General features: G+C 42.9%; 3 protein-coding genes, 1 long non-coding RNA gene, 1 other non-coding gene and 1 pseudogene across 8 annotated transcripts in view; 1 reads left to right on the forward strand and 5 right to left on the reverse strand.

Annotated features, from left to right (window-relative positions):
• Window positions 1–15780: 15780 nt before the first annotated feature.
• Window positions 15781–24505, reverse strand: LOC149979858 (platelet-activating factor acetylhydrolase IB subunit alpha1-like). The gene is made up of 3 exons (XM_090189071.1): window positions 24495–24505; window positions 21126–21665; window positions 15781–15820 (listed from the first exon to the last, which is right to left on the reverse strand). Exons 1-3 carry the CDS (start codon window positions 24503–24505, stop codon window positions 15781–15783), a joined length of 591 nt encoding a protein of 196 aa, XP_090045197.1.
• Window positions 24506–24828: 323 nt separating this feature from the next.
• On the reverse strand, window positions 24829–26459 carry LOC149979859 (uncharacterized; annotated as a pseudogene).
• Window positions 26460–53027: 26568 nt separating this feature from the next.
• LOC118937382 (uncharacterized) lies at window positions 53028–55566 on the reverse strand. Its single transcript, XR_016484312.1, has 2 exons — window positions 55055–55566; window positions 53028–54871 (listed from the first exon to the last, which is right to left on the reverse strand). It is a non-coding gene; the product is annotated as an uncharacterized LOC118937382 (transcript).
• A 3645-nt stretch (window positions 55567–59211) lies between these two features.
• Window positions 59212–62270, reverse strand: LOC149979860 (uncharacterized). Its single transcript, XR_016484313.1, has 2 exons — window positions 62214–62270; window positions 59212–61831 (listed from the first exon to the last, which is right to left on the reverse strand). It is a non-coding gene; the product is annotated as an uncharacterized LOC149979860 (long non-coding RNA).
• Window positions 61133–65865, forward strand: LOC110536360 (protein PAXX). Of its 3 annotated transcripts, none has more exons than XM_090189153.1 (7): window positions 61133–61461; window positions 62840–62900; window positions 62989–63038; window positions 63142–63326; window positions 63502–63552; window positions 63653–63746; window positions 65425–65865. In XM_090189153.1, exons 4-7 carry the CDS (start codon window positions 63176–63178, stop codon window positions 65471–65473), a joined length of 345 nt encoding a protein of 114 aa, XP_090045279.1. In that variant the 5' UTR covers window positions 61133–61461; window positions 62840–62900; window positions 62989–63038; window positions 63142–63175; the 3' UTR covers window positions 65474–65865. The 3 variants fall into 3 exon arrangements, with proteins under 3 accessions (XP_090045279.1, XP_090045280.1, XP_021477781.2); XM_090189154.1 differs by having other exon boundaries at window positions 61349–61392; XM_021622106.3 differs by lacking the exon at window positions 61133–61461 and adding an exon at window positions 62200–62507.
• Window positions 65866–66117: 252 nt separating this feature from the next.
• LOC110536359 (ATP-binding cassette sub-family A member 2) overlaps window positions 66118–72089 on the reverse strand; it is a 129674-nt gene continuing 123702 nt past the window's right edge. For both annotated transcript variants that reach the window (XM_090189155.1, XM_036936262.2), the window contains exons 48-50: window positions 71701–71838; window positions 71233–71442; window positions 66118–69994 (exon numbers count right to left, since the gene is read on the reverse strand). In XM_090189155.1, coding sequence (XP_090045281.1) covers window positions 69959–69994; window positions 71233–71442; window positions 71701–71838 — 384 coding nt within the window. In that variant the 3' untranslated portion in view covers window positions 66118–69958. The remainder of the gene's footprint in view (window positions 69995–71232; window positions 71443–71700; window positions 71839–72089) is intronic.

Below are 72089 nucleotides of genomic sequence, written 5' to 3' on the forward strand. Positions count from 1 at the left end.
CGTTACTGGGAATTTATATGTTTCCGGTGAGATGCATCAATTCCCTGTCACACCGTCGAAGGATTATCGACAAAAGGCTTACAATGTGAAAACGCAATTTGAGATTGCTGAATGCCAAAGTCATTTAGTTTTGAAATGAAGGTGCCACAAAAACACCCATCACACACAGTCAGAACTGTAATTACAGGCTTGATGGAAATGGTGCAAGGCTTTTAAAGGTGCAATCTGCAGTTGCTACATGTTTGGAATTATAAATTAATGATATGTACCCTTTGATTCTAAATGCCTCATGAGATTAGTTCTACTGTCATACCCCGTCAGAACGCAAATTATACACTTGTTTTACACCAATGTTTGTAAACAAGTTAAATGTGAACAAACACTATATTCTGTACAGTGGGGTTCGAAATGATTGACACCCTTGATTAAATATGAGCAAAAATGAATGTGAAATAGATAATTCAAACACTGAGCTATATTTTCTCATCTAGCTATCTTAAGATGAATGCAATAATGTAAGTCACTCTGGATAAGAATCTATCCTAAATTACTAAAATGTGAAATGTAAATTCAAAACGGGTGTTAATAGTTCAAAACAGGTGTCAATAATTTTGACATATCTTTTCTTTGGAGAAAAAATATTACTCTTTCTCTGAGCAGTTGTATTAGTGTATGCTCCAATCACGTGGAGCTCCCGAGTGGCGCAGTGGTCTAAGGCACACTCTATCTCCGTTCTAGAGGTGTCACTACAGACCCTGGTTAAATTCCAGGCTGTATCACAACTGGCTGTGATTGGGAGTCCCATAGAGCGGCGCACAATACGCCCAGCGTCGCCCAGGTTACGGTTTGGCTGGGTTAAGCCATCATTGTAAATAAGAATTTGTTCTCAACTGACTTGCCTAGTTAAATAAGTATAAAGAAATATGATTTACACTCATTTCTGCTGATTTTTATCAAGGTATCAATAATTCTGGACCCCACTGTAGCCTCAAAACATATCATTTTTATATCATGGATGGTCAGTCCTTGCATCCATCGGTCTGGCTATGAATTTGAGTGCGGTTACATTTCCCCAGCCTCATACTTCAGCTTTTTACAGAAACAGTGGCAGGGAGTATGCTTTGTTATTGTCACGGACGGATATTTCACCAGGTATCGCTTATTATCCCCGGTGTATTTATAACTGTGTTTCCTATCTCTGTGCCAGTTAATCTTGTTTGACAAGTCAACCAGCGTTTTTGTCTCAGCTCCTGCTTTTTCCAGTCTCTCTTTTCACACCCTCCTGGTTTTGACCCTTGCCTGTCCTGACTCTGAGCCCACCTGCCTGACCACTCTGCCTGTCTATAGCCTTGTACCATTTGGACTCTCACCTGGTTACTGAACCCCTGCCTGCCCTGACCTCGAGCCTGTCTATCGCCTTGTACCATTTGGACTCTCACCTGGTTACTGAACCCCTGCCTTCCCTGACCTCGAGCCTGCCTATCGTTGTGCATCATTTGGACTCTGACCTGGTTTATGAACTCTTGCCTGTACCTGACCTGCCTTTTGCCTTCCCCTTTTGCTATAACAAATATCAGAGCTCAACCATCTGCCTCCTGTGTCTGCATCTGGGTCTCGCCTTGTGCCCTTATACTTATTCTTTCACCTGCTGATTGCCACTTTAATGTATATAAAACATAAATCCATTTCACACTTTCAAAGTATATGATTTTTTTCTCATTCCTTCATTCCATTCATCCAACCTGACGTACAGGCATTTCCCTCTGCAGTTCTATCTCACTCATCTACACTGATTGAAGTGGATTTAAAAGGTGACTTCAATAAGGGATCATGGCTTTCACCTGGATTCACCCGGACCAGATGCTCGTAATATTTTGTAAACACAGTAGCATTTTAACATACACTACCCGTCAAAAGTTTGGACACACCTACTCATTCAAGGGTTTTTCTTTATTTATACTATTTTCAACATTGTAGAATAATAGTGAAGATATCAAAACTATGAAATAACACATATGTGCCTTGAATTCTAAATAAATCAGACATTGTCACCAGCAAAGCACCCCCACACCATAACACCTCCTCCTCCATGCTTTACGGTGGGAAATACACATGTGGAGATCATCCATTCACCCACACCGCATCTCACAAAGACACGGCGGTTGGAAACAAAAATCTCTAATTTAGACTCCAGACTAATGGACAAATTTCCACCGGTCTAATGTCCATTGCTCATGTTTCTTGGCCCAAGCAATTCTCTTCTTCTCAATGGCGTCCTTTAGTAGTGGTAACTCTGGGTCTTCCATTCCTGTGGCGGCCCTCATGAGAGCCAGTTTCATCATAGCGCTTGATGGTTTTGCGACTGCACTTAAAGAAACTTTTAAAGTTCTTGACATTTTCCAGATTGACTGACCTTCATGTCTTAAAGTAATGATGGACTGTTGTTTCTCTTTGCTTATTTGAGCTGTTCTTGCCATAATATGGACTTGGTGTTTTACCATATAGGGCTATCTTCTGTATACCCCCCTACTTTGTCACAACACAAATGATTGGCTCAAACGCATTAAGAAGGAAACAAATTCCACAAATGTACTTTTAAGAAGGCACACTTGTTAATTAACATGCATTCCAGGTGACTAGGAGAATGCATAGCTGTCATCAAGGCGAAGGGTGGCTACTTGAATACTTTTTTGGTTACTACATGATTCCATATGTGTTCTTTCAAAGTTTTGATGTCTTCACTATTATTCTACAATGTAGAAAATAGTTTTTAAAAACTTGAATGAGTAGGTGTTCTAAAACTTTTAACCGGTAGTGTATTCCTAAACAAAACAAAATAAGAGATCATATTTATCAGAAGTCATATTTGTCCAACAGTTGCTGCTATGCTTTCAGATCTGGATAATATGCTGCAACCCTAATCATAAAGTATTGAAAAACTGCAAATAACAAAAAAGGTTGTTGTCAGGGCTGTTCAGCCATTTACTTTTGTCAAATTAAGTTCAAACTGGAATGTTGTGTTTGATGCAATATAACATAATTCCCTGTAGGCCTACTATAGGGCTACTCACACTCAAAGCACAAAAAGGAAAAACTAAAGAGGGCTGGATGCAAAACATAATTTAATTCCACAATACAATAAATTACCTGTTGGTGTTTCCCCTATTAACAATTACTTTTGATATTATCCGAATTAAGTTAATAATCTTTTTCTTGGTCTCTCTAGGGCTAGGCCTAAGCTTCTCTTCCTTGATATAGTCCTTGATATAGACGGAGGAACTCTGGAGCTCTGTCAGAGTGACCATCGGGTTCTTGGTCACCTCACTGACCAAGGCCCTTCTTCCCGATTGCTCAGTTTGGCCAGGCGGCCAGCTATAGGAAGAGTGTTGATGGTTCCAAACTTCTTCCATTTCAGAAGGATGAAGGCCACTGTGTTCTTGGGGACCTTCAATGCTGCAGAATCCTGTTTCAGAGCTCTACGGGCAATTCCTTTGACATCATGGCTTGGGTTTTGCTCTGACAGGCTCTGGCAACTGTGGGACCTTATATAGACAGGAGTGTTAATTTCCAAATCATGTCCAATCAATTGAATTTACCACAGGTGGACTCCAATCAAGTTGTAGAAACATCTTAAGGATGATAAATGGAAACAAGATGCACCTGAGCTCAATATCGAGTCTCATAGCAAAGGGTCTGAATACCTATGTAAATAAGGTATTTCTGTATTTACTTTTTAATACATTTGCAAAATGTTAAAAAAAAAATGGTTTTCGCCTTGTCCTTATGTTGGATTGTGCATAGATTGATGAGAAAAAAATATATATTTTCTCCATTTTAGAATAAGGCTGTGACATAACAATATGTGTAAAAAGTCAAGGGTCTGAATATTTTCCGAGGGCACTGTATATCATACTATTCGTATAGTGATAGATGCACTGCCATTGGCGGGCAGCACATTGGCAGCGCCTGCTGAGACTTGTAGTGCAGCGAGTTGCGGGCAGTATGGAAGCAGACCAAAATGAATTGACAACCCAAATCATTGTGTGGGCTGGATAGAAAGATGCAACGGGCCAGTTATGGGCCAGTTATGGGCGGGTCTTGTGTTTGACAAGTGATTTAGACCGTTGTTAATAACCTTGGAGTGTTTAGAGATGTAGTGTGCCAGCAATGGCTCTAGGATTAGGATTAGGACTATCATCCATCAGTCTTTCCTGACAGTCATTATAACAGTAATGTTATTGGGCTACCCTGGAGGAGCTGGATGTCAAACAGCAATGGATAGGGTGGAAGATTTCCTGAATCAGGAGGTAATAAACAGGACATACGGAATACTCCATCCAGTATTTTCAGAAGAAACAGGGAATTTTGGAAAAATTACTGGAATTTTGCAGCCTTCTTTCTGAAGGGGATAGCCACATAGTTCAGGCACGGACTACTAAACCTGACATGGCAGATTATGAGCACGTGGAAAAGTGGCATAACACACTTGTATAAACATCTAACCCACTCATGAAGCCCCTGAAGAAGAGTTAAATGAATAAATCCAATCCATGATTCATATTATTATGTAAAACCACTTATTGTGTGATTTAAACCAATAAAGCAGCCTTTCCTTGGTTGGTTTACATAGTAAAGCACCTGTACTGTATTTTAGACCCAATTAAATACATGGCATATTTGGCAATATTTGACATATGAATTTGACTGACGTCCCCTAACTATAAAGTACAAGCACCCCCTTCTAAGATTGATAGACCAAAGACATTGGGATCAAGCAGTCAACTGTGAAGCATGTTCAGAACTCATTCTGTGGACACCATAGTGTGCCATTTGAAAATACAGGTCTGTGTCATTAGTATTTTGTCCAGCTATGATGCAACGTCAGAATGTGCGTAGTTAATCTATTTTCAGATTGTTGCTGGTTTATGAAAACATCAGAGAGAGGGACTATCTATCAACTAGGGAAAGAATACTGTCTGCCCTTTTTGGAACAATGGAAAGTAACCAGAAAATAGCTGAAGAGAGAAATTACTATTCAGACTGACTCAGAAAATGTGAACTGAGATACAGAGGGAGGGAAAGCGAGGCAAGAGAGAGCGCTAGGAGAAAAAGAGAACGATTGAGTGTGTGCGTGCGTGTATTTCAATGAGCCAGGATATGACTGCAAAACAAATTTCAATAACCCCAAACAATTTCCCCCATTTGCATACAACATTTTAAAAAAGGCTCTCACTATAGCCTATTATTCTCTTCAAAACCAACCGACGCCATCGAAGCAAAGTGGAGCTCATTTCCTCCGCAGGCTTCCTGTTTCTGGAACGACCCCCTACAGGATATGGGTATTCTATTGCTCGTCATAAACAAAAGACATCGCTCTAGCTCAATGGGGACCCCTTTATTTTGGCCGAGAAATTATGGCGACCAGACCGCAAGCCACATCTAATGACACAACCTTACAAATTGGTAAAATTAGATTTTCGCATCAACAAATAAACTTCATTTCATCTCTTATCAAAATTAAGAGAACCAATACATACAGTACATTGATTTACTCAATAACATTTTACTTTTCAAATTATCTTTCTCAAAAAGGTTTTTATATTTGTATATTGTCGCACTGCAATTCCCACTAGGTGTCGCGACCCCGAATTTGAATATCATTGCTCTACCATCATTGCCTGCAGCGCCATCAAAGAGACAGAGTATTAGGCTGCTGCTGAATACGTCTGTGCACAAGAAATAGGCCTCAGCAAATTACATTTTCTCATAAAAGATTCAATACGGTTGTTTCCAGACCAATAACACCTCATCCTAAAGAATAATTGAAATCCCATGAGCTTGATTATTCTGTCCAAGTGTCCATACCGATTGAGAACCATTGGCCCAAATGCAATAACTGCTATCAAGGTTTCCAGAATAAGACTAATAAATAGTATTTGCTCACGCTGTGAGAGGAAAAACAAGTTTGAAGTCATGAATGTGGAGTTAATTAAATGTTTCTTTCAGAGAAAGAATTGTATCCTTGATTCAACTAGGGTCCTAATCCAAATATGCATTAATTTCTCACAGTGCACGTAGAATGTTTTTTTCATATCCACAAAACTTATACTCTGTCACAACTTCCGCCGAAGTCGGCTCCTCTACTCGTTCGGGCGACGTTCGGCAGTCGATGTCACCGGCCGTCTAGCCATCGCCGCTCCATTTTTCATTGTTCCATTTGTTTTGTCTTGTTTCCTGCACACCTGGTTTACATTCCATAATTACAACTCACACAACTCTCTGCTCTCCTGCACCTGACTTCTTACCAGTAGAGCACAACCTTGACATAATTCCACACCACCCATGGAGTCAGCAGGAGCAGGTACCCCGGTCAGAGGAGTTGAGGAGCACATCCGGGAACACTCGGCTATGCTGCAACATCTCGGCGCCACAATCGCGTTGTCCAGACCATGGACCGCTGGGAGAGACAGGGAGTCTCTTCAGCGCCTCGACCAGCACAACTGGGGTTATCTCTACCCGTCCCTCCTGTATCCAGTCCCAGTGGGATGCGTCTCTCCCTTCCCAGGGAGTATGATAGGATGGCAGCAGGGTGCCAGGAACCCGAGCTCCCTCGGGAAGAGAGAGATTGTCCTCCCTCGTCTTGTGCCTCTTGGGGAGAGCTCTGGAGTGGGCAAACGCTGTGTGGGGAGAAGGAGATATGGCGTTGGACCCCTTTGAGGAGTACCCTTCCCGGTACACGCTCTGGATAGTCAACCATTAGGGTCCGGGCTAATCAGGGAAGCCACCATCTTCCTTGTCATGGTGACGCAGAGGTGTCACGAGGAGAGAATCAGTCTCTTTCTCATTGACTCTCTTGCGTTTCCCATGGTACTAGGCCTTCCCTGGTTAGCTCGTCATGACCCCACCATTTCATGGCAACAGAGGGCTCTCACGGGGTGGTCGCGAGAGTGCTCGGGGATGTGTGTAGAGGTTTCCGTTGGTGCTACCACGGTGGAAAGTACAGATCATGTCTCCACCATGCGCATCCCCCCAGAATATGCCGATTTGGCTCTCGCCTTCTCCAAAAAGCAGGCGACTCAATTACCACACCATCGACGGGGGGATTGTGTGATAAATCTCCTGGTAGAAGCTACACTTCCCAGGAGTCACGTGTATCCTCTGTAGCAAATGGAGACGGTGGCTATGGAGACATATGTCTCTGAATCCCTGCATCAGGGGTACATTCGGTCCTCCACTTCACCTGCCTCCTCAAGTTTATTTTTCGTGAAGAAGAAGGAAGGATGTCTGCACCCGTGCATTGACTATCCACGGTCTAAATCAAATCACAGTGAAGGACAATTACCTGCTACCTCTTGTCATGACGTTGGCCTGTGGTTAAGGTTTATGACCCCCCCCATAAATACCTTTCTCCCTTCCCTTTCTCTTGACTCTACAGAGGGACTCTTGAATAGCCTTTGTTAAACAGAGATTCTGGGAACATCAGAAGGTGGGGGGAAATGAACCATATTTTGGTAATCTGACCAGTTGAACATATGCGTTGGTACTTAATGAATATGATGTCAGTTTGGTTGTCATCTGAGACATTCTCATCAATGATAGGATGACATAAACGGTACAGTGGAAAGTCTACACATTGTAGTTATCAGATTCACATGGAATTGTTGTGCAATTTATTTGTTTGAATATGAAATTATTTGGGAGGGGATGAAATGTGATTTTAGCTTCTAAAATGTGAGAATTGGGTTTTCATGAGTGAATTAGGCCCGACTCACTGGCCCGCCCACGTGAAGAGACATTGGTTATAAACTATGAAACACGCCCTCCTCTCCCTTCCTATTTAAAGCCTTGACGACAATATAACTTTCTGTTCCGGGGACATTAAGGCGACGGCCTTGACGTTAGAAGGACAGGTGACACCTACAGAGCAAAGCCAATTTCAGCTACCTAACAAAATTAGCATTGAATTCCCACGTGAAGAGGACGATCGACACGTCGAATATGTTGAATTTTGACAATACCAGCCAGAATATAGCATGAGCATATAAGCATGGCAACGGGGTATGTACTTTGAACTCTGATTCACTCCAGCCGCCAAGCGTGGACTGGGAAAGGACAGACAGAGTATCCCGTCTACCACACAACGACGTTACTGCAATGCATCCAATTTACCACCAGAGACATTCTTCCGAGGACAGGAAGATCTGTTGGCCAACACGACCAGTATCTACGATCAACCTACCGAAGCGCAGCTCAGAGTAAATATTTATTGCATTTTCCTTTTCCAAATGGGCGGTCATTTAGAATGCATAAGATTCTATATTTACGATAGAGTAGCTGCCTACGGCCCGGTAGAGACATAGCTTCTCCCTTTGTTCTCCAGTCTTCCCACTCTTTCACTCAAACCCAGCCCCCTTTTCTTTGTGTAACCAGCTGTCATATCTGTTCAGTCCGCTAGGAACGTTTTCCTTTATGACATCATTTGTAATCAAGGTATGATTCATTCTGTGTATATGTAATTCTGTGCGATTAGTTAGGTATTTAGTAAATAAATAATTAAATCCAATTTTGTATTGTTGATTCAACTTGTTAGCCAGGGTTCGTGAAGATAACCAAGAATTTACAACTTTCAGATGAGTCTGAAATAAGGTGACGATTAATATTGACTGCTATTGATGTAAAATATTACTTGGTCTTTAAGAGTTTATTCGGACGATAACTGCTCTATAAATATTATTTTGTGGTGCCCCGACTTTCTAGTTAATTACATTTACATGATTAACTCAATTAGGTCATATTAATTACAGAGAAAGGTTTTTATAGAACAGCATGTCATATCACTTAATCCGGCATAGCCAAAGACACGACACTCTCATCGCCACGCACTTCTTCACAAATTTGGATTTCAGGAGAGCTTATAACCTGGTGCGTATCCGGGAGGGAGATGAGTGGAAGACGGCATTTAGTAGCACGTCAGGGCATTATGAGTACCTCGTCATGCCGTACGGGTTGATGAATGCTCCATCAGTTTTCCAATCCTTTGTCGACGAGATTTTCAGGGACCTGCACGGGTAGGGTGTAGAGGTGTATATTGATGACATTCTGATATACTCCGCTACAAGCGCCGAGCATGTGTCCTTGGTGCGCAGGGTACTTGGACGACTGTTGGAGCATGTCAAGGCTGAAAAATGCCTGTTCTTCCACCAGTCTCCTTCCTAGGGTATCGCATTTCCACATCAGGGGTGGAAATGGAAATTGACCACAATTCAGCCGTGCCTAATTGGCCGACTCCCACCACAGTAAAGGAGGTGCAGCGGTTTTTAGGGTTTGCCAATTACTACCGGAGATTTATCCAGAGTTTTGGCCAGGTGGCTGCTCCCATTACCTCACTGCTGAAGGGGGGTCCTGTACGTTTTCAGTGGTCGGCTGAGGCGGACAGGGCTTTTGGACACCTAAGGGCACTCAGCCAGGCGGAGCGAAACTATGACCGGGAGCTGTTGGCTGTCGTCAAGCCCTTGAAGGCGTGGAGACATTGGCTTGACGGGGCTAAACACCCTTTCCTCATTTGGACTGACCACCGCAACCTGGAGTACATCCGGGCAGCGAGGAGACTTAATCCTCGTCAGGCAAGGTGTGCCATGTTTTTACCCGTTTTGTGTTTACCCTGTCCTACAGAGCAGGTTCCCAAAATGTGAAGGCAGACGCACTGTCCCGGCTGTATGACACAGAGGAGCGGCCCATGGATCAGACTCCCATACTCACGGCCTCCTGCCTGGTAGCGCCGGTTGTGTGGGAGCTGGACGCGGACATTGAGCAGGCGTTACTTACAGAGCCCGCTCCCCTCCAGTGTCCCGTCGGGGGTCTGCACGTTCCGTCTGCTGTCCGTGACCAGTTGATCTTTTGGGCCCACACGTCACCCTCCTCTGGTCATCCGGGGATCGGCTGGATGGTGCGCTGGTGCGTCTGAGTGGGAAGCACTGGTGGCTTACCTTGGCAAAGAACGTGAGGTTTTATGTTTCCTCCTGCTCAGTGTGCTCCCAGTTTAAGGCTCCTAGACACCTGCCTAGAGGTAAGCTACATCCCTTACCCATTCCACAACGGCCTTGGTCACACCTGTTGAAGGATTTTCTGACCGATCTTCCTCCCTCACAGGGAAACACCACGATCTTGGTCGTTGTGGATTGTTTTTCAAAGTCCTGTCGTCTCCTCTTTCTGCCCGGTCTCCCTACGGCCCTACAGACTACGGAGGCCTTGTTTACACACGTCTTCCGGCACTACGGAGTGCCTGAGGATATAGTGTCTGATCGAGGTCCCCAGTTCACTTCGAGAGTTTGGAGGGCGTTCATGGAACGTCTGGGGGTCTCGACCAGCCTCACCTCAGGCTTTCGCCCTGAGAGTAATGGGCAGGTGGAGAGAGTGAACCAGGATATGGGCAGGTTTCTGTGGTCTTATTGCCACGACCGGCCGAGGGATTGGGCGGCGTTCGTGCCCTGGGACGAGATGGCGCAGAACTCGCTCCTCCACTAACCTATCCTATCCCCCGTATTGGGGTACCAGCCGGTCCTGGCGCCCTGGCATCAGAGTCAGACCGAGGCTCTTGCGGTGGACGACTGGTTCAGGCGCGGAGGAGACATGGGAAGCCGCCCATGCTCACCTCCAGCAGGCCGCACTGTGCCAAAAAAACAGCGCGGACTGTCACTGCAGTGAGGGGACCGGGTCTGGCTCTCAACCCAAAACCTGCCCCTCCTCCTGCCCTGCCGGAAGCTGGGTCCGCGGTTTGTGGGGCCATTCAAAGTCCTGAGGAGAGTGAACGAGGTGTGTTACAGGTTACAGCTTCCCCCCGATTACCGCATTAACCCCTCGTTCCATGTTTCTCTCCTCAGGCCGGTGGTGGTTGGTCCACTCCAGGAGTCTGAGGTCCGGGAGGTTCCTCATCCCCCTCTGGACATTGAGGGGGTCCCGGTGTACTCCGTCCGTCCCATCCTGGATTCAAGGCGTTGGGCGAGCGGCCTTCAGTACCTCGTGGAGTGGGAGGGGTACGGTCCGGAGGAGAGGTGCTGGGTTCCGGTGGCGGAAGTGTCACCGGCCGGAACGCCCGGCACCTCGACCTCCGGGTCGTCCCCGAGGCCGGTGTTGGCGCAATGCTGGAGCCGAGGGTCAAGGATGGGGGTACTGTCAGGACTTCCACCGAAGTCGGCTCCCCTCCTTGTTCGGGCGGCATTCGGCGGTCGACGTCACTGGCCTTCTAGCCATTGCCGCTCCATTTTTTATTGTTCCATTTGTTTTGTCTTGTTTCCATTACACCTTGTTTACATTCCATAATTACACTGTATATATATATATATATATATATATATATATATATATATTCCTCTGTTCCCCCCCATGTCTTTGTGTGCAATTGTTTTGTTACGTGTTTAGTGTTACGCCCCAGACTGGTTGCTTCCCCAGGTATCGTGGTTTGACCCGTAGTATGTTTATTGTCATAAATGTGCACTTTTGTGAGTGTTTTTGCGCTTGTTCACTTTTGCCTTTGGCTGGAGGTTTATTGACGCAGTTGGTTATACCAAATATATTGCGCCTGATCACAACTCTCTGCTCTCCTGCACCTGACTTCTTACCAGTAGCGCACAACCTTAACACACTCAGCATACCAAATACTAGGAAGACCTTACACATACAGTAGTTGCATCTCCCCCTTTGCCCTTAGATCGGCCTTAATTCGTTGGGCATGGACTCTACAAGGTGTCGAAAGCGTTTCACAGGGATGCTGGCCCTTGTTGACTCCAATGCTTCCCACAGCTGTGTCAAATTGGCTGATGTCCTTAAGGTGGTGGACCATTCTTGATACACGCGAGACACTGTTGAATGTGGAAAAACCCAGCTGCATTGCAGTTCTTGACACAAACCGGTGCGCCTGGAAACTACTACCATACCCTGTTCAAAGGCACACATTCGCAATCCATGTCTCACCTGCCTCAAGGCTTATAAAACTTTCTTTAACCAGTCTCCTCCCCTTCATCTACACTGATTGAAGTGCATATAATAAGTGACGTCAATATGGGATCATAGCTTTAACCTGCATTCAACTGGTCATCCTATGTCATGGAATGAGCAGGTGTTATTAATGTTTTGTATACTCACGGTACATTTCCTATTGGAATTTAATAGTAAGGAGTCCATTAATAAACAGACCGATGCTTCATAACCAATCAGAGCTACAGTAGGCCTATATGCAAATAATCCATTTGCCACACGGGCCCAATAGTGTGCGGTTGAGGCCCACAATTTGGGGTGTTCCTGCATGTGGGCATTCTTGGATCTGCAGGAGCTCTCCCTTTCAAGTATTTCTCCTTTACCCAAATAATCCATCCACCTGACAGGTGTGGCATATCAAAACTATTATTAAACTTGATCATTACACAGGTGGGGACAATAAATGGTCACTCTAAAATGTGCAGTTTTGTCACAAAACACAATGCCGGATATGTCTCAAGTTTTGAGGGAGCGTGCAATTGACATACTGACTGCAGGAATGTCCAACAGAGCTGTTGCCAGAGAATTGAATGCTAATTTCTCTACCAGAACCACCTTCAACGTCGTTTTAGAGAATTTGGCAGTGCTTCCAATCGGCCTCACAACTGCAGACCATGTGTAACCATGCTTCCCTGAAACTCCACATCCGGCTTCTTAACGTGTGGAATCATCTGAGACCAGCCACCCAGACAGCTGATGAAACTGGGTTTGCACAACCAAAGAATTTCTGAACAAACTGTCAGATACCATCTCAGGGAAGCTCATATGCATGCTCGTTGTCCTCACAAGGGTCTTGACCCGACTGCAGATCGGCATCGTAACCAACTTCATTGGGCAAATGCTCACCGTCGATGACCTCTGGCACGCTGGAGAACTGTTCTCCTCACGGATTAATCCTGATTTTATCTGTACCGGGCAGATGGCAGACAGCGTGTACGGCGTTGTGTGGGCCAGTAGTTTGCTGATGTCAACGTTGTGAACATTGCCCCATGGTGGCAGTGGGGTTATGGTATGGGCAGGCATAAGCTACGGACAACGAACACAATTGCATTTTATCAATGCCAATTTGAATGCACAGAGATACCATGACGAGATCCTGAGGCCCATTGTTGTGCCATTCATCCGCCGCCATCACCTCATATTTTAGCATGATAATGCATGGCCCCATGTCCCAAGGATCTGTACACAATTCCTGGAAGCTGAAAATATCCCAGTTCTTTCATGGCCTGCGAACTCACCAAACATGTCACCCATTGAGCTTGTTTGGGATGCTCTGGATTGATGTGTACGACAGCATGTTCCAGTTCCCGTCAATATCCAGCAGCTTGGCACAGTCATTGAAGAGAAGTGGGACAACATTCCAGAGGCCACAATCAACAGCCTGATCAACTCTATGCAAAGGAGATGTTTCGTGCTGCATGAGGCAAACGGTGGTCATACCAGATACTGACTAGTTTTCTGATCCAAACCCCTACCAGAGGGCAGGTTAAATAGGGAGGACTAGCAACTCAAACACACTCCTTAACATGTTTTAATCATTCAGAGGTAGAAGGCCTGCCTCGAAGCACAGAGGTGAGATACGTGACGAGGGAAATTGCACTCAGATCTGAATTGCACTCGGATATGATTAATTATTTATGAATTTGGAGCTCCAGTTGCCTAATGCCAAAACACTGCATTGCATACTGGTGTAAAAGTCAGAGGGGAGTTTGTAGAGTCACCGCAAGGGCGCAAGGGAGCAGAGATGGACAACTATATTTTCAGTATATACAGTACCAGTCAAAAGTTTGGACACACCTACTCATTCAAGGGTTTTCTTTATTTTAAACTATTTTCTACATTTTAGAATAATAGTGAAGACGTCAAAAATATGAAATAACACATATGGAATCAGGTAGTAACCACAAAAGTGTTAAACAAATCAAAGTATATTTTATATCCATTTAGAATTCAAGAAACTAGCATAGCTACCACAGCATTCTGCAGAGATACGCCATCCCATCTGGTTTGCGCTTAGTGGGACTATCATTTGTTTTCAACAGGACAATGACCAAACACACTTCCAGGCTGTGTAAGGGCTATTTGACCAAGGAGAGTGATATAGTGCTGCATCAGATGACCTGGCCTCCACAATCACCTGACCTCAACCCAATTGCGATGGTTTGGAATGAGTTGGACCACAGAGTGATGAAAAAGCAGCCAACAAGTGCTCAGCATATGTGGGAACTCCTTCAAGACTGTTGGAAAAGCATTCCAGGTGAAGCTGGTTGAGAGAATACCAAGAGTGTGCAAAGCTGTCATCAACGCAAAGGGTGGCTACTTTGAAGAATCTAAAATCTAAAATATACTTTGATTTGTTTAACACTTTTTTGTGACTACATGAATCTATATTATCAGGAATCAAGGTAAGACCCAAGTGCAGACTGTGTGAAGTAACAATGTGTATTGTAACACCAGGGGCAGGCAAATGACAGGTCAAGGCAGGCAGGCATGCTCAGGGTCAGGGACAGGCAGAGTTCAGTAATCCAGAGGTGGGACAAAGGTACCGAACGGCAGACAGGGTCAGGGTAGGCAGAGGTCAAATATCCAGAGGTGGGACAAAGGTACCGAACGGCAGACAGGCTCAGGGTAGGCAGATGTCAAATATCCATAGGTGGGACAAAGGTAAAGGACGGCAGGCAGGATCAGGGTCCGGGACAAGCAGAGTAGTTAGGCAGGTGGGTACAAGGTCAGGACAGGCAAGGGTCAAAAACCAGGAGGAATAGAAAAAGACAGGTAGCTGACAGGACGAACCTTGGTAAGCTTGACAAACAAGACACACTGGCAACAGACACACAGAAAACACGGGTATAAGTACACAGGAGATAATGGGGAAGATGGGCGACACCTGGAGGGGGGTGGATACAAGCACAAAGACAGGTGAAACAGATCAGGCCGTGACAAACTATAGTTTTGGCAAGTCGGTTAGGACATCGACTCTGGGAAACACAAAGTACTACGTAGAGCCATGCCATGACTACATGGAACTCTATTCCACATCATGTAACAGTCAAGCAGTAAAATCAGATTGAAAAAACAGATAAAACTACAAATCAAATCAAAGTTTTCTTGTCACTTGCGCCGAATACAACAGGTGTAAACCTTACAGTGAAATGCTTACTTACAGGCTCTAACCAATGGTGTGAAAAAAAGGTATGTGTGTGTGTGTGTGTGTGTGTAGGTAAGTAAAGAAATAAAACAACAGTAAAAAGACAGGCTATATACAGTAGTGAGGCTATAAAAGTAGCGAGGTTACATACAGACACCGGTTAGTCAGACTGATTGAGGTAGTATGTACATGTAGATATGGTTGAAGTGACTATGCATATATGATGAACAGAGAGTAGCAGTAGCATAAAAGAGGGGTTGGCGGGTGGTGGGACAGAATGCAGATAGCCCGGTTAGCCAATGTGCGGGAGCACACCTTATGGAACTTGCGGACAGGCACACACACACATGCTAACACACGCACTCTACACACATACACTTTAATACTTCTATTTTGCTCTATTATTTATGTTGTATATGTTATGAAATAGTGGTGTGTAATTACATGTTGTGTTATGTACTGTTTTATTGTATGGAATTGGTAATCGTGGTTGGGCCCAAGGAATAGTAGCTGCTGCCTTGGAAGGAGCTAACGAGGCTCGGAATAATTCTAATTTTTTAAGTGGGGTGAGAGAAGTCCATGTGAAAAGAGAAGGAGATCTAATGGTCATCCTTACGCCCTAAAACAGTCGTTTGGAAGAGAGGGTCTTGGTGATGTGGAAGGTGAGCAGAGCCCTGTTCTGCTGTGGCCTGTCCTGATCCTTCACTGACTCCTGCAGCATGGTGATCAGCTCCGGCCACAGGTGTGGACAGTCCAGACAGGCTACTTTGTCTATTAGCACCGCTTCCTGGGTAGCTATCTTTTAACAGGAAACATATGCAACAGGTTAGTATTAGCAGCAGCACAAGGGCAGCAGGTAGCCTAGCGGTTAAGAGCGTTTGGCCAGTAACCAAAAGGACGCTGGTTAGAATTCTGTTGATGAGCCCTTGAGCAAGGCACATCACCCTAATTGCTTCGTTATGAAAATCTGCTAAATTACTAAAATGTAGATGCAAGTGTTAGAATTAGCAACGTGGCCGCTAACCGGGGGGGGGGGGGGGGGTGGCTAGACCTATCTGTATTTCCTAAAAGGCTAAAAAGAAAACAAAGAGTGAACACAGGATCAGTAGGGGGATGTGGCAGTCTGAGCCCACTGTGATCCTCTGCACATTCCTGATGAGACACACAGCCAGCTGTTAGAGCATGTGTGTCGGCCTAACTTCAGCAGTGTTGACTGTCACAGCCTCCAATGGGAAAACAGAAGACTGACGATGGGCCAATCATAGAAATCATTTCTTTGGGGCCAATAAGCTTCTGTAATGGAAGAACTGTCAGTGCACTGACTGCACAGATGGCAATAAAGTTTAATCATATTTGTGTAGACGTGTGTGTATGGAGAGGAATGGTGTTGGTTAGCAAACGCAATGATCGGGCAAAACTCACTTGCACACTTCGGATTTTCCTGTGTGCAAAATGTGTCATCTCACAATGTATCCCCTCCCTCTCTCTTGTGATTTAACCCTCTCTCTCTCTCTCTCTCATGTGTCCCCTCTCTCTCTCTCATGTGTCCTCTCTCTCTCTCATGTGTCCCCTCTCTCTCTCTCTCTCTCGTGATGTGTGTCCTCTCTCTCTCTCTCATGGTGTGTCCTCTCTCTCTCTCTCTCTCTCTCTCTCTCTCTCTCGATGTCCCCCCTCTCTTTCTCTCTCTCTCTGATGATGTGTCCCCCCTCTCTCTCTCTGGTGTGTTCTCTCTCTCTCTCTCTCTCTCTCTCTCTCTCTCTCTCTCTCTCTCGTGATGTGTCCCCCCCCTCTCTCTCTGTCTCTCTCAATTCAATTCAATACAATTCAATTCAATTCAAGGGCTTTATTGGCATGGGAAACATGTGTTAACATTGTCAAAGCAAGTGAGGTAGATAATATATCAAGTGAATATATAAAGTGAAAAACAATAAAAAAATGAACAGTAAACATTACACATACAGAAGTTTCAAAACAATAAAGACATTACAAATGTCATATTATATATATATACAGTGTTTTAACAATGTACAAATGGTTAAAGGACACAAGATAAAATAAATAAGCATAAATATGGGTTGTATTTACAATGGTGTTTGTTCTTCACTGGTTGCCCTTTTCTCATGGCAACAGGTCACAAATCGTGCTGCTTTGATGGCACACTGTGGAATTTCACCCAGTAGATATGGGAGTTTTTCAAAATTGGATTTGTTTTCGAATTATTTGTGGATCTGTGTAATCTGAGGGAAATATGTCTCTCTAATATGGTCATACATTGGGCAGGAGGTTAGGAAGTGCAGCTCAGTTTCCACCTCATTTTGTGAGCAGTGAGCACATAGCCTGTCTTCTCTTGAGAGCCATGTCTGCCTACGGCGGCCTTTCTCAATAGCAAGGCTATGCTCACTGAGTCTGTACATAGTCAAAGCTTTCCTTAATTTTGGGTCAGTCACAGTGGTCAGGTATTCCGCCGCTGTGTACTCTCTGTGTAGGGCCAAAAATCATTCTAGTTTGCTCTGTTTTTTTGTTAATTCTTTCCAATGTGTCAAGTAATTATCTTTTTGTTTTCTCATGATTTGGTTGGGTCTAATTGTGCGGTTGTCCTGGGGCTCTGTATGTGTGTTTGTGTTTGTGAACAGAGCCCCAGGACCAGCTTGCTTAGGGGACTCTTCTCCAGGTTCATCTCTCTGTAGGTGATGGCTTTGTTTTGGAAGGTTTGGGAATCGCTTCCTTTTAGGTGGTTATAGAATTTAACGGCTCTTTTCTGGATTTTGATAATTAGTGGGTATCGGCCTAATTCTGCTCTGCATGCATTATTTGGTGTTCTACGTTGTACACGGAGGATTTTTTGCAGAATTCTGCGTGCAGAGTCTCAATTTGGTGTTTGTCCCATTTTGTGAAGTCTTGGTTGGTGAGCGGACCCCAGACCTCACAACCATAAAGGGCAATGGGCTCTATGACTGATTCAAGTATTTTTAGCCAAATCCTAATTGGTGTGTTGAAATGTATGTTTCTTTTGATGGCATAGAATGCCCTTCTTGCCTTGTCTCTCAGATCGTTCACAGCTTTGTGGAAGTTACCTGTGGCGCTGATGTTTAGGCCAAGGTATGTATAGTTTTTTGTGCGCTCTAGGGCAACAGTGTCTAGATGGAATTTGTATTTGTGGTCCTGGTGACTGGACCTTTTTTGGAACACCATTATTTTGGTCTTACTGAGATTTACTATCAGGGCCCAGGTCTGACAGAATCTGTGTATAAGATCTAGGTGCTGCTGTAGGCCCTCCTTGGTTGGTGACAGAAGCACCAGATCGTCAGCAAACAGCAGACATTTGACTTCGGATTCTAGCAGGGGGAGGCCGGGTGCTGCAGACTTTTCTAGTGCCCGCGCCAATTCGTTGATATATATGTTGAAGAGGGTGGGGCTTAAGCTGCATACCTGTCTAACCCCACGACCCTGTGTGAAGAAATGTGTGCCTTTTTTGCCAATTTTAACCGCACACTTGTTGTTTGTGTACTTGGATTTTATAATGTCGTATGTTTTACCCCCAACACCACTTTCCATCAGTTTGTATAGCAGACCCTCATGCCAAATTGAGTCGAAGGCTTTTTTGAAATCAACAAAGCATGAGAAGACTTTGCCTTTGTTTTGGTTTGTTTGGTTGTCAATTAGGGTATGCAGGGTGAATACATGGTCTGTTGTACGGTAATTTGGTAAAAAGCTAATTTGACATTTGCTCAGTACATTGTTTTCATTGAGGAAATGTACAAGTCTGCTGTTAATGATAATGCAGAGGATTTTCCCAAGGTTACTGTTGACACATATACCACGGTAGTTATTGGGGTCAAATTTGTCTCCACTTTTGTGGATTGGGGTGATCTAAGTATGATGTTAAAGAGTTTTAGTATAGCCAATTGGAATTTGTTGTCTGTATATTTGATCATTTCATTGAGGATACCATCAACACCACAGGCCTTTTTGGGTTGGAGGGTTTTTATTTTGTCCTGTAACTCATTCAATGTAATTGGAGAATCCAGTGGGTTCTGGTAGTCTTTAATAGTTGATTCTAAGATCTGTATTTGATCATGTATATGTTTTTGCTCTTTATTCTTTGTTATAGAGCCAAAAAGATTGGAGAAGTGGTTTACCCATACATCTCCATTTTGGATAGATAATTCTTCATGTTGTTGTTTGTTTAGTGTTTTCCAATTTTCCCAGAAGTGGTTAGAGTCTATGGATTCTTCAATTGCATTGAGCTGATTTCTGACATGCTGTTCCTTCTTTTTCCGTAGTGTATTTCTGTATTGTTTTAGTGATTCACCATAGTGAAGGCGTACACTCAGGTTTTCCGGGTCTCTATGTTTTTGGTTGGACAGGTTTCTCAATTTCTTTTTGCATTCTTCATCAAACCATTTGTCATTATTGTTAATTTTCTGCGGTTTTCTATTTGAGATTTTTAGATTTGATAGGGAAGCTGAGAGGTCAAATATACTGTTAAGATTTTCTACTGCCAAGTTTACACCTTCACTATTACAGTGGAACGTACCCAGGAAATTGTCTAAAAAGGATTGAGTTTGTTGTTGCCTAATTGTTTTTTGGTAGGTTTCCAAACTGCATTCCTTCCATCTATAGCATTTCTTAATGTTACTCAGTTCCTTTGGCTTTGAGGCCTCATGATTGAGTATTGCTCTGTTTAAGTAGACTGTGATTTTGCTGTGGTCTGATAGGGGTGTCAGTGGGCTGACTGTGAACGCTCTGAAAGACTCTGGGTTGAGGTCAGTGATAAAGTAGTCTACAGTACTACTGCCAAGAGATGAGCTATAGGTGTACCTACCATAGGAGTCCCCTCGAAGCCTACCGTTGACTATGTACATACCCAGCGTGAGACAGAGCTGCAGGAGTTGTGACCCATTTTTGTTGGTTATGTTGTCATAGTTGTGCCTAGGGGGGAATATGTGGGAGGGAATGCTGTCACCTCCAGGCAGGTGTTTGTCCCCCTGTGTGCTGAGGGTGTCAGATTCTTGTCCGGTTCTGGCATTTAGGTCGCCACAGACTAGTACATGTCCCTGGGCCTGGAAATGATTGATTTCCCCCTCCAGGATGGAGAAGCTGTCTTCATTAAAATATGGGGATTCTAGTGGGGGGATATAGGTAGCACACAGGAGGACATTTTTCTCTGTTAGTATAATTTCCTTTTGAATTTCTAGCCAAATGTAGAATGTTCCTGTTTTGATTAATTTAATGGAGTGAGTTAGGTCTGCTCTATACCAAATTAGCATACCCCCTGAGTCCCTTCCCTGTTTCACACCTGGTAGTTTGGTGGATGGGACTACCAGCTCTCTGTAACCTAGAGGGCAACCCGTGGGTCCGTCTCCTCTATACCAGGTCTCTTGCAGGATGACAATGTCTGTATTACCGATTTCTTTGGTGAAGTCCGGGTTTCTGCTCTTTAGGCCAAAGGCAGATGACCTCAGGCCTTGGATATTCCAGGATGATATAGTGAAGGCTTTTTTTCCATAGTGTCCAATGTTGTTGGTCGTGGTTTGGCCTCAGGCCAGTAAGTGTGAGCAGAGCCTGCTGAGCATCTGGTACATGCCATTGGCTTGGGCGAGTGTGAGAGTGGGGGTTGGGACTGTTTGCCCGCTCACTACCTGGGCGTATGTGTGGCTTCCATGTTGAGGCCCTCTTTGCGGGGGTGGGGTGCATGGGGTGGGCAGGAGTGGCATAGGTCTGATCTGAGGGGGCCTAAATGGGGTGTGGGCATGGTTGACGTGGGGGGGTGTTGATTGGTTGGGGTGGGGGTGTGGATGTGTCTGGGTGTACTGTGGTCTGGATGTAATTCCTCTTGGCGTGGGTCCTCTATGTGTAGGTCCAGGGGGGGGGTCCTGCAGATCTGGGAGGGTGTCTCGCTGGTCTGGGTGGGGTGTCTATTGATCTGTTGCTCCTGTGTGAAGTGTTGGGGATACGTTTGAGAGCGATGTCCTTTAGAGTCCGGGCAAAGGTGGGCACTGCTGCCTTGTAGAGGTGGACCTGGTCATAGAGGCTGTTCAAGTCCAGGGTGGAGTGGTGGGCCAGGAAAACATTTGGTTTTGAGGCACAGTCACGGGAAATACTTGCGTTTACCCGCTGTATTGTGGCAGGGTGGAAGTCTTTTCGTGGTAGCAGGGTGGAGATAACCACTTGTGCGTTGGGGAAAGTAGAAGAAGCCTTTTCAATCACTCCCTTCAGGGCTGTGGCCACCCTTTCCTGCTGTGCTCTCAGGTCGTTTGTGCCTGTGTGTATTATTATGTGGCTGGGTGAACCTAGTTGGTCCTCAGACAGAAGGTCGAGGGTGCGCTGGGTGATTGGACACCAGAGTTTAGACACACTGTGTTTGGGAAAAAGGTTTTTTTCTTCTATATATTTCCCATTTGAGTCCATAAGTAGTACAATCTGTGTCTTGTGTTTGTCCTCAGTGGGTGTGAGGGGGTTCTCAGAAGGGCTATCAGGGTGGCTGACAGGGGGGGTGCTCAGAGGGGGTGAGAGCCGCTGGGCTTGTGGTTCTTCATTTGTCTGTTCTGCTGTGATGTCGACTCTATGGTCAGGGTCTGGTGTGGACTGTTCTGCTGTGGTGTCGAGACTTTTGTCAGGTGCTGAGGTGGGCTGTTCTACTGGCTTCTCTGTGGGGGTGGCCACCTCTCTAGTGGGTTGTTCTCTGTCACACGCCGTCCCCCTCAACCTCTCCTCCGTCCCCCTCACCCTCTCCTCCATACCCCTCAACCTCTCCTCCACCAGCAGTCTGATCCTCTCCTCTAATGCTCTGTTCTTCTCCTGATTCTGCTCTTTCTCCTGTTGAAGTTGTCTCTCTCTCTCTGATTGTGTGTCCCCACTCTCTCTCTCTCTCTCTGATGATGTCCCCCCCCTCTCTCTCTCTCTCTCTCTCTCGTGATGTGTCCCCCCTCTCTCTCTCTGTCTCTCTCTCTGATGATGTGTCCCCACTCTCTCTCTCTCTCTCTCTCTCTCTCTCTGACGATGTCCCCCCCCTCTCTCTCTCTCTCTCTCTCTCTCTCTCTCTCGTGATGCCCCCCCTCTCTCTCTCTCTCTCTCTCTCTCTCTCTCAATGAAATTCAATTAAATTCAATTGACTTTATTGACATGGCAAGTTCATTATTACATACATTGTCAAAGTAAACATATCGAAAAATATAAATAAAATGAAAAAATATATTTACTGTATATATAAAACATATTTATGTATAAATAAATGGTGGGACCAACAGCAATAATAATAGTAGTAGTGGACATGGGATTACCATTAACAACAACTACAACAACAATATTAATGAGAACAACAATACATTAAAGCAATGGTAGTAGAACCAGTGTCAACATGACTGAAATGACAGTCTCTCTCTCATGACTGAGAAGACACATGACATGGTATGAAAAATAAAACAAAACAAGGTGGGAAATATTATCGACATTACTTTGCACTTTTCACTGGCTGTCCCTCAGGTTGTGGCAGGAGGACACATATTTGGCTGCAAAAATTGCACATTTTGGCGTTTCACCCAATAAATATTAGATTTTTTCTTCATATTTTATAGTTTCAAATTCCTTGTATTGAGTTATAATTTTGGGAAAGAAATATTCTCTTTGGTCTGAGTATTTGTCACAGTGTAATAGGAAATGCAGCTCTGTCTCTACGTCTCCCCTGGAGCAGAGTGAGCACAGCCTGTCCTCTCTGGGCAGCCAGGTTTGTCTGTGACGACCGGTCTCTATAGCCAGACTGTGCTCACTGAGTCTGTACCTAGTCAATGTTTTCCTCAGTTTTTCTCAGTCACAGTGGTCAGATAGTCTGCCACCATGTACTGTCGGTTAAGAGCCAAATAGCATTGAAGTTTACGTTGTTTTTTTGTGGTGTCTTTCCAATAGGTGATATATTTTTGTTTTTGTTTTGTGATGATTTGGTTGGGCCAGATTTTCTGAGTGCTGTCCTGGGGCTCTATGAGGTTGTTTTGGGTTGGTGAACTGAGCCTCAGAACCAGCTGGCTGAGGGGACTCTTCTCTTGTTTCATCTCTTGTTTCATCTCTTGACAATGTAGAGCTGTGTGATGGAATGTTTTGGGGTCACTTGTTTTTAGATGGTTGTAAAATTTGATGGCTCTTTTTTCTATTTGAATGAGGAGGGGGTATTGGCCCAATTCTGCTCTACATGCGTTATTTGGAGTTTTTCTTTGCACTTGCAATACAGTCTTGCAAAACTCTGCATGCAGTATTTCAATTGGATGTTTGTCCCATTTGGTGAATTCATTATTAGAGATTGGACCCCATACTTCACTGCCATATAGAGCAATTGGTTATATAACTGATTGAAACATTTTGAGCCAGATTCTAATTGGAATTTCGATTTTGATGTTCCTTTTAATGGCATAGAATGCTCTTCTTGCTTTGTCTCTCAGCTCATTCACAGCCATGTGAAAGCTACCTGTGTTGCTGATATTTAGTCCTAGATACAGTATGTCTAGTTTTTGGTGTTCTAATTGAACTGGATACTAATTGCCCTAATTGCCCAACCTACCAAAAGAGTCCCCTCTCAGCCTACCGTTGACTATGTACAGACCCAGTGTTCGACAGAGCTGTAGGTGTACCTACCAAAAGAGTCCCCTCTCAGCCTACCGTTGACTATGTACAGACCCAGTGTTCGACAGAGCTGTAGGTGTACCTACCAAAAGAGTCCCCTCTCAGCCTACCGTTGACTATGTACAGACCCAGTGTTCGACAGAGCTGTAGGTGTACCTACCAAAAGAGTCCCCTCTCAGCCTACCAGTGACTATGTACAGACCCAGTGTTCGACAGAGCTTCACGAGCTGTACTCCGTTTTTGTTTTTCACTTTGTCATAGTTGTTTCTGTGGGGGTCTGTGGGGAGGGAAAGGTTGTTGCTTCCTGCTAGGTGTTTATCCCCATGACTGTTAATAGTGTCTTCTTCTTCTGCTGTTCTACCATTCAGGTCTCCACAGACCAGTACGTTGCCTTGGGCCTGAAATTGACTAATTTCCCCCTCTAGAATGGAGAAACTCTCTTCATTGAAGTAGGGTGACTCTGAGGGGGGAATGTATGTGGCACAGAGGAAGACGTTTTTATGTGTCAAGGTAGCCTCCTTGTTGATTTTTAACCAGATAAAGAATTCTCCTGTTTTGATCAATTCGATTTAATTAATTAGTTCAGATTTATATCATATTAGCATTCCCCCTGAGTCTCTGCCCTGTTTGATTCCTTTTCATTTAGTGGATGGTATGATTATCTCCCTATAACCTAGTGGACAGCCAGTGGAAACATCACCTCTGCACCATGTTTCCTGTAGTACTACAATATCAACGTCATCAATTTCTTTCAGGAATTCTGGGTTTCTGCTCCTTAGTCCAAAAGCAGAGGACTTCAATTCTTGTCAATTCCAACATGCAACGTAAAAAGATTTCACAACTTATTTTTTCTTTCTTTCTTTACCTTCAAAATGAGACACACACTCACAATCCAACAAGAACTATTAAAATATGATTTTTCAATTAAAGTAAACTCTTATTATGCAAATGTGATTTGTTTATCATTTAAGATAGAATTTGTGTCATGCCACTTGTGTGTGTAGTGTGAGGATGGTGGAGTTATTGTGCTAATCTTACCATGACCCTCGGCCTATCACATGTGAGCATAGTAGACTCAGCATTTGTTTAATGTCACTCATTTGGTTGGTGGGGGCTGGGCCAGTTGCACCTCTCACACCCTGAGCGTAGCTCTGCCTGCTGGGCTGTGGCTCCTCCAAGTGTGGGTCTGCGGTGAGGGGCAGGGGGTGGGAGGCCTCATCTGGGTGGCTCTGAAGCTGGGCTGGGGTGGTCTGTGCTGCGCTGGCTGTGGTGGACATTGAGGTTGGTGGTGCTGTGGTTGTGGCTGGGGGTTCCAGGGAGCTGGTCTGGGGTGTTGTCTTGGTGATCTTGGCGGGGTGGAGATTGCTCCGATGTTCCTGGGTGGAGAGGTCGGACTGTGGTTTAAAGCGATGTCCTTGAGAGTCTTGGCAAGGATGGGGACTGTCTCCCTGTACAAGTGAACATGGTCATAGAGACAGTCCAGATCGAGGGTGGGATGGTGGGCTAGTTGTACATTATGTCGCAGGGCACAGTCCTTCAAGAGGCTGGTGTTTATTCTTTGGATTGTGGCAGGGTGGAAGTCCTTCCTCTGTAGAAGGGTTGACACCACGATTCTTGAGTTGGGGAAGATCGCGGAGGCCTTCTCAATCACTCCCCGTAGTGAAGTCGCCATCCTCTCCTGCTGAGTACGCAGGTCGTTGCTTCCGGTATGTATGATTATGTGGCTTGGCGACCCGAGATGGCCCTATCAAGCAGCTCCATGGCACTCTGCGTTGTTGGGCACCACACCTTTCTCGTTTTGTGTCTAGGGAAAAGTTTCTTCTCCTGAACAAACTTTCCATTTGAGTCCATCAACAGGACGATGTCAGCCAGTGCTTCTTCTGGACTGGAGGGGGTAGAGTGGGGGCTGGTGGGTGTTGGAGCTGGGGTGTGGCTGGTCTGTGCCGGTGCCGCTGTCAGTGGGAGGCTGTTCTGTGGTTTGGGGAGGAGAGGTGCAGCAGGCAGGGCTGGGGAAGCCTGGCTGGTTGAGCTGGGCTCCTCTGCTGTGTGAGGGCAGGTCATAGAGTGGTGATCTAGCTGCTCCTGCAGCCTGTCCTCTGTTCTCTTTCTCTCCTGCAGCTCCTCTCTTAGTGTGGTCAGATCGTTATTACTGTTGTGCCTGTCTTTTTGGAGCTCTCTCACCTCCTTTGTTAGATCAGCCAGCTCTCTCGTGAGTCCGTCTCCCTCTTGCTGAACCTCTTTCAGCTGTGTTGCAAGGCTGCTGTCCTGCTCTGTCCACACCTTGGTTAGGAGCTCCCCTAAGGTGTGGTTGTCTGGTTGCTGTTTGCTCACGCTCTCCCTAGGTAGGACCACCTCCTCCTCCAGTTTGGTGAACTCATCCCTCATGGCAGCCATGGTGGTGAGGAGGGCCTGAGCCTGCTCTGCACTGAGGGGGTTGCTCTCCTCCTGGGGCTTGTCCTCGACTATGGTGGGAAGAGAGGTGCTGGATGTGCCTTTTTGGGTGGGGAGAGTAGAGGTGAGGGTGGTGCTGGTGGAGTTTGTCTTGTGGGAGGGCATGTCACTGGTGGTGTCCTTCTCTCTCTCTGCTCTCTCCTTAATGGTCTGAAAGTCTGTTTCAAACAGCCTAATGTTACCTTGCACCATGACAGTCCCAGTCTTGTAGAGGTTGATTGTTATCATGGTGCTGTTAGGGTCATCTGTCTCTTTGATTTTCAGCTTCCACCCATTACAGATTCCCTAATTCTTTATGGAAGGGTAGTGAGAGCAGACTGCTGAGTGCCATGCATTTGGCTGGTCAGTGAGGAAGATGAGATTACTCACATCACCGTTTTTGTAGAGGTCTGCGAAAAGGGTTTCTGGCCTCCCCTTTAGTAGTTTCTGTTTAAAAGCTTTCCTCGTTGTGTCATTTTTGGCCTCTTTAGGGTAGAGAATGGATTCTGCGCTGAGGGGGAGTGGGGACATGGTGCCTGTGGGCTCTGCTACTGCTGCGCTGTTCTGCTTCCCCGTTCGTCTGCTGCTGTTGCTAGCTAGCGCTAATTTAGTTCAAAAACCAGTGACAAATCCTCACACAAAAAAACAGAAGACATGTTTAAAGTTAGTCATGCTCCGTGTTGGTTTACTCACTCAGTTTGGTCGTTGGATGTAGTTGTATTAACCACCCCTTGCTAGGTTTGTTCTAGCTCGTTTCTTCTGGCTAGGTCTTTGTTGTGTAGGTAACTAGAGTCAAAACTTCTTATCTTGAGGAGCAAAGTTACTTTTTTTTCTATTCAGAATGAATAGAGTTGTTGTTCATCACTCCTTGTCTGGAATTATTTTTTGATTATGTGTCCCCCCTCTCTTTCTCTTTCTCGCTCTCATGATGTGTCCGCCCCCCCCCCCCCCCCCCCCTCTCTCTCTCTCCCTCTCTCTCAATTCAATTAAATTCAATTGACTTTATTGACATGGCAAGTTCACTATTACTTACATTGTCAAAGTGTACATATCGGAAAAATAAAATATTTATTTATATATTCTCTCTCTCTCTCGTGATGTGTCCCTCCCTCCCTCCCTTTCTCTCTCTCTCTCTCCCTCTCTCTCTCACCCTCTCTCTCTCTCTCTCGTGATGTGTCCCCCGACTCTCTCTCTCTCTCTCTCTCTCTCTCTCTCTCTCTCTCGTGATGTTTCCCCCTCTCCCTCTCTCTCTCTCCCTCTCTCTCTCTCTCACTCTCTCTCTCTCTCTCTCTCTCTCTCTCTCTCTCTCTCTCTCTCTCTCTCGGGATGTGATGTGTGCCTTCTCTCTCTCGTGATGTGTCCCTCTCTCTTGTGATGTGTCCCTTCTCTCTCTCGTGATGTGTCCCTTCTCTCTTGTGATGTATCCCCTCTCTCTCGTGGTGTCCTCTCTCTCTTGTGATGTGTCCCTTCTCTTTCGTGATGTGTCCCTTCTCTCTGGTGATGTGTCCCTTCTCTCTCTCATGATGTGTCCCTTCTCTCTCTCGTGATGTGTCCTCTCTCTCAGTGATGTGTCCCTTCTCTCTCAGTGATGTGTCCCTTCTCTCAGTGATGTGTCCTCTCTCTCAGGGATGTCCCTTCTCTCTCAGTGATGTGTCCCCCCTCTCTCAGTGATGTGTCCCCTCTCTCTCAGTGATGTGTCCCTTCTCTCTCAGTGATGTGTCCCCTCTCTCTCAGTGATGTGTCCCCTCTCTCTCAGTGATGTGTCCCACCTCGCTCAGTGATGTGTCCCCTCTCTCAGTGATGTGTCCCCTCTCGCTCAGCGATGTGTCCCTTCTCTCTCAGTGATGTGTCCCTTCTCTCTCAGTGATGTGTCCCTTCTCTCTCAGTGATGTGTCCTCTCTCTCTCTCGCTCTCTCTCTCTCTCTCTCTCTCTCTCTCTCTCTCATTTGGTGGTGATTATCAAAGGGTAAGGTTACAGAATACAGCCTTTGGAGAGGTTAATACTGTACAACACAAACACCCTGTTGGACCCCAGCAGATTTCTGACAGAGTCAACCTCCTCTCCAGAGAGATGACAGAGAGCGGAAGAGACAGGTCAGACATATGAGGCTGGAATGGCTGTTGCTCTCCATATGGACACAGCCATATGCTACTAGTGGAGAGGTGTCCCTCGTGGGCTCTATAAGTAAGGACCCTACTCAGAGGCAGAGTGTTCCACTTAGTGGTGGTCTTTGGAATGATGGTCTGAAGGGACCAGTCAATGGCTGACAGCTCAAGCAAACAGAACTTGAGGTGATGTGAATAACAAATGGCTGACCTGGTTGACAGGCTCGTTGAAGTTTGTAGAAGCCACCTGCTCTTCTGACAGTGTACTGCAGACAGACAGACACAGAGCGAGAGAGAGGGAGAGAGAGAGAGAGAGAGAGAGAGAGAGAGAGAGAGAGAGAGAGATCTAGGTACAATGCCAAACATCAATGCAAACATCTTTCTTTTCAATACTCAAGATTCATTTTGAATCAGATGACTGTTGCACAGCGAGTGGTCCTCAAAATATCTCAATTTGTGTTAACAAAAACTCTCCCCACTTTGATGTAATTCTCTGAGGCCAGAATATGCTAGAAGGAAGAGAGTGTGGAGACACACTGTCAAATATCACCATCTGCTTGTGGAGTGAGGTGTTTATTATTATTATTATTATTATTACATTTCCACTCTCTTCCATTTGAGAGGAAAGACATTATCAACCAATTTCCCCCAAAAGCCAGTGATAGAGCCACTGCACATGCTTTAATGTAGAGGGCTGATATGAACACGGCAGATAGATACAGCTCTGTCCATGTATACACCTACTGTTTACACTTGCCAAAAATAGAGAGGGGGGGGGGGGGTAGAGGGAGAAAAGAGAGACAGACAGAGATAGACTGAGAAAGAAAAAGAGAGAGACAGACATGGAGAGAGAGACAGAGAGACAGAGAGATAGAGAATAAAGAGGGAGGAGAGGGAGAGAGGGAGAGTGGTGAAATTCCCTGTCCCCTTCAACACTAGAGACAGAAGACAGGACGGAGAGAGCAAAGAACAGGACAGAGAGAGATAACTATGGAGAGAGGGAGAACGGCAAGAAAGTTAAGAAGAGGGAGGAGAAACAGGGAATTAATATAGGGCAGAGAAAGGAGAGAGGGGGAATTACTGAAGGACGGAGGAAGGAGAAACAGGTAATTAATGCAGGGCAGAGGAAGAAGGAACAGGGAATTTATGTAGGGCAGAGGAAGGAGAAACAGGGAATTAATGCAGGGCAGAGGAAGGAGAAACCGGGAATTAATGAAGGACAGTGGAAGGAGAAACAGGGAATTAATGTAGGGCCAAAGGAGAAACAGGGAATTAATGTAGGGGCAAAGGAGAAACAGGGAATTAATGCAGGGTAGAGGAAGGAGAAACAGGGAATTAATGAAGGACAGTGGAAGGAGAAAGAGGGAATTAATGTAGGGGCAAAGGAGAAACAGGGAATTAATGCAGGGTAGAGGAAGGAGAAACAGGGAATTAATGAAGGACAGTGGAAGGAGAAACATGGAATGAATGTAGGGTCAAAGGAGAAACAGGGAATTAATGCAGGTCAGAGGAAGGAGAAACAGGGGATTCATGAAGGACAGTGGAAGGAGAAACAGGGAATTAATGTAGGGGAAAAGGAGAAACAGGGAATTAATGCAGGGTAGAGGAAGGAGAAACAGGGAATTCATGCAGGTCAGAGGAAGGAGAAACAGGGAATTAATGTAGGGGCAAAGGAGAAACAGGGAATTAATACAGGGCAGAGGAAGAAGAAACAGGGAATTTATGTAGGGGCAAAGGAGAAACAGGGAATTAATGCAGGGCAGAGGAAGAAGAAACAGGGAATTTATGTAGGGGCAAAGGAGAAACAGGGAATTAATGCAGGGCAGAGGAAGAAGAAACAGGGAATTAATGTAGGGGCAAAGGAGAAACAGGGAATTAATGCAGGTCAGAGGAAGGAGAAACAGGGAATTAATGCAGGGCAGAGGAATGAGAAACAGGGAATTAATGCAGGTCAGAGGAAGGAGAAACAGGGAATTAATGTAGGGTAGAGGAAGGAGAAACAGGGAATTGATGCAGGGCAGAGGAAGGAGAAACAGGTAATTCATGCAGGGCAGAGGAAGGAGAAACAGGGAATTTATGTAGGGGCAAAGGAGAAACAGGGAATTAATGTAGGGCAGAGGAAGGAGAAACAGGGAATTAATGCAGGTCAGAGGAAGGAGAAACAGGGAATTAATGCAGGGCAGAGGAAGGAGAAACGGGGAATTTATGTAGGGCAGAGGAAGGAGAAACAGGGAATCAATGCAGGGCAGAGGAAGGAGAAACAGGGAATTTATGTAGGGCAGAGGAAGGAGAAACAGGGAATCAGAGCAGAGGGAGGGGAAAGAGGGACAGTAGCCAAGATCCTAACCCCTTATAGAACAATGTGCAATAGGCTCCCAGCTAGTTTCCCCGGTAAATCGGACAACTTCTGTGGGAACTGGGTGCAATATGCACAAAGAATTGGCCTGGAGTTCAGTACACATTCCACAGCAAGCACAGCTGTTAAAGGCTCTGCTTGACAAATAAGCATGAACTACCCGCACCTACAGAAGAGTTTGTAAACTTTGGAAAAAGAGCAGAAGGTTAACAGCTAAAAAATAAAATAATGTCTGGAGATTGCTGAGGCAGAACGGATTGAGTCAGAGGGAAGGTTGTGTAAAAGGGATATTGTGTTATTTTGGCAATTAAGCCCTTTTTCTAATTACCCAGTGTCAGATAACTGATATCATCATTATATCTCTGCGTCGCAGGTTGAGGGAAGGTTGAAGCATGCCAGCTGTAGCGGTAGAATTCCAGTCATTGCAATAACACGAGTTAGCATTGGCTCACAAAATTACTTTCAATTTTTGTCAAATGTTATCTCACCATACCCTCAGTAGAGTGATAATATGGTATGGTGATAATATGGTATGGTGAGGTCCCTCAGTATGGTAATGGTAAGGTATGGTAATAATGTGGTATGGTGAGGCCCCTCAGTAGGGTGATAATATGGTATGGTGAGGCCCCTCAGTATGGTAATAATACGGTATTGTGAGGTCCCTCAGTAGGGTGATAATATGGTATGGCGAGGTCCCTCAGTAGGGTGATAATATAGTATGGTGAGGTCCCTCAGTTTGGTGATAATATGGTGAGGTCCCTCAGAAGGGTAATTTTGTGGTATGGTGAGGTCCCTCAGTATGGTGATAATATGGTATGGTGAGGTTACTCAGTATGGTGATAATATGGTATGGTGAGGTCCCTCAGTATGGTGATAATATGGTATGGTGAGGTCCCTCAGTATGGTGATAATATGGTATGGTGAGGTCCCTCAGTATGGTGATAATATGGTATGGTGAGGTCCTTCAGTATTATGATAATATGGTATGGTGAGGTCCCTCAGTAGGGTGATAATATGGTATGGTGAGGTCCCTCAGTAGGGTGATAATATGGTATGGTGAGGTCCCTCATAATGGTGATAATATGGTATGGTGAGGTCCCTCAGTATGGTAATAATATGGTATGGTGAGGTCCCTCAGTATGGTGATAATATGATATGGTGAGGTCCCTCAGTATGGTAATAATATGGTATGGTGAGGTCCCTCAGTATGGTAATAAAATGGTATGGTGAGGTCCCTCAGCATGGTGATAATATGGTATGGTGAGGCCACTCAGTATGGTAATAATACGGTATGGTGAGGTCCCTCAGTAGGGTGATAATATGGTATGGTGAGGTCCCTCAGTATGGTAATAATATGGTATGGTGAGGTCCCTCAGTATGGTGATAATATGATATGGTGAGGTCCCTCAGTATGGTAATAATATGGTATGGTGAGGTCCCTCAGTATGGTAATAAAATGGTATGGTGAGGTCCCTCAGCATGGTGATAATATGGTATGGTGAGGCCACTCAGTATGGTAATAATACGGTATGGTGAGGTCCCTCAGTAGGGTGATAATATGGTATGGTGAGGTCCCTCAGTATGGTGATAATATGGTATGGTGAGGTCCCTCAGTATGGTATTAATATGGTATGGTGAGGCCACTCAGTATGGTAATAATATGGTATGGTGAGGTCCCTCAGTAGGGTGATAATATGGTATGGTGAGGTCCCTCAGAATGGTGATAATATGGAATTGTAATAATATGGAATGGTGAGGTCCCTCAGAATGGTGATAATATGGAATGGTAATAATATGGAATGGTGAGGTCCCCCAGTGGGGTGATAATATGGTATGGTGAGGTCCCTCAGTAGGGTGATAATATGGAATGGTAATAATATGGTATGGTGAGGTCCCTCAGAATGGTGATAATATGGAATGGTAATAATATGGAATGGTGAGGTCCCTCAGTGGGGTGATAATATGGTATGGTGAGGTCCCTCAGTAGGGTGATAATATGGTATGGTGAGGTCCCTCAGTATGGTAATAATATGGTATGGTGAGGTCCCTCAGTAGGGTGATAATATGGTATGGTGAGGTCCCTCAGTAGGGTGATAATATGGTATGGTGAGGTCCCTCAGTAGGGTGATAATATGGTATGGTGAGGTCCCTCAGTAGGGTGATAATATGGTATGGTGAGGTCCCTCAGTATGGTGATAATATGGTATGGTGAGGTCCCTCAGTATGGTAATAATATGGTATGGTGAGGTCCCTCATAATGGTGATAATATGGTATGGTGAGGTCCCTCAGTATGGTGATAATATGGTATGGTGATAATATGGTATGGTGAGGTCCTTCAGTATGGTGATAATATGGTATGGTGAGGTCCCTCAGTAGGGTGATAATATGGTATGGTGAGGTCCCTCAGTAGGGTGATAATATGGTATGGTGAGGTCCCTCAGTATGGTAATAATATGGTATGGTGAGGTCCCTCAGTATGGTAATAAAATGGTATGGTAAGGTCCCTCAGCATGGTGATAATATGGTATGGTGAGGCCACTCAGTATGGTAATAATATGGTATGGTGAGGTCCCTCAGTAGGGTGATAATATGGTATGGTGAGGTCCCTCAGTATGGTGATAATATGGTATGGTGAGGTCCCTCAGTATGGTATTAATATGGTATGGTGAGGCCACTCAGTATGGTAATAATATGGTATGGTGAGGTCCCTCAGTAGGGTGATAATATGGTATGGTGAGGTCCCTCAGAATGGTGATAATATGGAATGGTAATAATATGGAATGGTGAGGTCCCTCAGTGGGGTGATAATATGGTATGGTGAGGTCCTTCAGTATGGTGATAATATGGTATGGTGATAATATGGTATGTGAGGTCCCTCAGTATGGTGATAATATCGTATGGTGATAATATGGTATGGTGAGGTCCCTCAGTAGATTGATAATATCGTATGGTGATAATATGGTATGGTGAGGTCCCTCAGCATGGTGATAATATGGTATGGTGAGGTCCCTCAGTAGGGTGATAATATGGTATGGTGAGGTCCCTCAGTAGGGTGATAATATGGTATGGTGAGGTCTCTCAGTAGGGTGATAATATGGTATGGTGAGGTCCCTCAGTAGGGTGATAATATGATATGGTGAGGTCCCTCAGTATGGTGATAATATGGTATGGTGAGGTCCCTCAGTATGGTGATTATATGGTATGGTGATAATATGGTATGGCAAGGTCCCTCAGTAGGGTGATAATATGGTATGGTGATAATATGGTATGGTGATAATATGGTATGGTGAGGTCCTTCAGTATGGTGATAATATGTATGGTGATTATATGGTATGGTGAGGTCCCTCAGTAGGGTGATAATATGGTATGGTGAGGTCCTTCAGTATTATGATAATATGGTATGGTGAGGTCCCTCAGTATGGTGATAATATGGTATGGTGAGGTCCCTCAGTATGGTGATACTATGGTATGGTGAGGTCCCTCAGTATGGTAATAATATGGTATGGTGAGGTCCCTCAGTAGGGTGATAATATGGTATGGTGAGGTCCCTCAGTATTATGATAATATGGTATGGTGAGGTCCCTCAGTAGGGTGATAATATGGTATGGTGAGGTCCCTCAGTAGGGTGATAATATGGTATGTTGAGGTCCTTCAGTATTATGATAATATGGTATAGTTAGGTCCCTCAGTAGGGTGATAATATGGTATGGTGAGGCCACTCAGTATGGTAATAATATGGTATGGTGAGGTCCCTCAGTATGGTAATAATATGGTATGGTGAGGTCCCTCAGTATGGTGATTATATGGTATGGTGAGGTCCCTCAGTATGGTGATTATATGGTATGGTGAGGTCCCTCAGTAGGGTGATAATATGGTATGGTGAGGTCCCTCAGTATGGTGATAATATGGTATGGTGAGGTCCCTCAGTAGGGTGATAATATGGTATGGTGAGGTCCCTCAGTATGGTGATAATATGGTATGGTGAGGTCTCTCAGTAGGGTGATAATATGGTATGGTGAGGTCCCTCAGTATGGTGATAATATGGTATGGTGAGGTCCCTCAGTAGGGTGATAATATGGTATGGTGAGGTCCCTCAGTATGGTGATAATATGGTATGGTGAGGTCTCTCAGTAGGGTGATAATATGGTATGGTGAGGTCCCTCAGTATGGTGATAATATGGTATGGTGAGGTCCCTCAGTATGGTGACAATATGGTATGGTGAGGTCCCTCAGTATGGTGATAATATCGTATGGTGATAATATGGTATGGTGAGGTCCCTCAGTATGGTTATAATATGGTATGGTGAGGTCCCTCAGTATGGTGATAATATGGTATGGTGAGGTCCCTCAGTATGGTGACAATATGGTATGGTGAGGTCCCTCAGTATGGTTATAATATGGTATGGTGAGGTCCCTCAGTATGGTGATAATATGGTATGGTGAGGTCCCTCAGTATGGTGACAATATGGTATGGTGAGGTCCCTCAGTATGGTGATAATATGGTATGGTGAGGTCCCTCAGTATTATGATAATATGGTATGTTGAGGTCCCTCAGTAGGGTGATAATATGGTATGGTGAGGTCCCTCAGTATGGTAACAATATGGTATGGTGAGGTCCCTCAGTATGGTAATAATATGGTATGGTGAGGTCCCTCAGTATGGTGATAATATGGTATGGTGAGGTCCCTCAGTATGGTTATAATATGGTATGGTGAGGTCCCTCAGTAGGGTGATAATATAGTATGGTGAAGTCCCTCAGTATGGTGATAATATGGTATGTTGAGGTCCTTCAGTATTATGATAATATGGTATGGTGAGGTCCCTCAGTATGGTGATAATATCGTATGGTGATAATATGGTATGGTGAGGTCCCTCAGTTGGGTGATAATATGGTATGGTGTGGTCCGTCAGTATGGTCATAATATCGTATCAGTCCCTGGCAATTCCCATCCTTACCATGCAGTGTATATTAATAAAGCCACTCCCAGGATGATGGCACACTGGCTAGCTGTCTAGCTAGCGAGGAGAGAAACAACATTGTGCTCATTGATAAACATGTAATAGCACCTGCCAGCAGGGCCGAGGTGGGGGTGCATGAGAGGGGCATGCTGGGAGCTGGTAGTCTGGAGTGGGCATTTCGCCAGACCGAGATAATCACAGCAGTGCTGCCAAGCTCCACTGTACACAGATCAACAGCCCACACACACACCTACACACACACAGTCCTCTCAGCAGGAGGAATGATGGGTGAAGCTGCTTTGAGAAGTTTGAACCACATGGGTGAGAAGGGGGCAGAATTCAACAACGTTATCAGTTCTCAACTCAGTCCTGAATCGTCTCAATACAGCAGAGACTCAGGTCTGGAGTTCCAGGCTTGGAGTAGACTCAAATTGTGTGGTTGTATGGGTAAAATAAGCTAAGTCTGGCAGTGCATCTCCCAGCCTCAGTGGGTTGGCTGGAGTCCTAACAACCACCTACAGTAACAAGGTGTTGGATAGTTGATGGATAGAGATCAACAAAGACTATCTACAGCAGTGGTCACCAATCTTTTCTGAGTCAAGATCACTTTCTGAGTCAAAATGCCGAGATCTACCACTCTGATTTTTTATTAAAATGACTTAAAAAATGTAAGCCTATGTACCAATTAAAAACAGTTCTGTAGCAATGAGGTTTGTGTAGTAAACTATAGGCCCAATACATTATCAATGCATACTGGTTTTGCTTGAATTTACCTGCAAATGCATTGTTGTTGGGATATTTTTATATTATTATTATATTTCATATTATTATATTTCAAAATGTGAGGTAGGCTATATGATAACACTGGTAATAGATCCATTGTGGTATTACTTGTGAGTCACATTAATTCGCTTTTTATTTTACTGGGCTGATGGTGCCTGTATCTGATGGTCAGTCTCAGCGGAGAGAGAGAGCAGCAGACTGAGGGTCCATCTCTCAACATCCCTCCGCTCTCCCTTTCCTCCACTGACACTGACCAAAAAGGGACACCATCTTCCAGTTGATGGTGAAACTCGAGTCACACCGCATTATTTCTGTCTCATGCACAAATTCATGTTGTTACTCCTATGAACAGATAAAGTTAAATATTCCTTGATATTAAAAAAGGACCCAAGCCGCTAATAATAATAACAATGCCAGCCTATAGATACACTTTCCTCATTCATTACTGCTGCAGTGCTTGTTGTAGCACTGAGTGGAAATAGGAAGAACATGTATTTAATGGTTTATAAAAGTGTTGAATTCAAAGTTGACAGTGCTGAGTAAGAATTTAAACATGAACTCACTCATAAAAACATCAGCTCTTTCCAGTATTCGTTGACAGTCTCTCTCTAGTTATGGTTTTAAACGTTTTGAAATCTCACAGTATCAACTTTGCCATAGCTTTCTTATAGGCCTGCTAAATTACTGCAGACTTGTACATCCGAGCAATCTGATTGGCCAGGGGTAGGCCTGTAGTACACTTGATTTCCTCTACAGGCCCACCGGGAAGCAGAGTTTGTACACATGAAATGGCAACAGTTTGCCTACCTGGCGCGCAGGGCAGCTGAATTGGCTGCACCTACCACCAACAGCCTGAGACAAATACAAAACAATAGGAACACAAGGCTTTATCGTTGTGTTTTTCTACAGAAATGTTTGGCGATCGACTAGAAATGCCTTGGAGATCGACAGGTCGATCTTGATCGACTTGTCGATCTCCAAGGCATTTCTAGTCGATCGCCAAACATTTCTGTAGACTAGAAATGCCTTGGAGATCGACAAGTCGATCAAGATCGACCGGTTGGTGACCACTGATCTACAGTAACAAAATGTTGGATAGTTGATGGATAGAGATCAATAAAGACTATCTACAGTACACTTACTGAATGAGGACAGATGGGACAGTTTAGATCACTTTACAGCCCCGTGGAGTATTACACACATGCACACACACTAGATGGCTTCAACAGTGACACAGCAAGCTGGGCTAGACTGGGGCATTGTGTGTCATCTAATGGTCTGTCATTTATGACAGGGTCTAATCCAATGTGATAACATGATAATTACAGTCTAGTAGTTTCCAGCTGAGCATCAGTGAGGATAGTATATCTGAAATGAAAAGGATAGGCTACAATCACCAAGAGTCAACAGGTAGGCTGCTAATTGTGTAGGAGGGGGAAAGCGCAGCCTATATAGCCTCAATTAGCCTACCAGGCTAGCTAGCTTCTGGACTTGGTTTGATGCAGGCAAAACAGGTAGTGTGTAATCAGATTGGGAGACAAATAACCTAGTTTTGGCAGCTGGAAGTTAGTAACTAGTGCGATTGTTGCCTTTTCTCCCTCCCTGCATCTCGTAAGTGTGAGCGACTGTACATGCACAAGCGCCACACACACACCTGCTGCTGCTAGAGCTCCTCCGTTCCGCTCTCCCTTGGCTCGAACATTAAAAGCTCAGTTAATGACATAAAGTTTCTGCTGCTTCCCTCACTCGGATCAGACCGGGTCTGGACCTGACTGGGTCTGGTTTTCCTCTGATCCGTGGGGGCAGCTGCATTTGGGTAAGGTCCTGGACAAAATGAGAAGACCTTTACCTCACTCTCTACCTCCCTTTCTCCATCCCCCTTTCCCCCCACCCACTCCCTCTCTGTCTCTCCCTCCATCTTTAAAACTGCCTGCAGATATTTTGATGGAAACCACATCAGCAGATCCTCACTGCTGCGTCTGCTCCTGTTGTTATGGATATGCAGCCTTCTCTGACATTTGAGAAACCAGCTGCATATGATATCACATCGCCACAGATTTGCATAAATTGAGATGATCCAAAAGCATAAGAGAAGCATGTTGGGCCCACAGAAGGAATTACTTTACAAATAATTGTCTGCATAACTTTACCCAAAACTTTTCAGAGCGAGCCAAACATTGTTTTCCTAAAAATGTCTCTAGCCTGCATTCTAATCTCAATCATGTATTCATTTGGAGATCAATCTTAACTTGAGGAACTCTTCAAGGTTTTATCTTTGTTTTCCTATGTGTGTGTGTGTGTGTGTGTGTGTGTGTGTGTGTGGGGGGGGGGGGGTGGGTGGGTGGGGGGAGCCAGGTAGGGCCTCCCACTATCATAGCTGCTCCTCCGCAGTTTTCAGTAGACCAGTATCTTGACTGGTGGTTCTCCATATCCATACCTGGCCAGGTGTCTCCAAGTATAGAGATTGCCAGCTCAGTGGTCTTACAGGCCCTAACCCAGGCTACCAGTCAGGATACACCAGTCAGGATACTGGTCTACTGAAGCCTGCGGAGGAGCAGCTATGATAATGGGAGCACCTCTCCTACACATCACAAGGGAGGAATATGGAAACGGTTCATCAGTAGAAGGTAGACATTACACAAGAAGACAAAGAGGAAAGGGGATACCTAGTCAGCTGCACAACTGAATACATTCAACCGAAATGTGTCTTCCGCATTTAACCCAATCCCTCTGAAGCTGATAGGTGCTGGGGCCAGCCTTGATCGATGTCCACGCCATCGGGAATCGTGGAGCAGTTGTTGTTGGGGGTTAACTACCATGCTCAAGGACAACTTCTACTTCACTACATTGCTAAAGAGAATAATGTCATTTTTACTCCATATATTTTCTTTGGCACTCAAAAGCAGGAAAATGGTCAAATTCACACATTTATCAACAGAACATCCCTGCTCATCCCTACTACCTTTGATCTGGTGGAATTAGTAAACATAAATGCTTTGTTTGTCTGAGATTTGATGTGTGCCCCTGGCTATCCATACATTTTAAAGAAAACAAGAAACTGGTTTACTTAATATAAGGAAAGTGAAATGATTTATACTTATACTTTTGATACTTAAGTATATTTTAGCAATTACATTTACTTTTGATAGTGAAGTATATTTAAAACCAAATACTTTTACACTTTAACTCAAGTAGTATTTTACTGGATGACTTTCCCTTTTACTTGAGTCATTTTCTATTAAGGTATCTTTACTTTTACTCAAGTATGACAGTTGGGTATTTTCTACCACTGCAGATTTTTCCACATTTCCATCTCGAGGATTTGAACCACGGTGCTTACACCCTCCTCCCTCCCTCCCTCTCTCCATCCTTTCTCACATCTCCCTCCTTCCCTTCATCATATCTGTCCTTCAGCCTGATCCCCCTCTCTCTCACTCGTTTCATAACAGATCACAGTCAGTAAAATCTCTGGCATGTCTGTCCCAATGACGCAGGCAGGCACAGCCTTACAAAGCAGAGCACAGAGCAGCACACCTGGTCCCCATGCAGACAGTCATCCTGACAACAAAAGCAGCTGCTTCTCTCTGCAACTCTGAGAGGGGAAACCATTCTATCCTACAGTCACAACTCCCACCTCACAGTTCTAAAGATGCCTGTCTTCTACATTTCAAAGGGATACGGAGTCAGAAGATCTAAGCTGCGTCCAATGATACTCAGAAGAACAAACAATGATACTCAGCAGAACTAACAATGATACTCAGCAGAACTAACAATGATGCTCAGCAGAACTAACAATGATACTCAGCAGAACTAACAATGATGCTCGGAAGAACTAACAATGATACTCAGCAGAACTAACAATGATACTCAGAAGAACTAACAATGATACTCGGCAGAACTAACAATGATGCTCAGAATAACTAACAATGAAACTCAGAAGAACTAACAATGATACTCAGCAGAACTAACAATGATACTCAGAAGAACTAACAATGATACTCAGCAGAACTAACAATGATGCTCAGAAGAACTAACAATGGTACTCAGAAGAACTAACATGAATACTCAGCAGAACTAACAACGATGCTCAGAAGAACTAACCATGATGCTCAGAAGAAATAACAATGATGCTCAGAAGAACTAACAGTGATGCTCAGAAGAACTAACAATGATACTCAGCAGAACTAACAATGATGCTCAGAAGAACTAACAATGATGCTCAGAAGAACTAAAAATGATGCTCAGAAGAACTAACCATGATGCTCAGAATAAATAACAATGATGCTTAGAAGAACTAACAGCAATGCTCAGAAGAACTAACAATGATACTCAGCAGAACTAACAATGATGCTCAGAAGAACTAAAAATGATACTCAGAAGAACTAACAATGATACTCAGAAGAACTAACAGTGATGCTCAGAAGAACTAACAATGATACTCAGCAGAACTAACAATGATACTCGGCAGAACTAACAATGATACTCGGCAGAACTAACAATGATGCTCAGAAGAACTAACATTGAAACTCAGAAGAACTAACAATGATACTCAGCAGAACTAACAATGATGCTCAGCAGAACTAACAATGATGCCCAGCAGAAGTAACAATGATGCTCAGAAGAACTAACAATGATGCTCAGAAGAACTAACAATGATGCTCAGAAGAACTAACAATGACACTCAGAAGAACTAACAATGATACTCAGCAGAACTAACAATGATGCTCAGAAGAACTAACCATGATACTCAGAAGAACTAACAATGATACTCAGCAGAACTAACAATGATACTCAGAAGAACTAACAATGATACTTAGCAGAACTAACAATGATGCTCAGAATAAATAACAATGATGCTCGGAAGAACTAACAATGATGCTCAGAAGAACTAACAATGATGCTCAGAAGAACTAACAATGATGCTCAGAAGAACTAACAATGATGCTCAGAAGAACTAACAATGATACTCAGAAGAACTAACAATGATACTCAGAAGAACTAACAATGATACTCAGCAGAACTAACAATGATACTCAGAAGAACTAACAATGATACTCAGAAGAACTAACAATGATGCTCAGAAGAACTAACAATGATACTCAGAAGTATTTTGGTTGTTACCTGGTTTCGTTCTGCCATTGTTGATATCTTGTTTCAGATTATTTGTGTACTTGTACATGTTTGACATTTTACTGCACTGTTCGGTTCCATTAACAAGTATTTCGCTGCACCCGCTATCACAGCTTCTAAACCGTGTATTCAACAAAATAAACATTGATTTGATTCACCTACTCCCTGATGAAATAGGCTATACAGCTCCCTGTCTGTAAATGTGTGACATTAAATTCTTTCTCAAACTTTATTGAAATAGCTGACTGTTTTGTGAAAAGTGTCATTTTATTATCCACTTTATAATGTATGCATCCCAGAAGACTTGGTTAAAAGACCAAAACAAGCTAAACTAATAGTTTTTTCACATCAAGTAGGCCTAATGATGAAATATTAAAATACAGTTAAATACAAGATAGAGTAAAGGGGCAATCCGGGATTTGGTTTGTAGAAACACACAAAAGGCCCTAAAGCTACAAGAACAGAGAGACAGAGCTTAGTGTGTAGGTCGGTTCAGTAAGGAAATTACTGTGACAGACTGCCATCTAGAGGCATGAAGAAACTACATTCCAAAATGCCAAAAGGGAGAATGCATGTAGCCTTTGTTATGTGTATACCTAACAGAGTAGCCTTTGGTTTTAGATGCAAAAAATGTTTTCTAAACTCACTCGATACAAAGTAATGAAAGATCAGCCCTTTTGGCAATTCATACAGCAGCATAGTGCAACATGTTTCAACCTAACCAGGGCTGAATCTCAATAGCCTTTCCTCGACTCCTTGTGTCCTCTATTCCTAGCCTTCACTCATTTCCTACCCAAAGTCAGAGGGAAGTGATAAGAGGAGTTAAGGAGAGGAAACATGGAAACAAGGATCAGAGGAAATGTGCTTGTAACAAATGAGTAATTTCAGAAATGTTTTTATTTTATTAAATGTTTTTATTTTGATATCAAGATAGTGTCATGCATGCTCTATAAGATTGGGAATAGCACAGAGTACTACAGCTTTTCACAGACCTGTCTATTAATCTGTTTTTTTGTATTTCACAGTGAAATGCCACAACTGGGAGACTGGTCTTTGAGCCAGTGCATATGATAGGACATCGATCAGACTATGGCCATTTCTCAACCCCCCTTGAAATGTTAAGCAAAATGCCACAACAATTTATGTGTGCTGGTCCCATTCCTTATGTTAGGTATAGTTTTTCCATACATATATTGGCACCATTGCACTTTTCTTAAATAATTCCCTATTTCTTCTGAAATAAGTTGAAATTGAAAACAACATTTGGTCTCCACACCTTACTGAATTTTCAAAATTGTAGAACCAATTTATTTTCGTAAATTTAAGTTAACAATTTAAATTTAGAAAATAGACAAATGGCATGGACTAAATGATTGGCACCCCGGATTTGGTACATGGTTGCACAGCCTTTGGCCAACATAACTGCCGACAAATGCTTCTTGTAACCATCAATGAGCACATTGCACCTTTCTACTGGCAACTCTTCAATGTTTGAGGGGTGCCCTCCACCAACTGCTGTTTTCAGCTCTCGCCATATGTTATGGATGTGATTCAGATCTGGACTCTTCACTGGCCACTCCAGAACAGTCCAGAGTTTATTTCTGTACCATTCCAGGGTGCTTTTTATGTGTGTTTGGGATTGTTGTCCTACTGGAAGACCCACAACCTTCAAACGATACACAGTTTTTGGACACAGGGTTGAACGTTGTACTCCAAAACACCTTGATAATCTGCTGATTTTATGATGTTTTGCACACATTCAAGGCCCACAGTAGTAGAGGCAAAACAACCTCACAGTATTATCGAACTACACCCATAATTGATTGTAGACAGGGTGGTGTTTTCTATGAACACTTCATTTAGCCATTGGTAAACATAGGAAGACCCCACTGCTGAAGGAGACTAGAAAGCCTGATTGAACTTCTCAGAAACCCACCTTAACAAGCCTTAATCCTGGGGAAAATGTTCTGTGGACCAAGATACAGATACAGATCAGCGCTGGGTTTACAGAGGACCAAATGAAGCATTCAAGTAGAAGAACACCCTCACTACAATCAAAGATGGGGAAGGTTTGATAATGCTGTGAGGTTGCTTTGCTGCCTTTGAAGCTGGGGGCCTTAAACGTGCGCAAGGCATAATAAAATCAGAAGATTAGCAGGTGTTTTGTAGTCCAAGGGTCAACCCAGTGTCCAAAACCTGGGTCTCCATTGAAGGTTGTGGGTCTTCCAGCAGGAAGACTACCCCAAAGCGCAGGAGGCTGCTGAGGGGGGACGGCTTATAATGATGGCCGGAACGAAGCAAATCGAATGGCATTTACCATATTTATACCATGACTTTGTTAATTACTCGTTTCTGATTGGTTTGAAGGGCATTCTAGAGTGTGCATTATTTCCCTATAATGCACTGTATATTTGCACGGTAGAATTCAATGAATATAGTTAATTCTTACATGTTCTATGTTTGAGCTGCTTTTGAAAGCAAAAGTCAAATTTAAAACATTATTGGCGTTGAATTAGATTTTAATAATAGTATGCTATGGCCTGCTGGTTCGGCTAGATAAACTAGCATTTCTGTTTGTCTGGTTACCAAGGCAACTACTGTTGCTATCTAGTATACTTTCTAGCTACTTCAGTGGATGTTGAACACATTGATAGCGGTAAATGTGTTAAATTATAGCCATGGTATAAAAGGCATCTGAAAACAGCAGTTGGTGTAGGGCACCCGTCAAATATTGAAGAATTAGAGCAGCTTGCTGCTGAAGTTTGCCTGAAGACTGTTACCATGGTTACCCCATGGCTTTTTAGTCTGAAAGAAAGAGTCCCTACCAACCAGAACGTTGAGTACAATTAGAGATTTACACTTTTACGCTTGTCCATGCTGTTGGTCCTTTTGACAGTAGGCTTAGGAGAGCTTATACATTTTGTTCTATGAGATAATATCAGTCCGTTAATATGACCTTTACATAAATACTTCAAAATTCAGAATAAGTGACGTTAGCTGATGAAGATTATCTCATAGAACAAAACATATAAGATATCCTAAGCCTTTGTTTACCACAGACCTTATTTTCGGTGTTTATCCAAAAACGCCATTTATTTCCCCTATAGGCTTTGTCCAACGAACCATGGCGGAGTTAGTGCCAACAAAAAGACAACATTACTATTTCTCTCGATTGTGCAAGTGTTTGTCACGTGTGACCAGAATACAGAAGCCACTCCTCAGTAAAAGGTGCATGACAGCCCGCTTAGAGTTTGCCAAAGAGCACCTAAAGGACTCTTAGATCATGAGAAATAAGATTCTCATAATGCTTCCCTGTGTTTATTTAGTCTCAGATTACCTCTGACATAGGGAGAAAATCAGAGGACAACAGGTAAAGTAAAAAGTAGAAAAGTTCAGCAAACTCATTGATGGCTACAAGAAGCAACCAAGTACTAGCTCCAAGGTGACAATCATTTTGTCCATGCCATTTGTCTTTATTTTCTCAATAAAAATTTTAAACCCAAGTTTACAAAAATAAAATTGGTTCTGCAATGTTGATGACCAAAGAAATGTAGAATAATTTAAGAAACATGCAAGGGTGCCAACATACTTGGCCACAACTGTACTTCTGGTAATCCTTTCATCAGTGGGTGATATTTGTTTGTTTCTATGGGAAGAGTGTGGTTACAAAGTGCTCTGGAGACAATATTGATTAGAATATCAATACAAAGTGGTCTGTGTGCAACATCAGAAAAGCAAAAATACTTGATTAAAATCACATTGCTTGGAGTATCATCACGATTAGCAAGATTCCTGTCACAGTTAGCAGGCTACACTAATACATAAGATGGCTAGTCGTCTTCATAGTTGTCGTTTAAAATCAAAACAATGATTTGGCTGCATCGAGTCACAAGGGAAATTCTAATTGACAACTAAATAGTTCCATAGCTGTGAGTTCTTACTAGAATCAAAATAGTGCTAACGTAAGCTATAACGGAGGATATTTTGTGCTATTCTGCAAAACTGTCAAAGACATCTAGCTGCACTGAACAAAAGTATAAATGCAACATGCAACAATTTCAAAGATTTTCCTGAGTTACAGTACATTACAGGAAATCAGTCAATTGAAATAAATGAATTAGGCCCCAATCTATGGATTTCACATGACTGGGAATATAGATACAGTGGCTTGCAAAAGTATTCACCCCCTAGGCATTTTTTCCATTTTGTTGCCTTACAACCTGGAATTAAAAATACTTTTTTGGGGGGGGGATTTGTATCATTTGATTTACACAACATGCGTACTACTTTAAAGATGCAAAATATATTTTGTTGTGAAACAAACAAGAAATAAGACAAAACAGAACAGAAAACTTGAGCGTGCATAACTTTGTAGAGCCACCATGTCTCTATAAGCTTGGCACATGTAGCCACTGGGATTTTTGCCCGTTTTCAAGGCAAAACTGCTCCAGCTCCTTCAAGTTGGATGGGTTCCGCTGGTGTACAGCAATCTTTAAGTCAATTTTCGTCTCATCTGACCAGAGTATCTTCTTCCATATGTTTGGGGAGTCTACGACATGCATTTTGGTGAACACCAAACGTGTTTGCTTATTTTTTTCTTTAAACAATGGCTTTTTTTCTGGCCACTCTCCATAAAGCCCAGCTCTGTGGAGTGTACGGCTTAAAGTGGTCCTATGGACAGATACTCCAATCTCCGCTGTGGAGCTTTGTAGCTCCTTCAGAGTTATCTTTGGTCTCTTTGTTGCCTCTCTGATTAATGCCCTCCTTGCCTGGTCTGTGAGTTTTGGTGGGTGGTCCCTTTAAATGTGGTGCCATATTCTTTCCATTTTTTTTATTATGGATTTAATGGCGCTCCATGGGATGTTCAAAGTTTCTGATATGTTTTTATAACTCAACCCTGATCTGTACTTCTCCACAACTGTGTCCCTGCCCTGTTTGGACAGCAGCTTGGTCTTCATGGTGCTGCTTGCTTGGTGGCGTCCCTTGCTTAGTGGCGTTGCAGATTCTGGGGCCTTTCAGAACAAGTATTCAGACCCTTTACTCAGTACTTTGTTGAAGAACCTTTGGCAGCGATTACAGCCTCACGTCCTATTGAGTATGACGCTACAAGCTTGGCACACCTGTGTTTGGGGAGTTTCTCCCATTCTTTTCTGCAGATCCCCTCAAAATCTGGCATCATCGCTGCATAGCTATTTTCAGATCTCTCCAGAGAAGTTTGGTCAGGTTCAAGTCCGGGCTCTGGTCGCTGTCCTGTTGGAAGGTGAACCTACGCCCCAGTCTGACGTCCTGAGCAGGTTTTCTGTAATTTGCTCCGTTCGTCTTTCCCTTGATCCTGACTAGTCTCCCAGTCCCTGCAGCTGAAAGACATTCCCACAGCATGATGTTGCCACCTCCATGCCTCACTGTAGGGATGGTGCCAAGATTCCTCCAGATGTGACTCTTGACATTCAGGCCAAAGAGTTCAATCTTGGTTTCATCAGACCAGAGAATCTTATCTCATGGTCTGAGAGTCCTTTAGGTGCCATTTGGCAAACTCCAAGAGGGCTGTCATGCACCTTTTACTGAGGAGTGGCTTCCGTCTGGCCACTCTACCATAAAGGCATGATTGGTGGAGTGCTGCAAATATGGTTGTCCTTCTGGAAGGTTCTCCCATCTCCACAGAGGAACTCTGGACCTCTGTCAGAGTGACCATCGGAAACTTGGTCATCTCCCTTACCAAGGCCCGTCTCTACCAATTGCTCAGTTTTGCCAGGCGACCAGCTCAAGGAGGAGTCTTGATGGTTCCAAACTTCTTCCATTTAAGAATGTTGGAGACCACTGTGTTCTTGGGAACATTCAATGCTGCACACATTCCCAGATCTGTGCCTCGACACAATCCTGTCTCGGAGCTCTACAGACAATTCCTTGAACCTCATGGCTTGATTTTTGCTCGGACATGCATGGTCAACTATGGGACCTTATATAAACAGGTGTGTGCCTTTCCAAATCATGTCCAATCAATTGAATTTACCTCAGGTAGACTCCCATCGAGTAGAAACATCTCAAGCATGATCAATGGAAACAGGATGCACCAATATGAACACATTTTCACATATAACACACTATTACAAACATACATAATATACTAACACAATGACCCAATAAATACTCAATCTAAAAAAATATTGATTCTTCATCTACTATAGTCCCACAACATTTCTATGTATTATATTTAAATTGTTTTAAAATAATATTTACATGTATATATTGAAAGGTTTCTAGTTTGCTCAGTTAATTTATTCAATTTCTTTATTGCTCCAAATCGAAATGTTCTTTTGCCTATTTCTCTTTTCTGTCTGGATAACGCATAGATTGTGGACAATCTATTCCTAGTATTTACGGAATATCTGTCTCTTACCAACTGAATATCATTGTGAATAGAACTTGGCCGTTTTAAATAATGTATATTATGAAATAAAATAAGCATGTTTTTTTCAATTATCCTGTCGATTGATGACCAACCAAGAACACTGCGCATGACTGCAACAGAAGAACCATATCTCCACCTTAAAACAATCCTTGCTGCTTTGTTCTGTGCATTCTGCAGCCTCCTAACTTCACTTAATGATGCATTTCCCCAGACCACAGAACAGTACTTCACCTGACTTTCAATTAATGCTTGTGTTATTTGCTGAATAATTTTTCCTTGTAAATATTTAGCTATCCTTCTGATTATGCATGCTGTGTTATTTTTCACATAGATTAGTTATTTGAGACGACCATGATAAGCAGATGTCTAGCTGCACTCCCAATAGTTTGGTTTCTGCCACTTCTTCAATTTTTACTCCTCCCATACTTAATTGTATCCCATGATGTTTTGGCCTTTTCCTAGTTGAACAGACCAACAGAACTTTGGTTTTCTTGATGTTTAAAACAAGTTTGTTTTGGCAAACACACTCCCTGATATTCTCCAAATCTCCTTGTAAAGCTTGCTGTACCTGTTTAACCAAATGTCTTGCTGCATAAATTGTAGTATCATCTGCAAATATAGTAGCTTGAGTTTCAGCTAAGGCATAGGGAAGATCATTGGTATATATTAAATAAAGAAGTGGCCCAAGGCAGCTGCCCTGCGGTATTCCACAGTTTAACACGTGAGGGGAAGAAAATGAACCATTGATATAGGTGGACTGTTTCCTGACAGTTAAATATGACTGTACCCAATTCAATGCTACCTCCTTAAAACCATAATGCATTAATTTTATCAAAATGATTTAATGATCCACTAAATCAAATGCTGCACTGAAATCTAAAAATAGTACACCCACAAACTTGCCATTATCCATAGCATTGAGCCACTGGTCAGTCACTACCAATGCAGTGGTAGTGGAATGGTTTTTACGATAAGCATTAGATGGGTGGGGTTGAGTGTAACTGAAGGGTGGGATTAAATTTGTTTTGAAAAAGAGAACTAATGTAAAATATACTGTGTCTGTAAATTGAATACAGTATGTATAAAGTGTAAGTAGAAGCTTAAGTATTGTTGTTTGTTAGTTTACTCCAATTAGGGAGGAGTTGTAGGGTTAGGGCAAAATAATAAAGAAGGAAAATATATATTGGTAAATAATTATATGGGGGATTGGAAAGGATGTAAACAATAACAATGATAAAACACACAATCTGCAATATTAAAGTTGATCACTCCCCCTAAAAAAAAAGAAGATACCTTGACAGTAAAAATGAAACTTGACTAAGTTTGTGTCAGCTGTTCTTAGCTACAAACGCACACGCTGTTGCTCAGAAAGGTGTGATCCACAGCAAACATGATGTGTTTTGAATCCATAACATATTTCCTTGCCACCAGCAGCTTCCATCCTCACTGTTATGAATTAAAAGTTTTGGGCACATGTGCATGACAATTTTTTACCACAAGAGTGAGGAAGATAATTAAACAACAGCAGAGGCAAGTACTGGAGCAGAGAGCCTTACAGCAGAGGCAAGTACAGGAGCAGACAGCCTAACAGCAGAGGCAAGTACTGGACCAGACAGCCTTAAACAACAGCAGAAGCAAGTACTGGACCAGACAGCCTTACAGCAGAGGCAAGTACTGGACCAGACAACCTACACATTAACCAACAACAAACACCAAAGCATACAATTTTATAGAAACACGACAACTTTTGTTATTGACCAAATACTTATTTTCTAACATAATTTGCAAACAAATTCATTAAAAATCCTACAATGTGATTTTCTGGACTTTTTTTTCTCATTTTGTCTGTCATAGTTGAAGTGTACCTATGATGAAAATTACAGGCCTCTCTCACCTTTTTAAGTGGGAGAACTTGCACAATTGGTGGCTGACTAAATACTTTTTTGCCCCACTGTAAGTATATGTTTTGTGATGAGAGTAAACACAGATTGGTTTATTCGTTAGTGTAAATGTTGGGGGCTTATGTCTTCATAGAACACTGCATATTTTGTGTCTTTCACTTCCAGCCCATTTACAAAAAGTAATCTGTGCAAGAGAGCATGTCTTTGATAACATTCTGCTCTCTGGAGGAGATCTGAAAATCATCAGCACACCCCTGTACTGGGTTCAGTGACCGCACATGGGCTGGGGCACACTGGCATAGATAGCCATAGCCATTTCAACCAGATGAAGATGAAGTTAACAGCACTCCATGGGCAGCCGGTTTTTATGCCAACCCTGAGTGGGATTGGCTCAGTCAGCTGCTGTCCACAAATATCTTGGAGGAAAGAGCCTTTGTACGCATTAGATATAATGTCCACATAAGGCTTAGCCGTTGTATTTCCTCAAGGCATGTGATAAAGTACCAAAGACATCTCTAATGTCCAGAAACAGTGTAAAACGTTGTGTACTCATGCTTGAATACATCAATTCCAGTTTTTAGGTAGAAAACATGCTCATTCATGCCCTGTCTGACTATATATGCCTTTTGTTTGGGAAAGAGAATGTCTGTATCTACAAGCTATGGTAGTATGTGGGCGAACAAGCATTTCATGAACATGTTATAGACCTGTTTGAACATGTTTGACCTATTCAATGGTTAAATTGCATGTATCTGGGAAATAGTCTGGTTGTCACACATGTACACAGCTCTAGCTCCTATACCCTCCTTTTTCTTGTTCTCTTTCTTATTATTATGATCATTATGATTATTAATAAGTAATGTTGTTATCATTAGTAGGCTTTGTATAGCAGCCTTATATAACCGCCATGGAGCTGTAGGCCTAAGAACGCGTCCTGTTAAGTCTTCATACGGTGACTTACTTAGGCCTATATTTCTACATAAACTCAACAAAAGAAGAAACATCCTCTCACTGTCAACTGCGTTTATTTTCAGGAAACTTAACGTGTGTAAATATTTGTATGAACATTATATTCAACAACTGAGACAAACTGAACAAGTTCCACAGACATGTGACAAACAGAAATTGAATAATGTGTCCCTGAACAAAGGGGGGTCAAAATCAAAAGTAACAGTCAGTATCTGGTGTGGCAACCAGCTGCATTAAGTACTACAGTGCATCTCCTCCTTATGGACTGCACCAGATTTACCAGTTCTTGCTGTGAGATGTTAACCCACTCTTCCACCAAGGCACCTGCAAGTTCCCGGACATTTCTTGGGGGAATGGCCCTAGCCCTCACCCTCCTATCCAACAGGTCCCAGACATGCTCAATGGGATTGAGATCTGGCTCTTCGCTGGCCATGGCAGAACACTGACATTCCTGTCTTGCAGGAAATCACTCACAGAATGAGCAGTATGGCTGGTGGCATTGTCATGCTGGAGGGTCATGTCAGGATAAGCCTGCAGGAAGGGTACCACATGAGAGAGGAGGATCTTCCCTGTAACGCACAGCGTAGAGATTACCTGCAATGACAACAAGCTCAGTCCGATGATGCTGTGACACACCTCCCCAGACCATGACGGACCCTCCACCTCCAAATCGATCCCACTCCAGAGTACAGGCCTCGGTGTAATGCTCATTCCTTCGACGATAAACGTGAATCTGACCATCATCCCTGGTGAGACAAAACTCGTCAGTGAAGAGCACTTTTTTCCCGTCAGGAAGTCCAGGACCCAGTTGCACGGGACGCGGTCGAGACCCATGGTTTCGAGCTTAATGACGAGTTCGGAGGGTACTATGGTGTTAAATACTGAGCTGTAGTTGATGAACAGCATTACATAGGTATTCCTCTGGTCCAGATGGGTTAGGGCAGTGTGCAGTGTGATTGCGTCGTCTGTGGACCTATTGGGGCGGTGAGCAACCTTTGTGTATATAGGCCCTGATCATGAGTTACTGGGGTCTGGTCTACTGTCAATGTGCTTGCTGAAGGTACTAGTATTTTATTATTTATTTAACCTATATTTAACTAGGCAAGTCAGTTAAGAACAAATTCATATTTACAATGACGGCCTACACCGGCCAAACAAGGACGACGCCGGGCCAATTGTTCTCCGCCCTATGGGACTCCCAATCATGGCCAGTTGTGATACAGCCTGGATTCTAACCACAGTATCTGTAGTGAGATGCAGTGCCTTAGACCTCTGCGCCACTCGGGAGCCCCCGTATTATGTTATATTCTAAATAAAACATTCATATTAGGCTACATATTGTTTTACTACTTTTGTCTTCTTTACCAGAGATCAGTACACGATGGCTACAAGTTATTAGGATGTACTGTTGCCTAGGTATAGACAGGTGAGCTGACAACATCACAAAAACGATGTGCACACTTCAGTGGGGCAGAAGGCTGTCTGTGGTGATTCTGAATGGCCAGATAGCAAGCAACAATGACAAGCTGCCATGTGAGGAATCGTAGTATTGCTAAAAAAATAGTATATATATGAAAGTACAAAGTGGATTTAACAAATTATTTCCCTGGAATATACCTTCAAACAGTTGCAACAAATCCGCGACCCACTTATCAGGGAAGCATACATTAAGTTATGTTTACTGACCTAAAAGGTGTTGGTTTGCCATTAAATAAAATATGAATCAGGGTAGAATGATATTGACTTGTCCTACACAAATCATACATAGTTCAGATATATGCATGTTATTCATTGTAGGCCTATTTTATCCAAGAAATATTGAATAAATGCCAGGTGCATTCGCATCATGTATGCAGCATTGGAACGAGCACTTTGCAACAACATACAACAACAAAAAAATATATATAATGTGTTATAAATTGGTGCAGGTTCTGTGTGTTTGTTTGTTTGAAGGTGTACAGTCAAATGAGTGAGACAGGAACATCTAGTAGTAGTTAGAGTTCGACCAATTATCATTTTTCAACGCCGATACCAATTATTAGAGGACCAAAAAAAGCTGATACCAATTAATTGGATGATTTTATATATATATATATATATATATATGTATATATATATATATATATATATATATATATATATATATATATATATATATATATATGTAATAAATGACAATTACAACAATACTGAATGAACAATGAACACTTTTATTTTAACTTATAATATAATACATCAATAAAATCAATTTGGTCTCAAATAAATAATGAAACATGTTCAATTTGGTTTAAATAATGCAAAAACAAAGTGTTGGAGAAGTGAAAGTGCAATATGTGCCATGTAAAAAAGCTAACATTTAAGTTCCTTGCTCAGAACATGAGAACATATGAAAGCTGGTGATTCCTTTTAACATGAGTCTTCAATATTCCCAGTTAAGACGTTTTAGGTTGTAGTTATTATAGGAATTATGACGCGTTGACTATTTCTCTCTATACCATTTGTATTTCATATACCTTTGACTATTGGATGTCCTTATAGGCACTATAGTATTGCCAGCCTAATCTCGGGAGTTCATAGGCTTGAAGTCATAAACAGCGCCGTGCTTCAAGCATTGCTAAGAGCTGCTGGCAAATGCAGTAAAGTGCTGTTTGAATGAATGCTTACGAGCATGCTGCTGCCTACCACCGCTCAGTCAGACTGCTCTATCAAATATCAAACAATTGACTTAATTATAATAAACATACCGAAATACGAGCCTTTTGTCATCAACGTGGTCAAATCCGGAAACTATCATTTAGAAAACAAAACGTTTATTCTTTCAGTGAAATACAGAACCGCTTGCACTGAACTCAAGAGAAGTGACAGTTTCCCTAGTTAATATTGCCTGCTAACATGCGTTTCTTTTAACTAAATATGCAGGTTTAAAAATATATAATTCTGTGTGTTGATTTTAAGGAAGGCATTTATGATTATGGTTAGGTACATTTGTGCAACGATTGTGCTTTTTCGCAAATGTGCTTTTGTGTCACGCCCTGGTCTGAGCCATCTTTGTTTTTTTTATTATTTTGGTTAGGCCAGGGTGTGAAATGGGTGATTTATGTGTTTTGTCTTGTCTAGGCGTTTTTGTAGATTTATGGGGTTGTGTTCTTTTATGTGTCTAGGTAAGTCTATGTTTGCCTGGATTGGTTCTCAATCAGAGGCAGGTGTTTATCGTTGTCTCTGATTGGGAGCCATATTTAGGCAGCCAAATTCTTTGGGTATTTTGTGGGTGATTGTTTCCTGTCTTTGCGTTTTATGCACCAGTTAGGACTGGTACAGTTTTCACGTTTATTGTTTTGGAGTTTGTTCATGTTTTCTTATTAAAGAACCATGAACTATAACCACACTGCGTTTTGGTCCGCCTCTCCTTCCCAGGAAGAAAGCTGTGACATTTTGTCAAATCATCACTCGTTTGGCGAAGTCGAAGTAGGCTGTGATTCGATGATAAATTAACAGGCACCACTTTGATTATATGCAACGCAGGACAAGATAATTAAACTAGTAATATTATCAACCATGTGTAGTTAATTTTGATTATGTGAACTGTTTTTATAAGATAAGTTTAATGCTAGCTAGCAACTTACCTTGGCTCCTTGCAGCCACAAGGTCCTTTTGATGCTGCACTTGCGTAACAGGTGGTCAGCCTGCCACGCAGTCTCCTCGTGGATTGCAATGCAATCGTCCATAATCGGCGTCCAAAAAGGCAGATTACCAATTGTTATGAAATCGGCCCTAATTAATGGGCCATGCCGATTAATCGGTAGACCTCTAGTAGTAGTTGACTTAAACAATCCTCTATGGTGAGATATCACATCAATTCCTCTGACTTCGGATTTCATGGGCTTGACCAACAAGTCAAAAAACTCTCCAGGGGGGAGCAGGCTCCTCCAGGGGGGAGCAGGCTCCTCCAGGGAAAGGTTGGCAAAGTCGACCCCGTAGGCCAGAGAGTTGTGAAGGATGTCGGCTAGGACAGAACACGCTCCTCCACTGCCCTCTAGAGGAAAAAGTGAAGTGAACACAATGACAAAACATTATTGCTCTTACAATTTCTACAATACTAAACAGAAACACTAAGCCTTTTTGTTGCCCATTTAAAAATGTGTCAAACATGATAGTTATGGTAAAGGGGTGAGCTTAGTTTTCATCTGCTCATCATGTCCCAGACAGTCAGACTCACCCAGGGCTTGCTGGCAGTTAATGATGTGGAAGTCAATGTGCATGCAAGCAGCCAACAGCAGGTGCTCATGGGTAGGATAGCACTTCAGTCTCCACACTCCTCCACTCAGGGCACCTGGACTTAGAGGCTGGCACATGTTTCTCTCAACCCATAGGAGCACCTGCTCGTCATAGCTACAGGAGAGATAATTCCCATTATTCACTGGAGTGATCCTATGGCCCATACGATCACTCAAGTGAATAATCAAATCAAATTAAATGTATTTATATAGCCCTTCATACATCAGCTGATATCTCAAAGTGCTGTACAGAAACCCAGCGTAAAACCCCAAACAGCAAGCAACGCAGGTGTAGAAGCACGGTGGCTTGGAAAAAATCCCTAAAGGCCAAAACCTAGGAAGAAACCTAGAGAGGAACCAGGCTATGTGGGGTGGCCAGTCCTCTTCTGGCTGTGCCGGGTGGAGATTATAACAGAACATGGCCAAGATGTTCAAATGTTCATAAATGACCAGCATGGTCAAATAATAATAATCACAGGCAGAACAGTTGAAACTGGAGCAGCAGCACGGCCAGGTGGACTGGGGACAGCAAGGAGTCATCATGCCAGGTAGCCCTGAGGCATGGTCCTAGGGCTCAGGTCCTCCGAGAGAGAGAAAGAAAGAGAGAATTAGAGAGAGCATACTTAAATTCACACAGGACACCGGATAGGACAGGAGAAGTACTCCAGATATAACAAACTGACCCTAGCCCCCCGACACATAAACTACTGCAGCATAAATACTGGAGGCTGAGACAGGAGGGGTCAGGAGACACTGTGGCCCCATCCGATGACACCCCCGGACAGGGCCAAACAGGAAGGATATAACCCCACCCACTTTGCCAAAGCACAGCCCCCACACCACTAGAGGGATATCTTCAACCACCAACTTACCATCCTGAGACAAGGCCGAGTATAGCCCACAAAGATCTCCGCCACGGCACCACCCAAGGGGGGGGCGCCAACCCAGACAGGAAGATCACATCAGTGACTCAACCCACTCAAGTGACGCACCCCTCCTAGGGACGGTATGAAAGAGCCCTAGTAAGCCAGTGACTCAGCCCCTGTAATAGGGTTAGAGGCAGAGAATCCCAGTGGAAAGAGGGGAACCGGCCAGGCAGAGACAGCAAGGGCGGTTCGTTGCTCCAGAGCCTTTCCGTTCACCTTCACACTCCTGGGCCAGACTACACTCAATCATATGACCCACTGAAGAGTTAAGTCTTCAGTAAGACTTAAAGGTTGAGACCGAGTTTGCGTCTCTCACATGGGTAGGCAGACCATTCCAGAAAAATGGAGCTCTATAGGAGAAAGCCCTGCCTCCAGCTGTTTGCTTAGAAATTCTAGGGACAATTAGAGAAACTGATATCTTTCCGACAGATAAGATCTAAACCAGGCCAGAACTTGTCCGTGTAGACCAATTTGGGTTTCCAATCTCTCCAAAAGAATGTGGTGATCGATGGTATCAAAAGCAGCACTAAGGTCTAGGAGCACAAGGACAGATGCAGAACCTCGGTCTGATGCCATTGGGAATTCTCTCTCTCCTATAGCTATAACGAGCAACCTAAGGGCTTGACATCAATTTGTCCATCAGGTGTGTCCCAAACGGCAACATATTCTCTCTCTACTTTTGTAGTGCACCATACTATGGTAGTCGTCTAATTTATTGCACTATGAAGGGAATAAGGGAATTTAGTGCACTATGAAGAGAAGTAACACTTTATGTTGACAGACTGACTGATCGTGTAGATGTGAGCTTGATGAACACAAGGGTTATATTACAACGGTGAAAATAAAAGGCATTTCTCAAATAGTGAAATCAACCTTCATCTACCTGCCTGTGGCTAGAATGCGCGTCCGACGTGGGCTACTGTGTATACTACATACACTTAAGAGTGCTTTCAGCAGAAAGATCTTTATTTTTAATTTGTGCACCTACTTACTTTGACATGGGCATTACAAATGCATTTTGACTTATTATGTCAACATTCATTGGCATCCCTCGCCTCTTGCTAGTGAAAGTGGGGAAAGAGGAACCCATCCTAAGATTCCAGCCCTTAAGTTTGCAGTCATCCCCACCTGCCAGGTGCATTCCATCAGATGACATACACACACACACACACACACAAACATGCACACAGGAGAAGCTGGTCTTTTTTTATTATTAATCTCCAAGTATGCAGACAACAGAAAATATGAGGTCGCCAATTGAACTCATTGCTATGGAAGATAAAAAAACAATAGTTAACTGAACAGCTTCTACCTCAAGTCATAAACCTTCTAAATATGTATTTATAATTACCTCGTACCCCTGCACATATGTACATATCTACCTGAATTACCTCGTACCCCTACATATATGTACATATCTACCTGAATTACCTCGTACCCCTACATATATGTACATATCTAACTGAATTACCTCGTACCCCTGCATATATGTACATATCTACCTGAATTACCTCGTACCCCTACATATATGTACATATCTACCTGAATTACCTCGTACCCCTGCATATATGTACATATCTACCTGAATTACCTCGTACCCCTGCATATATGTACATATCTACCTGAATTACCTCGTACCCCTACATATATGTACATATCTAACTGAATTACCTCGTACCCCTGCATATATGTACATATCTACCTGAATTACCTCGTACCCCTACATATATGTACATACCTACCTGAATTACCTCGTACCCCTGCATATATGTACATATCTACCTGAATTACCTCGTACCCCTGCACATCAACTCGGTACTGTGTATATAGCCAAGTTATTGTTAATCATGGTGAACTTATTATTACTTTTCTATTATTTCTCTGTTTTCTCCTGTTTTTTCTGAATTGTTGGGAAGGGCCAGTAGGTAAGCATTTCACTGTTAGTCTACACGTTTACCAAGCATCTGACAAATAAAAATGTCATGTGATTTCATCACAAGACTAAAACACACAGAATCCATCCGTCTGATCCAAATGCATGATAACCCTGGCCATCGAGTGAAGTCAAAGTGTACACACCATCACACAGGGGCAAACATTTAGGTGCAGAAACATAGACAGACAGACACACACAATAGGATTGGTAACCCTAACCCTGACAGCAGGGGAATGTAATCATTTTTCACATATCCTGTTTGGAGGATTACGGATTTTGTGCTCATTCCCTCCTGAATCAAGTAATGTTTCAACTGGGATATCTGGAAAACCAGGGAGTTTTGGAAAAGTTTTGCTACCCTAGCCCAAACAAACTAACATAATGGACATGGGAGCAGATATTCAACCCTAGCCCAAACAAACTAACATAATGGACATGGGAGCGGATATTCAACCCTAGCCCAAACAAACTAACATAATGGACATAGGAGCAGATATTCAACCCTAGCCCAAACAAACTAACATAATGGACATGAGAGCAGATATTAAGAAGAAGCCAAACAAGCGGAAGAATAAACTAAAGTATTTGTAGCTGTTTGCATCATACAATTGTAGATCTAACATAGCTTGTGTCAAAACAATGCAGCTCATTGAGGGGCGGACACACCCTGTTGACTAAACTGGAGCAGGTACAGTCGGCCAATCCGAGTAGCCGCCACCTCTGATCCCTGATGATTGCATATATAGAGAAGTGTCAATGTACAGGAGCCTAGCTCACGGCCATACCACCTTATACACAGACCAGGCCAGTGTCTCAACAGGTATGATAAGTAACAACTTTCTGATTTAGTCAGTGACATATATCGTAGTGTATACAGTCATATCTCGGTTTTGATTGTGTGTCTAGTATTAGTGTCTACAGCAGGGCTCTCCAACCCTGTTCCTGAGGGGTATTCCAGAAAGCCGGATTAATGAGTTAGCGAGATCTGTCAAAGCAAAATTTTAGCCAACTCCAATTCCAGAAAGAGAGCTCGACGTATAGTCTGATTAACAACCATAGCAATGAATGCTCTGAAGCAAACCTGTTACCAACTAGGTTCAGCCTGTCCTGTCCTGGTGAATAAGTCAAGGCTTCTCCTCCAATCAGATTCTTGTCCGTCACTATGGCATGTGCCTTTGCGGAAAATCCTAAAAGAGATATTAAAATAAATTTTTAGCTTTGCTTTTCCTTAGGGTGCTTTTTAGTCATTCAGTTTGTCATTCTTTTGTATTTTTATCTTATGTTTGTTGTGTAGTATTTATTGTCAGTTTTTTATTTGTTTTCTCCTGTAAAGCACATTGCGTTGCATTCCATGTCTGAAATATGCTGTATAAATAAAGCTTGATTTGACTCCTATAGGCCTACAAACTCTGTGTATTACTAGTTTCCTGTACAATGTTACCGATGCTGAACGACTTGGAAAGGCAACTGTGTGTGGAGCCAAAAGAAGAGTATGCTTCACATTGAATACCATTTTTTATGACTTTGTTGCATCCCCTGTCCCATTCCCTGTCCCATTCCCTGGCCCTCAACCTGTCCCATTCCCTGGCCCATCCCCTGTCCCATTCCCTGGCCCATCCCCTGTCCCATTCCTGTCCCATTCCCTGTCCCATTCCCTGGCCCTCAACCTGTCCCAATCCCTGGCCCATCCCCTGTCCCATTCCCTGGCCCATTCCCTGGCCCATTCCCTGGTCCATTCCCTGGCCCATTCCCTGTCCCACTCCCTGTCCCTCAACCTGTCCCATTCCCTGGCCCATTCCCTGTCCCATTCCCTGGCCCATTCCCTGGCCCTCAACCTGTCATATAATCAAGGAGGATGTTTACAGAACTTCCGGTACAGTAGGTTGTGGTGAGTGTTTTACTATTTCATTAATAAGAATAGGCAACATGATTAAAATTATAAATAGCCTAATCCATCCCGCAGATTTTCCAAGGGTCATTGGTGTTAAAACTAAACATAGAACACATTGTTGCCCGTGTTGTCATGAAAAGCGGTCTATGAATTCAATCAATTATTATTACTCATCCTACATAGGCTTTGGAATGGGTCTACCATTGCAACTGTGACACCAGATTTGTAATAAACATGCTCTATTAAAAGTGAAAGAATGATTAATAAATCACCCATGTGTGTATGCTAGGTCTATTAGATATTGGAATCCTGCCACTTCACTTAAACATTTATTCTGTTTGCAATTTTCTGCCAGGCTACCTCTCTGGCTTTTGCTGCTGTATTACTTTTTGGGGGGTAAATATGTTAACATATTCATTGTCAAAATTATTTATTGTTGTGGACTCTAGTCTTTTGACTCAATATCTGACATTTTTTCTGTCATTGACACAAGGACCTTTTTGAACGTTACATACATGCGCCAGTTGTCAGATCAACCAATCTGCGCTTTGGTGAGCCTAATTACTTAAACGAGAAGCAGCCAATCTGGAACCAAGAAATCCTAGACTCCCTCATCTGGTTAAGGAAAGACAGATATGTTCAGGGAATCCTGAATTTGTTAAACTATCTTTCTGGAAAACCCCCGGTAGAGCGCAATTGATTATAATAATTAGCTGGATGGTATGATGGATCAGGTTAGTTACAACTTTGGTTGAAGTGAAAACCTACAGCTCTCCAGGAACAGGGTTGGAGAGCCCTGGTCTACAGTAGGCTGGACCCATGACATTTTTAATAATGCTTTTTTCTGATAAAAACTAGTTCATATTTCATATTTGCTTGTCGTAGTTTTGAAGTAATCACGAGAAAAAAAACAGGCCTTATTTTAGGGCATTTTTCACCTTGCCAGCTCCTATTAGTTCTATTGAGCACCTTGGCACAAACTCACCTTCTGAACGTTCTATTCCCTGCCAAATGTTCTACGTCACAATGCCTGCTTCCCTGTTGTTGGGAATAAGACCTGCCCACGTTGCTGCGAGTTAAAATGTAAACAACAGCAAAAAATGACTCATGGAACTGAGGTCATCCCAATGTTTCCTATAGTGGAAATATAGGTATGTCTGTTTAGCAATGTGTATATTTAGATTTTATTCAAGTCAGACACCATTTTAATCATGAGAATCTCCTCTTTCTAATTATGTAAGGCTGGGCAGCAAGCTCGGTTGTCATCAAATGCTAGCCCCAAAACACCTTTTACCCTTGGAATGCTGAGCTCCCCCCATTGTTTTCCTATGGAGTGGCATGCCAGTCTATTTCCCCAAATATCTCACAATGTGTATATTTAGATTTTTTTCAAGACGGACACCATTTTAATCTGGAGAGTCTCCTCTTTGTAATTATGTAAATCTGGGCAGTGAGCTCGGTTGTCATAGACCAGAAATAGTCAGAAGTTCTCATTACGCGGACATAAGCACAGTTGACAACATCGAGGTGAAGATGTTTACTTTCTACACGAGTTGGGGATGGTTTTCAGTTTCGTCCGAAGAACACATTGTAGTGGTAAAGTAAAAATGGATTTTAAAAAATGTGTACCATTTAGGCGACATAGAAATCTAAGCATCACTCCAGTCAGAAGAGGCTCTGCGGACGTTCGATTCAATTCATGTGCTATGGGCTCGCGCTTGTGTTTCATCTTAACCAACGTTATTTGTCCGTTTTCAGCCTTGGGTGAATTTTGACTCGTTCTATTGTCCAGCCTATCTACGGTTTTACCGCATCTGGTCCCTTCTGTACAGATTTTCCACATGCCAGTATGTTGTGGAATGGGGTACCACTCCATTGTGTCGGCACTCAACTCTGTGTCGAACACCTGAAGTCCTTGACTTCCAAGCCATAGCAAGATATTATGCATATTACTGGACCACTGCACCTGTCAAATATGGAAATACAGACAGTGTCAACAATTATTATACAATGGCAAAATACCAAAGCCACCATCAATAACATGAACATGGGTAACAGGATTGGATTAAATAATAGTTATCTTACTAGCTAGCTAATTACCTGCTGGTTGAGACATGCAACGAAAAGATAGCAAGCTAGCGCACATATTTAGCAAAACAATCAATATTATCATTACCTTATTACCTTACATATTTAGCAAAACAATCAATATTATCATTACCTATTACCTTCCTAGGCTAGAGTCTAGACGAACATGTAGCTAGCTACACAGTTCAAACTACAATACGGTACCTTTGTTTACAGATCAACTTGTGTTTTGAAAAAGAACAGGATAAGAGGTAACATACGTGAAGCAGCTGCTCGGCTGCAAACACTTCCTGATTGATACTCCTACTTCACTGACTGGCTACACATTCAGCATCGAACCGTTGCACGGTGTTACAGAGACGTGGGCTAGCACTAGCAACCACTCACGCACAGTGGAGGTTTCCTGAACATAATATCATGCTGCCTACACCAACACAAGACATGGATGGAAATCGACCGTTGACCCAAATGTCTTACTGCACCGTGGTAGATAAAAATGACCAGTGTCAATTCATATGCTACACGCATAAATATTCGGAGATGTTCAATGTTGGGTGGGTGTTAATAGCTAGTCATTTCCGTATATCTAACCATGCTTTTCGAACAACGATAACTAGCTAGTTAACAGAGAACTGTACTAAATTGCTAGCTAGTTATTGGCATTTAGCTAGCAAACTAACATTACTTTTACATATCTCATCGATTTGGATGAGAAGCTCGTGCTGATGTGTTTTAGTTAGTGGCCAACAACAAGTATAAAAACGGCCACTAATGGTGCCAAGATTGTTAGAAGATTGCCACCTGTAACATAAATAAATATACATGATAGTTAGAGATGTTGTTGTGACATGACGGCTAACATCAATTGTTTGTTTTCCTGTCCCAGTTTGACAGATGCCTCTGATGTGTGGAGCACAGATTTCACTGATGAGACATTGAACCAGTTTGTAAGTATATTTATTTAACCAAACCTGCAAAGAGTAGAATTTCCTTTCATTATGTAATAACAAGAATGACACGCACGATTATTTTCAGAGACGAAAGTTTGCCTTGAAGTCAACAGAGGATTATATCTTGAAAATTAGGTATGTTTTTCCCATCCTATTTTAATCCAATGACCTCATGTACTCCTCGGGATCCTGTCTTCATAATACTTCCACATGTACTTCCTCCCATATCTTCTCCCAGGTCTGCGTGTGGCAGTGGGAGTGTGTCTGTATCAATGCAGGACAGCTGTGCAGTGCTCTGTGTAGGCACCAGTCCAGGGGACCTGAGTGTGACTCTGTCCAGACTGAAACAGCCCGAGGCCAAAGAGAAACTGAGAGAGCTGCTGTTTAGAATGGCAGACAGTCTGACTCGTTTAGACCATACAAGTAAGGTTTGGGACAGAGCCCTCATTCAGCATACAGAGTTATTTTCTTATCACACTGACTCTGATCTAGGGAAGTTCAAGAACTTGATAGTTTCTGGTACAGATTGCATGTGTACGCTTTGATCCTACACCAGCACTCCTTACTCAGTGTTCTCTGCTGTGTTGTTTCTGTCTAGGTGGCCCAGCCCCATTCAGTCCTGGAAAGAGTCCACACAAACGCAATACAGGTGTGCTGTGTTTTATTTTGTCTTGTTACATCACAATAAGACCATAGCTCGTCCTCATAGCTATAAAGGTGTAAAGTAAATGGTCATCTTGCTCTTTCAGATTTTGAGCCAAGGAGACAGCTGCAGAGTGGCCAAACTCTGGCAGTCAAGAAGCGTCTTCCAGGAGATTCTCTTATCAACCCAGGAACAAGAAGGTGCTGTACTTGTCTGAACCCTAAAGGGCACCCATGGTCCTTCATATTGCATGGGCCCTGGTCAAAAGTAGTGCACTACATAGGGAATATATAAAATATATTAGTTGTTACATACTCAAATCAAATGTATTTATATAGCCCTTCGTACATCAGCTGATGTCTCAAAGTGCTGTACAGAAACCCAGCCTAAAACCCCAAACGGCAAGCAATGCAGGTGTAGAAGCACGGTGGCTAGGAAAAACTCCCTAGAAAGGTCAAAACCTAGGAAGAAACCTAGAGAGGAACCAGGCTGTGGGGTGGCCAGTCCTCTTCTGGCTGTGCCAGGTGGAGATTATAACAGAACATGGCCAAGATGTTCAAATGTTCATAAATGACCAGCATGGTCAAATAATAATAATCACAGGCAGAACAGTTGAAACTGGAGCAGCAGCACGGCCAGGTGGACTGGGGACAGCAAGTCATGTCAGGTAGTACTGAGGCATGGTCCTAGGGCTCAGGTCCTCCGAGAGAGAGAAAGAAAGAGAGAATTAGAGAGAGCATACTTAAATTCACGCAGAACACCGGATAGGACAGGAGAAGTACTCCAGATATAACAAACTGACCCTAGCCACCGACACATAAACTACTGCAGCATAAATACTGGAGGCTGAGACAGGAGGGGTCAGGTGACACTGTGGCCCCATCCGATGACACCCCCGGACAGGGCCAAACAGAAAGGATATAACCACACCCACTTTGCCAAAGCACAGCCCCCACACCACTAGAGGGATATCTTCAACCACCAATTTACCATCCTGAGACAAGGCCGAGTATAGCCCACAAAGATCTCCGCCACGGCACAACCCGGGGGGGGGGCGACAACCCAGACAGGAAGATCACATCAGTGACTCAACCCACTCAAGTGACGCACCCCTCCTAGTGATGGTATGAAAGAGCCCTAGTAAAGCCAGTGACTCAGCCCCTGTAATAGGGTTAGAGGCAGAGAATCCCAGTGGAAAGAGGGGAACCGGCCAGGCAGAGACAGCAAGGGCGGTTCGTTGCTCCAGAGCCTTTCCGTTCACCTTCACACTCCTGGGCCAGACTACACTCAATCATATGACCCACTAAAGAGATGAGTCTTCAGTAAAGACTTAAAGGTTGAGACCGAGTTTGCGTCTCTCAAATGGGTAGGCAGACCATTCCATAAAAATGGAGCTCTATAGGAGAAAGCCCTGCCTCCAGCTGTTTGCTTAGAAATTCTAGGGACAATTAGGAGGCCTGCGTCTTGTGACCGTAGCGTACGTGTAGGTATGTACGGCAGGACCAAATCAGAGAGATAGGTAGGAGCAAGCCCATGTAATGCTTTGTAGGTTAGCAGTAAAACCTTGAAATGAGCCCTTGCCTTGACAGGAAGCCAGTGTAGGGAGGCTAGCACTGGAGTAATATGATCAATTTTTTGGGTTTTAGTCAGGATTCTAGCAGCCGTATTTAGCACTAACAGAAGTTTATTTAGTGCTTTATCCGGGTAGCCGGAAAGTAGAGCATTGCAGTAGTCTAACCTAGAAGTGAAAAAAGCATTTATTCATTTTTCTGCATCATTTTTAGACAGAAAGTTTCTGATTTTTGCAATGTTTTTGCAATGCATCTGTGGGTCCATTTGCAAAGAGCCAAATTTGTTGTTTTTCTGTCCTTTTTCCAGAAAGCGTCCAGCAACCGGGGTGGCATTTGATGATGAAGATGATCAATGATGATTTGCTAAAGAGAAATGACCACAGTTGCCTTTCATCCTCACTATCACATTTCTGCTGCATATAACAATTTAGTGCATGAATGTTATTTTATTCCACCGACACTACACCATTCGGCTGCAACATCATTTTAAAAATCTAACTATTTAATGCTGCCTGCTTTTTAAGGACTTTTAAGGTGTGTCCCAAATGACACTATTCCCTATATAGTGCTCTACTTCTGACCATATGGGCTCAGGTCAAAAGTAGTGCACTAATTATGGAATAGGGTGCCATTTGGAAAACAACCATGATGATCATTACCTCAATCACTGTGTGACAACTTGAAACATGGTTTTTAAGTGTATTTTAATCTTGATTTGTGTAATAAACATCCATTTAAAAAAGCAAAACGATCTCCTTGTGTGTATATATATAGATAGACGAAGAGCCTCTAACTATTATCATTGTAATGGTGCGGGGGGGGGAACTGTTGAATAATGTCAGTCAAAACTCAAATTAAACTCATATCACTAGTGTTCTCGTGACTTTATTGTAAGCAAAGTGCATATACTGTAAATGATTTGGTCCAAATACCTCATGTTTTCAAGGTAGCAAGTATACCGTCATTTCATTTATGAACAAACCGATAGAAAGGACTCAACTGATGGTACCTGATTTATTTGTTTTGTTTAAAAATCCAGATCACCAAACGTGAAGCACAGAGTACAGAAACACCATTAGAATCAGAAACAAGACCAAATGTTACATTAAGACCCAATTTAACGCGAGAACAATATGAACAGATGCTTTACAACAGACACATTTTCATAAAATATGAATATACATTTATATTCATATGCACACACATACTGCCTGGATAAATTCCAAAGCATTTTGCTACAGATGAAAGCTGAGTATTCACTAGAATGATTGAAGATGTATTTTCATCTCATAGTGTACAGTATTTGCACCCATGTGGATTTGCACCTAATTAAGTTAGGCTAACTGATATTTGCTGGTGTCTTAAAAAAAAACTCCTGTGTTTAGTTTTTTCTCCAGATACTTTTGTACAGTATGATCTGCACTGAAAATAAAACTTAGGGCTCGATTCAATCACTACCGTTGACATTTAAGGATCCTTTCCAATCGAGCCGACATGCAGTCCGAATCTAGTCTCCACTAACGTGGGAACATTGCCTTTAAATGTAAATCACTCTACAACTCAGATCTTCAGAGCTAAGGACTCAATCAAGCTCTAAGAAAATCCTCAATTGAACTTTTTTTTTTTAAACCAAGCTCTATGCTCATTGAAAACTTCAATGGCCTTTATCTAGTATGCACCGGGATGTGTTGGGTAGCAAGATTTAATTAGATCAAATAATGATGAACACGATCCAAAATGGTAGTCATGAAGTTTTAGATATATGGATAAAGAGCCTCTGTAAATCACTGCATTTTTCTGTTGAATAATGTCAGTAAAAACTCCTCAGGACATCATCAAATGAAATGAATATATCACACTCCTATTCTCATATCTTTATTGTAAGCAAAATGAATGCAAGCTTTCAAAGTGCATGTAAATTATTTGGTCCAAATACCTAACGTTTTCAAGGTATAGCTAGAACACCGTAATTCGATTTAGGAACAAAACCATAGAAAGTACCCAACTGATACCTGATTGATTTGTATTTTTTTGTTGTAAAAAAATCCAGATCACCAAACGTGAAGCACAGAGTACAGAAACAACAGTAAAATCAGGAACAAGACCAGGTGTTACATTAAGTCCAAAAATAACACGAGAACAACATGGACAGATGCTTTACAACAGAATAATGTCAACTGACATATTTTCACAACATATAAATATATATTTGTATTCATATGCACACGTACAATACACTGCCTGGATAAATACCAAAACATTCAGCTTTAGAGCAAAGCTGAGTATTCACTAGATTGACTGAATCATTTTTTCCATCCCATAGTATACAGTATTTGAAACCATGTAGAATTGCACCTAACTCTCATATTTGCTGGTGTCAAAAAAACATCAGTGTTAAATAGTTTTACCCCAGATACATTTATGTAGTGAATTCTGCGCTGAAGAGAAAGTGAAAGTATCCTAAATGTTGCTCTTTTTGAAAAAAGTCAAGCTTTGCTCAGGGAAAACTTCAAATACCTTGATCTTACAAATATTCAAAGATACATTGGGTGGCAACAGAAGTTAAATAGATCAAATGATCCAAAATGGGCCTAAATCACATCGATGTTCCTTTTGAGGTCCCAGAACTCTAGTTAAAGTAGAGCATCACGGTCATCATTCAGTATGAGTTAAAGGACACAAGTTTGTTTCAAGTTCAATACATCTTTCCTTACTGCTTTTCAGACACATAACATATACATAAACATATACAGATAGCATTACTTAACACATCTCAAAAACAGGCATTGTTTCTTGTTCTCATATTATTTCCTGGACTTCAGTAAAACATTTAACCTACTTTACATTCTGATGAAAACTAATTACAACAGTCTGTTTCCTCTACTTAATAGTAAAAGGATAACAACCCCACCACAGTCAAGGAAAATGATCAAATATGTCCAAGTAGGTCTCACATTAAGAAATCACCAAAACATATGTTAAATTACGTTGAATTAGTCCGTGAAATAAATGAAGTGTCCTCTGAGAAGAATAACGATATATTACAACTGGCTCTTCACAACACAAACACTCCATGAAAATATCCAGTTCAAATCACATGCCAACATACTATTCAATAACATAAACCTTTCCCTTCACTAATGATGTGGTGCGGGTGTTCTTTAAATGTGCTCCAACTTCCAAAAGAAATGTACGGTAAGCCAACTGCCTTTAAAGCATCTTGTAAATCATACAAGCCATTTAAGTTCAAACTAAACAATGATCTGAAAGTTGAACTTCTTTGTCTCACAGTGATACTAGTGCAGTAGTGAATGCTTGTTATTGTATATCTTGCACGTGACCTTAATTATTACATGAGAGAGTTATTATTAAGTTATTTTCACGGTTTTCAATAACTTCAATGATCTTGAGGATAACCTTCACTGTTATTATTACGTTGTGTCCAAACTGTGATCTTCTTGAAAGAATTCAAATCATTATGATTTGTAGAAGCACAAACTAAAGCATTCAGTAGAAAGTGCTCTATTTATCATGACGAGACAAAAATATAGTGTCCCCTGTCCAAATGAAGAAGCTTGAGGTTAAGGAGGCACCTTCAGTATCAACAAGTAGAGGCATTCTCTTAAAACAGGACATGTGGTGTAGCGTTCCTCTGTGACTCAATTCATCTAATAAAGTGATTTCAAATTAAAGGCCAACGATTCAGGACTCATGTCAAAACTTGGCACTTTTTCCAAAGGTCATTTACTTCCCTCTATAAACCATTATTGCCAAATCGATCACAGATCACACATCTGTCCCATATACATTTCAATATCTAAAATACATCTTTCTTCTTGCCACAGAAAAATATAGGTATTGTATATACTGTATAGGTATGACACAACACTGGTTTGACTGGTTTCATGACAGCATGCTCTCAAGGCAGGTCAATTATGCTTTTAAGGGGGGGGGGGGGCATCATCTCATCCTATATAGTGCACTACTTTGTACCAGGACCCTTAGCACCCTATTCCCTTCAGTACATAATGCACTTATTTTGAACAGAGCCTTATGGGGCCCTGGTCAAAAGTAGTGCACTATATAGAGAATAGGGTGTCATTAAGGATACAACCTTGTACTTTGGCAGGGACAGAACACATTTGACCAATGATGAACCACTAATTCACTGTGTCAAACAACTGAGGAAAGATTAAACTCAGTAAGGTGGTCATATCAGAAGCAATGATATGTTATTTTCTGACATCATCAACATTGAATGAAGCCAACCTACTAGCAAAGGCAACATGAATACCAAATCAAGCCTTGTGATTTTAGTCCTTACTAGACAGACCCCATTGGTTTTCAGTGTTCCCATTTATCAATACATTCTCAAAAATAAATACATATAGACATTCCTATAACAACATATCTCTATTAAAATACAAGCTTTCTCACTGTATCAGTATGCTTCCCATGATGACAGGGGCCTTGTCTTATGGACACTTCAGGCTTTAACTATGGCCAATGACTCTGTGACAGCTTTGAGAGGCTCACTTCATTTCTCTGTCATTCTCTTCTCTGTCCCACTGCATCTCATTCTCTGAGTCCCATGCCTCAGTCTCTGTCACTGTTAGGTGTTTGAGGATAAAAATAACACTTATCTTACTTTCCCCTGGGTAGCTGGAGACGGTTGTCTTCCAATCCAAAATAAACAGGTTCATGTTATTTCCTCATCCCATATTTGTCTATAGACATGCCCCCTATGAATTTCCTCCTTACACTTTGTCTGTCCAATCACAACCCCTCTCTGAGGTTCCTCCTCCCACTTTGTCTGTCCAGGCTCTCTGAGCTTCCACAGTTCAACAGAGTGTGTCTGTGTTAAAGGAGAGCTGCACCTACCATGGAGAAACAAGAAGTGGTTAGTAAGGGGTAAAATACAGTTACATGCAGTCCAGGGTCTTAAGAACAAATTCGTAACATATTGTACGAATTGGATTCATAACATATTATACAAATACATAAAAATAAAATAAAACGTTTTTTTTTTCAGGACGAAATGGATGGCGTGGTACACAATTGGATGACGTAGTACACAAAAATCAGGGAACCATTTTGTCTCATGAACACCACTTTTAAAAATACTGGCTGAAATTATATAAAAGTTCTGCAACATCACTTTAAGTTAAGTACTTCATACTTATTAAGTTGATAAGTGTGATATGCAAAGTGTGTCAATGTAGACAACATCCCGTCTTATGCTGCATTCATATCATCTCGTAAAAAGTCTATTTGAACGGCCCTTCAACTGGTAATTACATGTATATTTGTTCATACTGGTCCCCCGTGGGAATCAAACCCACAACCCTGGTGTTGCAAGTGCCATGCTCTACCAACTGAGCCACACGGGATCAATTCCTAGTGGGAAACTCTTCATTCATCCCTGAGCTCCAACTTCTCCCAAATGCTGAACCCTGATGTCACATATTAAGGAAATTACCTCGATAAAAGCATTTTCGGCAGTTAAATGCAACCACAAAACATTATTATTAAAAGCAATCTATTTATATGGTTTTTGAAGACAATAATTTGTTTGTGAGCACGATAGCTGTACTTTTAGTTTATGGTTGACGCAGCTTTTTTACGATTAGACATTTAGTGTTTCTCAATTAGTTTGAAGCACGTGAATGTTTTCAACTGATATTTACAACTTCACAACTGGGAATTACCACCTTCCCACTTGGTTATGAACGCAGCATCACATCCCAACAAGTATTTTCTCTCCTCTTACCCTTTCCTACCCTCTCACCCTCTGCCCACATCCTCTCCTCCCTCTCACCCTCTGCCCACATCCTCTCCTCCCTCCTCCCCTCTCACCCTCTGCCCACATCCTCTCCTCCCTCCTCCCCTCTCCCCCTCTGCCCACATCCTCTCCTCCCTCCTCCCCTCTCACCCTCTCCACCCACAGTTTGTTAACCCTATCCTCCTCTCCTTCTCCCCTCCTCTGCCTTTCCTCCTCTTTTTCTCCTTTATTCCTCTCTCCTAGTCTCCCCCTCACCCTTTCCTCCTCTTTCTCTCCTCTATTCCTCTCTCCCCTCTCACCCTCTCCCCTTCCTTCCTCCCTCTCCTTCCTCACCCTCTCCTCCTCGAAGCTGATGAGGCCCTCATCGTCATCACTCTCTAGTTCCTCCGGTTCTTCGCTGACCAGGGCGTCGAGCTCCGTGTTGGCCAGCCGGGGTCTGAGCAGGGTTAGCAGGCGCTGCAGTGGCGACTGGCCTCCACCAGGGGGCAAACTCTCCTGCTGCTCCAGGTTGTCGCTCTGTTTCTTTGCAAAGTTCACAAATACCTGGATGGAGAGGGAGGGAGAGAACACAGAGAAATGAACGGACAGACAAGGGGATATAATTGAGACTTTTTAGCATCAATGTTTGAGCTGCAAGGCCTTCCTCAAGACAAATAACAAACATGAAAGGGAGCAATGATCAATGTTTGTGCGTACACAGATTTAAAATCAAATTCTCTATTTTGCATATACATTTTCAATCTAATGATCTGTACTGTGTCCGTGTGGAAATGACTCGAGCACAGCATGACAGTAACTCACGTTGTCCAGTGTGGTCTGGCTGACAGAGTAGTCGTCTATTCCCAGCACCTCGACCACCTGCTCCATCTTACTGAACACCTGGGCCAGGGAGATCCTCTCTGACTTCAGCTGGAACTGGACCTTAGTGTGGTGGCTCTCCTGGGAACACATTCAATTCAATGTCTTTTCTTCCTACCACTGATTCTGCTTCTAGCGGCTATTTTAAAGAAGAGTGTGCTTGTAATAACTGTGATAACTGTAATAACAGTGATAATTGTAATAACTGTAATAACTGTGATAACTGTAATAACTGTGGCAACTGTAATAACTGTAATACCTGTAATAACTGTGATAACTGTAATAACTGTGACAACTGTAATAACTGTAATAACTGTAATAACTGTGATAAC

This window comes from Oncorhynchus mykiss, chromosome 11 (genome assembly GCF_057628025.1).
Source record: "Oncorhynchus mykiss isolate SJ-2025 chromosome 11, ASM5762802v1, whole genome shotgun sequence".
In the NCBI taxonomy this organism is placed as follows: domain Eukaryota; kingdom Metazoa; phylum Chordata; class Actinopteri; order Salmoniformes; family Salmonidae; genus Oncorhynchus; species Oncorhynchus mykiss.

Bases quoted from the DNA above. Each gene is read 5' to 3' on its own strand.
- LOC149979858 (XM_090189071.1), bottom strand. The intron at 15,821-21,125 runs TTCACACAGGAG...CCAAGACCCTCT, and splicing joins CTCAAACGTATCCCCAACAC to CTTCCAAACGACTGTTTTAG.
- LOC110536360 (XM_021622106.3), top strand. From the start codon at position 62,371: ATGCTGCCTACACCAACACAAGACATGGATGGAAATCGACCGTTGACC. The intron at 62,508-62,839 runs GTGGGTGTTAAT...TTCCTGTCCCAG, and splicing joins TCGGAGATGTTCAATGTTGG to TTTGACAGATGCCTCTGATG. The intron at 63,553-63,652 runs GTGTGCTGTGTT...TTGCTCTTTCAG, and splicing joins TCCACACAAACGCAATACAG to ATTTTGAGCCAAGGAGACAG.